General features: G+C 38.4%; 2 protein-coding genes across 2 annotated transcripts; both read right to left on the reverse strand.

Annotated features, from left to right (window-relative positions):
- Window positions 1-28,361: 28,361 nt before the first annotated feature.
- Window positions 28,362-30,412, reverse strand: LOC120779487 (ATP synthase subunit beta, mitochondrial). The gene is made up of 4 exons (XM_040111773.1): window positions 30,301-30,412; window positions 29,963-30,018; window positions 29,643-29,901; window positions 28,362-29,585 (listed from the first exon to the last, which is right to left on the reverse strand). Exons 1-4 carry the CDS (start codon window positions 30,362-30,364, stop codon window positions 28,444-28,446), a joined length of 1,521 nt encoding a protein of 506 aa, XP_039967707.1. The 5' UTR covers window positions 30,365-30,412; the 3' UTR covers window positions 28,362-28,443.
- Window positions 30,413-49,079: 18,667 nt separating this feature from the next.
- Window positions 49,080-50,351, reverse strand: LOC120779505 (transposable element Hobo transposase). The gene is made up of 3 exons (XM_040111812.1): window positions 49,984-50,351; window positions 49,649-49,927; window positions 49,080-49,513 (listed from the first exon to the last, which is right to left on the reverse strand). The coding sequence occupies exons 1-3, from the start codon at window positions 50,339-50,341 to the stop codon at window positions 49,209-49,211; spliced, it is 942 nt and encodes a 313-aa protein (XP_039967746.1). The 5' UTR covers window positions 50,342-50,351; the 3' UTR covers window positions 49,080-49,208.
- Between the last annotated feature and the right edge of the window lie 417 nt (window positions 50,352-50,768).

Here is a 50,768-nt window from a genome sequence, read left to right on the forward strand (position 1 = left end):
TATTATACTATTATAATATACTTAAAACAAGCTCCGATACAAATCCATAAGAATTAGAAAAACTATTTTTGGTAACAATGAAGTTAAAACTGAAATGCTTAATGATAATAAAAAAAATATGTTGTGAAAGAGACAAAAAGAGAACATATATTAAAAAATTATGAAGCGATAGTTTTAAAATATAGTGATAACATTGTATCAAAAATATATAATTTATATTTTATGTTACCTCTAGCTTTTTGAAAACCTAACTGTTGAAATGTAATGAAAAACAAAACGGAATTAAATTCTAAATGTGTAAAAAAATATGTTTAAATTGTTTTAAGTAATATTGTTGATTTCAACTTAAGAATTGAGAGAAAAAAATATTATAGAGCCAGAAAATCTGTGAATGCTGCACCATTAATAATATTGTATTATATGCAAATATAAAATAGATAAAGATGTTAAATAACTAATTGACTAAACAATTAGTGGAAATAATTTAATGCTAAACTAATAATAAAATGGAATTTAATGTGTAACAAGTAAATGTTAAGGTCAATAATAAATGTCAAAAAGAGATATTTCAGAGCAAAAGAAAGGAAATAGAAGATTTTGTTAAACCGTAAAATAAAAGCATTTCCATGCTATTTCCAATAAAAATTTAAAATTACACTCTTATTTAAAGTTAAACTAATAGTTACGGGCACGTTGCCATTAGCATACAGCAGAGTATACAGCAAAATGCGCGTAATGCCCTTAAAACTAGTGTAGAAATAGAGTAAATATATTACTATTTTTATTTTCCCAACCTAGAACAACTTCTTCTTTCTTCTTCTTCTTTACTGGCGTAGAATCCGCTACACGCTTATAGACGAGTTAACAACAGCGCGCCAGTCGTTTCTTCTTTTCGCAATTTGGCGCCAATTCGAAATAACAAATGCAGGCAGGTCCTTCTTCACCTGATCTTTCCAAGCGTATGCGCTGTCTTTTAATTCGCTGAACTTGTATGACACTCATCGAATCGAAGTCGAATTTTCTCTCGAAAACTTGTAACGTCGACTCATCAGATGTTGTCCATGCCTCTGTACCATATAGCATCACGAGAATACTGAGTGACTTATAGAGTTCGATATTTGTTTGTCGGGAGAAGACTTTACTTCTCAATTGGCTACTCAATCCGAAGTAGCTCCTGTTGGCAAGAGATATTCTGCGTTGGATTTCGGGGCTGACGTTGTTGTTGGTGTTGGTTCCAAGATAGACGGAATTATTTACGACTTCGAAATTATATCTGTTTACAGTGACGTAGGTGCCCAGTCGCGAGTCCGACGACTGTTTGTTTGATGACAGGAGATATTTCGTCTTGACCTCGTTTACTACCAGACCCATTTTCTGTGCTGCCTTGTTCATTCTGGAGAAAGCAGAAGTAACGGCGCGGTTGTTAAGGCCAATGATATCAATATCAACAGCATATGCCAGCAGCTGTCCACTTATATAAAAGATTGCAAAGATTCTCAATTAAGTTCTGCAGCTCCAATTATTTTTTCCAGCAGTGGATTGAAGAGGTCACACGATAGGGAGTCGCCTTGTCTGAAACCTTGTTTGTATCGAACGACTCGGAGAGGTTCTTCCTTTCACGGGTATTTTCTAAAAGTTGGCGCATGGTGAACATTTGGTCGGTTGTTGATTTTTCAGTTCTAAAGCCACACTAATAAGGTCCAATCAGTTTGTTGACGGCGGACTTTAATCTTTCACACAATACGCTCGATAGAACCTTATACGCGATGTTGAGGAGGCTTATCCCACGGCAGTTGCTGCAGATTGTGGGGTCTCCTTTTTTGTGGATTGGGCATAGCACACTTAAATTCCAATCGTTGGGCATGCTTTCGTCCGACCATATTTTACAAAGAAGCTGATGCATGCTCCTTATCAGTTCTTCGCCACCGTACTTGAGTAGGCGGCCGGCAGTCATTCGGCCCCCATCGCTTTGTTCTTCAAATGGGTAATTGCTATCCGAACTTCTTCATGGTCGGGCAATGAATTGTCATCGACTAGGGAATCGGGTTCACCATCTCCTGGTGTTACACTTTCACTGCCAGGCTGGAGAAGTGTTCCATAGAACAACCAATTTCATTTAAGTGAGCCCAATGATGCATTTTAAATTTTTATTACCAGGAATGCTAAAAATGCATTTAAAAGTAATTGAATTAATATTTGAGCTACATATTTTTAAACAAAAAACTCGATTATAAAAATTTTAACTCAAAGCGTATAGAAAAAAAATTTATCCCAGGTACGAGTTTAACAAATTAAAAATAAAAATTTTAATCCAAAATACAGAATTGTAAAAAGTACCCAAGTATAAAATTAAGAAGTAAAAAAAGAAATTGTTTTAAATTCAAATTTGTTTGCGTTTGCGTACTTCATGTTCTACTATTTTGAACTGAAGATCGCACAGAGTAATCTCTTCAATACTTCAGATCACTGGTGGGCAAACTGATCGTACGATAATCTAACGTTATAAAAACTTTTGGTGGTATTAAGAGTTTCGAAATGTAGTGATTAAACAGTAGTGGGAAGAGGACATCACCCTTCAAAACTTTCTGTTCAATTTTCCTTAATTTAGTTCAGATAGTTCATGGTCCAGGGTTGTGAGATTGGTTTTGTCAAGAGGTGGTGGCTTTTGATTTAAGCCGTGAATTATCTGGACGTTTATGTCGTTTAGTGCGGTGATGGTGCTGTGAAAGCCATGTTGGTGGTCTATGGGACGATAAGACACCCCTTGGTTGGCGAGGTTTCTAGGTTTGGGTAGTGTGACAACTTAGCGATTTTCCACCCATTGTGTATTTGAATAGAAGGTAGCGACAGGTTGAGGACCATGGTTAAGTAGATTACTCGCGTCGAGGTTAGATACTTGGCTTTGTTGTTGACATTCCGAACCTCCTTATCGGTGAACGTAAGTTGCGCGCAGACGTCGGGTAATATATCTTTTCGTTTTGTCTGTCTAAGGGTGCAGTGTTAACTGTCGGCTAAAATAGCTCGCCTGCTTCTTCTGGTTCGAGGAGGCCTGGCCATCGAATGAAATTTCAACCCGATCACCATGTCTCTTCGGATTTAATAAGGCCTTGACAGTAGTCAAAAACGTACTCACAGCAGTGGATACATTACAAGACTTCCAACTCTCTATTCATTTTGCCCGCTTAGGTTGGTCTACCATTTGCCGAATATCCAACAGATATCCATTGTTCGGGGATCAGCATGGTGTGAGGTGTCGCGCTCAATAGCTAGAATAGAAAGTAAATTGGGTGAAGTTCCGCGATTTTTCCAGCTGTGATCCCTCCTTGGAAGTTACTTTCGCCAACGGCTCCGTCCGTAGGAATGGATAGTGCGGTGAAAGTGCTCTCAGTGAATAAAGTCAGGAGGTCTCTCGATCCAAATAATTATGGGCAGATGGTCTGAGAGTTAGCAGAAGTCGCCAGGATATGCTATTTACCACCACTAGCTACGGTAATATCAGGCGAACTATTGCAGGTGCCCATAATTCGGATGAGGGCTTCGTCATTCATTGAAGAATATCGAATCGCCGTATCTTATTCGCCAGCTCCATGCTCCTACGATCATCTGACAGTTATAAGTGCTAAAGATCGTACCCGTTAAAGTTACATAGTGTCAAACGGTTTTCACTAGGAAGTAACATTCTCATCTTCGAGTGATATGCTGTTAGCAACGTGGAGGGGTTGTCTGAAAAGTAATAGGATTGAGTCGATTTAAAAAAATGTATTGAACCAATCGTTACAAATCAAAACTATCAGAATAGGCTCCTTCTTCGTCGATGCAGTGCTGCCAGCGCGATTTCCAAGCATTGAGAACGTCAATGAAGGCATGCTATGGAATAGCCTTGAGAGCCGAGGTGCATGCAACTTGGATCCCCTCTGTCATCTTAAAATGCTCGGGATCATACTCAAAGATCCATGACTCGTCACCTGTGATTACGTTATTTAAAAATTGGGGGTAAAATTTACACATGTTATAATTTTCTTGACACACTTCCACTGGCCACAATTTCTGGTCGTCAGTGCACACTTTTGGGACCATCTTCGCGCACACCTTGCGCATGTTCAAGTGCTCCATCACAACGTCATGAACCATATCATGGTGTACAACCACCTACCAATCCTTGGTTTGCAGCCCCAGGATTTTCCAGCCAGCCGATTGCACACCATTAGTGCTTTTGTCGCCTTGACCAAGGTCAGGTCAACATACTGATTCCACCCCAAAGGGGAATCCAGCTTGAGACTAAAATATTTGACCATGTTGGTCATCTCCATCTCTCTGTCCCCAAGTAACATTGGCAGCGGATTCCATTGTCAGCAATGCTAGAAGGTCATCCACGACAAGACTCCATAGCATGGGGGATAGCACTCCCCTCTTTAGGCAGCCCCTTCTTGTTGTACCAAGACGAATCCTTGTATCTCCTACTGTGGTTTCAGCTATTCTGGTTCGCAGTATCTATCTTGAAGGAGGTGAAATTTTCACAGAATCTCCTAAAGCCTGCCTGCTTAGCACACGTAATCTCCTTGTAATGTACAGTTAAGTTCCAAAGAGAGCCTGCTCGTTAAGGGGGTGTAGTTTCACCTGTACAACATCCACGTTGACGGCTACTACAAGATCGGTTCAAAGGAGAGCGCTCTTCATGTTCTGCCATGATGTCGCTGGGTGGAGTGGCAACCTCATCTACGAGCATCTTCTCGGTTCCTCTGCTCCCGGTGGCCGTTGTAGACTTATAAGGCCTCAAGACCACCGAGCTGAACCTATAGTTCAGGCGGAAGCTTGCTCCCCGGACGTACTTATCCGACTCCTCGTCGATACATAGATTCAGTCTCCATCCGGTATCCTCGACCTTGCTGCTGACTACTCGCCAGGCCGAAGGACTGAGGCCTAAATTCTGATTTAATTAGACCAAGAGTAAACTCGTGCGGCCTACATGGGGAGATACATCGTCATGCTGTACATGATCCCCTCTTCTTGCGCAGAGGACAGCCATCCAGCTTGGAAGCGATATCGTCCTTGCAGTCCACCTGCAACATACCTCCACTGAAATCGACCCAAATGGAAGGACGCTGCGTATGCAGTACTTCTCAATACCTCTTCAATGAGGAGCTCCTGAAGCACGGTGAGGTCTTCCGATTCTAACGTCTCCGCCATCACCATTTGGATGCAGTTTAGAGCATCCTCATATCTGTGTCGTTTCTCCTCTCCTCGGGGGGATTTGGTGCGGAGGGTTGGTCTCCGGCTGCCTTCGTGCTGTTGCCCTTCAGCATTTTAAAACTGGGGGCTTCTGCGGCGTGATTTGCCCACTTCGTGGTTTGTGTCTGGGTGCTCAAAAGCGCTGCTTTTCCGCTAAACGAAAATAATTCAGCTAAAAAGAGCAGAAAAAGTCTCCGTACATAACATAATTAGCTTGATGTAAGAAATTTTTTATTTTTAAAAATATATTTTGATTTTGCTGATAGGACAGCCTCTTCCCTTAAGGACTTCTGTAATTCGTCGTGGCTTGGTATGGATCAACTTAGATGTGTCCTATTTACTGATTTTACCTAATTTCTCCATGATAACGTTTTTGATCATTTCCTGTGCAGGTGAATCCTACCCTCGAGCAAATCCCACAAATGCTCTATAGGATTAAGATCTGAGGATTGGGGTAGCGTACGAACTGATGCTTAGTATTGTAGAGCAACCAAATTTGCTAAATGCTTCGGATTACTGTCATGTTGAAACCAAAAATCGTTACCAAGCTCCAACTGTTCAACACTTACCTTCATATTTGTTTTCAAAATATTTAAATAAGAATATTGATCTATTGTTGACTCAATAAAAACAAGCTTTCAACTTTTTCAGCCGCCATACATCTCTAGACTATTACACCAGCTCCTCCATGTTTCACAGTCGGGAAAAGGTTTTCTTTTTCGGGGGCTGTACCGCTCTAACGCCACACAAGCTTTCTTCCTTTGATATAATATAGAATATTTGCTTTCATCTGAGAATGGAACCTTTTCTTCGAAATTCTGGAGACTTATTTGCAAAATCTATACCTTTTCTTCTATCTACGTCTGAAATGTATGGCTTCTTTAATTATTCTTCAATGTTTTCTTTACAATATCCCTATAAATATCCTTATTAAGCGATTTTTTGATTTTTAAATTATTTATTACCTTAGGATTTTCTCTTACTGAGCGCAATATTTCAGGTTTTTCAAGTTGGTTAACTTGCAAGGTCGGCCAGAACGAGGTTTTAACGAAATGGAAAAATTTTTTTCGAAATTTTGTACGACGTGCTGCTGGAGGATGGAGTCATGTGTAAAAGTTCACGCAAGTGAGGTAAGTTCTCTGATCGCCATTCACTTGGGAGTGGCCAGAAATGATTCTTTTACATATGGCTCAAGCAGCTCACGACTTCCGGTTTTTGACCAAGTATCCTCTGGGTAGCCTAAGAATATCCGTTTGAAGGCGAGCTAAAGTGAGAAGGCGAAACATTCCCTACATAGGGTTGTGCGCTGGGTTTGGGACCCGCCACGTAAAAAACAGTACCCACGAAAACTAAACGACAGCCTCGGACGAGAGACCACCGTTTTGCTGACGACCATGGCAAACGAAATAAGAACTACGATTTGAGGGCATGCACCTGGAATGTCCGGTCCCTTAATTGGGAAGGTGCCGCTGCCCAGCTGGTTGATGTCCTCGTGAAAATAAAGGCTGACATAACCGCCGTCCAAGAAATTCGATGGACGGGACAATGACAGAAACGAGTAGGTCCTTGTGGCATTTACTACAGCGGCCATATAAAGGAGAGCAAGTTTGGTGTGGGATTCGTGGTGGGAGAGAGACTCCGTCGCCGAGTACTATCATTCACTCCGGTGAATGAACGTCTAGCCACAATCCGCATCAAAGCGAGGTTATGTTGAAGAACGCTGATTTGCGCCCACGCCCCGACGGAAGAGAAGGACAATGTATACAAAGATGCCTTTTATGAGTGCTTGGAGCGCACTTATGAAGGCTGCCCCCGCCACGATGTCAAAATCGTGCTTGGCGACTTTAACGCGAGGGAGGACAAAGAAGGTATCTTTGGCACTACGGTCGGTAAATTCAGCCTCCACGACGAAACATCCCCAAATGGGTTGAGGCTGATTGACTTCACCGGGGCCCGAAATATGGTTATCTGTACTAGATTCCAGCATAAGAAGATTCATCAAGCTACCTTGCTGTCTCCGGATCGATCATGTTGTGATAGACGGAAGACACGTCTCCAGTGTTTTAGATGTGCATGCGCTCCGAGGTCCTAACATCGACACGGACCACTATCTTGTTGCAGCTAAGATTCGCACCCGCCTCTGTGCAGCAAAAAACGCACGTCACCAAACACAAGGAAGGTTCGACGTCGAGAAGCTGCAATCACAACAGACAGCCGAACGATTTGCTACTCGGCTTGCACTCCTGCTGTCTGAGAGCACTCGTCAATTCAAACTCCTTGCGTACAGCTCCAACCGAAACAATTAGTTGTCGGAAAGTACAAAAGAACAGCTGGTACGAAGACGAGTGTCGTATAGCAGCGGAGAGAAAACAGGCTGCCTACCTCACAACGTTACGATCGACCACTACACGTGCGGGATGGGATAGATACCGAGAGTTGAAGAGGGAAGCGACCTTTGCAGACAGAAAAAGAAAGAGGCCGAAATGCGTGAGTACGAAGAGCTTGATAAGCTGGCCGACAGGGGTAATGCTCGAAAATTCTACGAAAAAATGCGGCGGCTTACGGAAGGTTTCAAGACCGGAGCGTATTCCTGTAGAACCCTCAAAGGTGATCTAGTCACTGATGCCCAGAGCATACTTAAATTATGGAGGGAACACTTCTCCAGCCTGCTGAATGACAGTGAAGGTACAACGTCAGAAGAAGGCGAACCCGATTTACCAATCGATGACGATGGAGCAGACGTTCCATTGCCTGACCAAGAAGAAGTTCGAATAGCAATTACCCGTCTGAAGAACAACAAAGCGGCGGGGGCCGATGGATTGCCGGCCAAGCTATTCAAACACGGCGGCGAAGAACTGATAAGGAGCAAGCATCAGCTTCTTTGTAAAATATGGTCGGACGAAAGCATGCCCAACGATTGGAATTTAAGTGTGCTATGCCCAATCCACAAAAAGGGAGACCCCACAATCTGCGCCAACTACCGTGGGATAAGCCTCCTCAACATCGCATATAAGGTTCTATCGAGCGTATTGTGTGAAAGATTAAAGCCCACCGTCAACAAACTGATTGGACCTTATCAGTGTAGCTTTAGACCTGGCAAATCAACAACCGACCAGATATTCACCATCCGCCAAATCTTGGAAAAGACCCGTGTCGAGAATCGACACACACCACCTTTTCGTCGATTTGAAAGCTGCTTTCGACAGCACGAAAAGGAGCTGCCTTTATGCCGCGATGTCTGAATTTGGTATCCCCGAAAAACTAATACGGCTGTGTAAACTGACGTTGAGCAACACCAAAAGCTCCGTCAGAATCAGGAAGCACCTCTCCGAGCCGTTCGATACCAAACGAGGTTTCAGACAAGGCGACTCCCTATCGTGCGACTTCTTCAACCTGCTTCTGGAGAAAATAATTCGAGCTGCAGAACTAAATAGAGAAGGCACCATCTTCTATACGATGATATTGATATCAGCAGCCTTAACACCCGCGCCGTTAGTTCTGCTTTCTCCAGACTGGACAAGGAAGCAAAGCAGATGGGTCTGGCAGTGAACGAGGGCAAGACGAAATATCTCCTGTCATCAAACAAACACTCGTCGCACTCGCGACTTGGCTCTCACGTCACTGTTGACAGTCATAACTTTGAAGTCGTAAATAATTTCGTCTATCTTGAAACCAGCGTAAACACCACCAACAATGTCAGCCTGGAAATCCAACGCAGGATAACTCTTGCCAACAGGTGCTACTTCGGACTGAGTAGGCAATTGAGAAGCAAAGTCCTCTCTCGACGAACAAAGACCAAACTCTATAAGTCACACATAATTCCCGTGCTGCTATATGGTGTAGAGGCTTGGACGATGACAACAACTGCTGAGTCGACGTTGAGAGTTTTCGAGAGAAAGGTTCTGCGAAAGATTTTTGGTCCTTTGCGTGTTGGTACGGCGAATATCGCATTCGATGGAACGATGAGCTGTATGAGATATACGGTTCAGGGAATTAAAAGACAGCGGCTACGCTGGCTAGGTCATGTTGTCCAAATGGATGAAAACACTCCAGATCTGAAAGTATTCGACGCAGTACCCGCCGGGGGAAGCAGAGGAAGAGGAAGACCTCCCCTCCGTTGGAAGGACCAAGTGGAGAAGGACCTGACTACACTTGGAATATCCGATTGGCGCCATGTAGCGAAAAGAAGAAACGACTGGCGCGCTGTTGTCAACTCGGCTATAATCGCGTAAGCGGTGTCTACGCCAATTAAGAAGAAGAAGAGCTGCACAGAAGAATGAGTTCTTCCTAAAATTTTACCTACTATATTTCGTGGAACGATTTTTCTTCCTTTTTAGTTTTAAGATAATTTGTCTTTCATCATAGTTAATCTCCTTCTTTTCGGGCGTAAATTATTTTTCCCCAGAACTTCAAAATGTAAACAAAATAACGTATTCACATTAAAATTTAACTCACAATAAAATGCAACGGCTTTGAAGACGAAAAAGCCGCTACGTTAAAAGGGGAATCCCCTTTTAGGAGCTATACGGAAACTTTTTCTTATTAAATTTATCTTCATGATAACATTTTTTTGATTTATGTACGGAGACATTTTATGGCAAGTATGTATGTACATATTTTGGTTAGATTTCTCCGCAAATTTTATTTAAACTTTAACTTGCAAATAAATTCTAAAAAATTTGCCAAAAAAGAAGTAACGTTCACATATGGGTCATTTGAAATATGTTAGTGTTTTAAAACATTTGTTATATTGAAGTTTAAAAGTGATTACAAAAAAGTTAACAAAGCAAGGAATTAGTATAAACAAATGTAAGAAAAGTCTATTATTCAAGTGAAGAAAGAAAGGATGTTAAAAGATAAATTGCTTTGCTGGGCAAATTTCTGATTTCTTTAGCAGCGCGATCTGAAGGTACCGTTGGAAAGAGGAAGTCCTCCAGATTAAAAAAACAAGTTTGCGGTAGCAAACGCTTAGTTTACACTCGACTCTAAATTTCAAAAATTCCAAAAGTTCGATCATTTAAACAAGCTATTTCACTACATTTCACACTTAACGCACATTTTTCACTTAAAATAAACTGTAAACATTTAAACAAATTCACATTTTACACTTTTTGTAAGTTTTTCTGCCAACGCAGAAAGGAGTACTACGCGAGCCAATACCCAGGGTGATTGTAGTAACTACAATCACCCTGGGTATTGGCTCGCCAACGCAGTAAGGATTACTTCATTTACTCAATTATAGCTTGAAAATAATAAGAAGATTTTTTTTATAGTTAATAAAGAAAAAATAATCACGCGAAAGTACAAACAAAGAAAACGCTGTCGTTGAAAAATCCTTCATATTTGCTTTTTAAGATGTGGCAAAGTTTGTTTCCCTCATAATTATAATCACTCCAACCTTCTCACCTATGAGTGTGGTAAGTGATTTTTAAATTAAAAAATTAAGCTTATAAGAAAAAACAAAATGTATGTGAAATGTGAGCTTATTTTAATGATGAAAATGTAGGTTTGAATGTACGAAAAGAAAATATTTTTTAAATTTTAAACGCGAATATTGTAAAAATATAAGTGTGAGTTACATTATTTTTACATATTATTTCTCTGGATAAGCTCCCCTATCAGAATATATCCCATTTATACCGAAATTAATTTTCAGTTCCCGACCGCCAAAGTAATCGGAATCGTGGCCTTAGCTTTTTAAATACGTCGAGATAATACATACAAAGAAATTTTTTAAGAATACTTTAACATTCGTAATTTATCACTTCAGTAGGGATATGCATAACGGTTGATTATTGAATATTTAACTCACTTAAATTACGCGGTAAAGATCCCTTGACAGCAGCAGCTAAATTTAGCCCGATATGTAGCGAAGCGTTGTCACTTGGCGCTTTCGGGTTTTTTTTTAACACTAACAACATAAGTTTTTAAAAACAACAACATCGTTGCATATTCAATTTACTTACAAAATAGTGGACAAAAACAAACAGAACTTTATGATACCAATATTTTCTTGTTAAAGGCATTCAGTTGCACCTTGTACTAAAGTGTTACTGAGGTATGTAATTAAAATTGAAAGAGGAATTTAGATGAATTAATTATACTTATTATTTAGCGAATAATAATACACTGAATGGCTTGTGCACTCAAATCTTAGCCACAAACAGGCCTTGTAATAAGTTACAATCACCATTGCAAGAGTAAATCTAATAGGAAGTTAAATGCGGGTATTTTGTGAGTTGATTATTGTGCAGAAATGCAATGGCAATTTTATGCATACAATTATTTAATGTATAGCAATTTCTCCATTGAAAATATCTAAAAATTGTTTTGAGAAAGCTTCAAATGTTATTTTTCAACTTTACGCCCATTGCTAGAGACGCTCGTCCCTTGTGATGCCCGGAAGTATTAACTGCCAATCATAAAGAGCGTCGCGCATCTACAAAACGCTTAAAACTATCCACAAAATTATTGAGCTGGTCAATATCTACTCTAGCTAATTCACCGGGTTTGTAGAAAGTATAGCAACAAAGATGATTCAACCTAGGTTTGGTTAGATGTTTCCACCTCATGCGACAGTGGTACAGTCTTAGATACCTATCATTACAGCCATGTGAACATTGCTAAGAGATAGTAGTCTCATGGTCAGTTTGGGCTCCATCCCAAAAGTGGTGGTTGCCGACCAACACTTACGGAGCTCGCGCGAGACTCAAAGACCCACTGCCCACGAGCACGACGACAAAGAAAGACATGTTTGTTTCCATTCTTTTCTTTCAAACTCATCGGCTTTAAAATTTTCGACGATTTCTCAGCTGGGGCCAGGCACCCAAACAAGTTTAATATAAAAGTAGCTTGATGCTACTGCTAGTGAGGTCATACACTCCTTGACTAGCTTTGAGCTCGCTGTCATCAATTAGCTGCCCTTCGTTGCAGTAAATCTGCTGCTACCTTAAATGCTGTCATTTCTGCTTGAAAGACACTGAAGTGGTCTGGCAATCGGAAAAAAGAGTTGATTGAGAACTCCCAACATAAGACTCCCTTTCCAACCGTCCTCTATATATTCGATCCATCAGTAAAAAAAGCCTCCTACGCCTCTTCAGCGACTCCAACCCGTCTCTACGACGCGGGTGTCAAAGTCATCTGGAATGCAATAGAAGTGGGAGAGGATTTCGGAAAGTCTCTTTCTGGGACTCTTAATGAGTCCGGTTTCCCGGAGTCTTATCGAAACATTCGCAGCAAATGCATTTGACAGCTATGTCGTGGGTGCTATATGTAGAATGGCATTAAGTGCCTTCGTTGGTATTGTACATAGTGCACCGCTGATGCCTATGAGAGCCGCTCGTTGAACAATTTCTTCCATTCTATCTGCTTAGCTGGTGCGCTTTATCGATGGCCCTCCATCAGACAAATACGCCTTAGAATAGTGTTAGCCTAACTACGGATCGTAAAACCAAAGGAAAATGGCTTGGTGAGAGCCCCCACCAAATTTACACTATAATCGCGATGATTTTAAGCTAGATTTGATTTCATTAGCGTACGTTGAACGTGGAATCACGTGAAGCGTCTGACTGAAATCACCTGAAAGAAGTAACAGAGTTCCACCAAATAATTTGTCGCTGTTTCTTTTATATATTTCAACATCCTATCCAAAGCTCTAGTGCAAAGCATGCCTCCTAATACGTTGGATATTGTCGTCCATTTACTTTATGGATATCGTTAAATGACAGTGGTCCAGTGACATTAATCAGTAATAGTTGCAGATTATATCACTCTGTCTGCCTTGTATTGACTGTATATACACGACCCAAGTTATTTGGAAGCCGGCTTCGAGACACCCAGGAGCGTAGCTGATTGATTGGATGAACTGTACATGAGAATTATGGTATATTATTCTATACTATATTCGATAGCCATGTTGCATATCTGTAAATGAAACAGAAAAATTTAAAACCCGCGATTTAAAATTAGGGATTAATCGTATAAGAGTGAAAATTCAAAATTGTACGTATTTCACAAAGACAGATGACGATTCTCAGACTTATCCGATATGCACACCAAATTTCGCGGTAATCGATCAGGCGGTTTCGGATACGTTTCGAAACAAACACGGTGACATGAGAGTTTCTTATATTAGATTAAAAAAACTTCTCCAAACGTACTATATAAGGGTGGTATTTTGAGAATGGCCACTCATTGCTAATAAGCAAAGAATTATTTTCTTTCAATAAGGATGTTTTACATTGCTCGGCGATTTCCAAAATTGTACCGTTAACTTTTCCGAATTGTAACTTTGAATAAATGCATAATAAAATAGCTATAAGTGAAAATTTTGTGATGCTGAACTCAATTATGATATAAATACACGAAACAGTGAACTAGTCTTAAGCAAATTATTGACCAGAGATAAAGAGATGTTTAACTCCTCTCTCACTGGAAGTGAGAGAGCAATTGCTAAACGTCAAAACCACCTAAACTTTGACAGTTGATCGAGTTCAGGAGGTTTGACGTTTAGCAATTGGAAAAGAGGGACGACCAAATTAAAATCCCGCCAAATCATTATTCGAATGGAGACATTTTTCATTATTTTTGTCTACATTTGTAACGGCCATTAGTTCGAAGAATAACGAAAGCGAAACAGCACGCAGATTGAAAGTTGCAAGTATATTTTAATTTTTAATAATTAAATTTGCATTTATTTAATACTTTTTTATTTTATTTTACAGATAAAATGCCGAAAATAACCAGCAGTTGGAGAAAATATATTGTTGGCTGCAACGAGGGAGGAAGAACATTTAGTTTTCCAAACAGTGGAACGGATCTCGAACGGTGTGTGAAAAACATTAAATAGTGCAAAAAGTGTTTGTGAATTTGTTAAAAATTTGAATGAAATTAGTGTTTCGATTGTGCGATGAAAAGAGCAATTTCGGATTGGATTTAATTTCCGTGTATTTTTAAGTGTCATGTGCTGAACATCTGTTAAATTTTAAAATACACACGTTCTTATGGACACAGTTATGTAGTCGTGCAGCTGCCTCAATAACTGTGTCTTTAAGAACGTGCGTATTTTAATATTTGACAAATGTCGCTTGTAGTCTGTCGCGCTCTACGTGTTCAGAGCTTAATTTAATATTCATTAAATATGCACTTTTTGCACTATTATTATTATACATATTTTAAGATTATATATAACATTTCGAATTTTATTTTGTTTCTTTTAATAGGCGTAAATGTTGGCTCAAACGTTTAGGTGTTTTTGAAGATCTAAATGAAAAAACACCTAAACACATTTTTGCGTGCGAGCGGCATTTTTCTGAAGAAATGCGTAACGCAAAACAATTGCGTCCGAGAGCCGTTCCGGATATAAATTTAATTATTGCGCCAATGTTTAACGCCCCAAATTCTTTTTTTGAAAAACCTATTGAAATGGGCGTTGAAGATTTTTTCCCCAAATGTAAGGATCTGCCTCAAATGCAAACGGTGCATCGAGGCAGCTGCTTCCGCTTTTAGAAAGGGAAGATCGCGATAATACTTTAGAGCCTCTTCCACTTCTTGAGGAGGAACTACTACATAGTAATGAAAAAGCCGCGCAAACAGGTAGGGGTCTGACAGCAGGGGCAGATAGAAAAAAAATTGAGGGAAGAGAATAGGATTTTAAAAATAAAATTAGATGAAAAAGAACAGGGGAATAGGAGTTTAAAAGCTCAGTTGGTCCAAATGGCTACTGATTTAGAAAGATATAGGGAAATGTTAAGAAGTAGTTCATTTAGGGAAGAGTCAGATCCTCTTGAGGTAGTTTGCAGCAAAGTTCCTCCTCAGTTAGGTGCTTGTATTAGGAGTAGTTTTCTTAATAGTAATCGCCAAAATCAAGGTCGGCGATATGAAAGTTTTCTTAAAACTTTAGCTTAGGGTGTATTTTTTTTGTCGCCAATCGGTTACCGCTACCTAAAGCACCAACTCAGTTTTCTCTCGGAAATTACGTTACATAATTTTGTCGCAGATTGGCCTCGTTTCCCAGGTTGCACCCAAAGCAGCGTAAAGTTTTTACAAATTAGGAGTAAGGGATTTTCTTTCGAACAAAAGTTCATATCAGTTTTTTGTGATGAAATGTCACTGAAATGACATTTGCAGTATGATAGGAAATTTGATAGGGTGATAGGTCTTGAAGATTATGGCGATGAAAATCGCACATCTGGAATAGCCACAACTGCAATGACCATAATGGTGCAAGGTATAGGTGGGGAACCTTGGTCCAACCCGTTAGCTTATTTTTTTATTAGAGGCTCATGTAAAGGGGATGTCCTCAAGAAATATATTCTTGAAGCCATTACCCAACTTCAAAATATAGGGCTAGTTCCTTGCCATTTTGTTTGTGACCAGGGTACCAATTTTCAAAATTTAGCCAATTTGTTTGGTGTTTCAATGTCACGGCCTTTTTTCAACGTTAATGGTAAGGAAATATGTTTTTTTACGATAGCCCCCATTTATTAAAATGTAGTCGAAACTGCTTACAAAATGTGAAAAATAAAGTTGATTATAAAAATAGTCGCGTATGTTGGTCGGATATAGTCCATTTTTATAAACAGGACTCGAAGTCGAGTTATCGGTGTGCGCATAAATTAACCGATGCTCATATTTACCCCAATACCTTTCAAAAAATGAAAGTTAAATTCGCGTCTCAAGTGTTAAGTAATACGGTCGCTTCAGGTATGCTTTCTCTTTACAGCTCAGGAGCCCTAAGCTCAAATAGTATGAGCTTTATTAATACCGCGGATTTCGTTTCTTTTTTCAATAAATTATTCGATATTTTTAATAGTAGTTTCACTGAGGCCATTGTACCCAATAAAAAAGTTTTTATAAGTTCCTCAGAGCAAAACCAGTTTTTAGGTGAGGCAGAAAAAGTTTTAAAACAATTTGGGTCGCAGATTTATTAGGAAACAACACAACAAATAATTTCAATTTTATTAAGGGGTGGTTAATTAATATTAATAGTTTAAAACGACTGTGGCGATTGCTGTCACACTCAGGATTTCCTTATCTAAAGACAAGACGACTATGCCAGGACAGCTTAGAGCATTTTTTTGGTCAGATTAGAAGTAGGGGAGGTACTAGAGTTACACCTTTCATGTTCTCTAGTTTATTTAGGAAGTCGTGGGGTTTACGTTACGTAAATATCGTAACAAAAGGTAACTGTGAGCTGTTTTTAGAACCCGAAGCCACAGTTATTTCAGAACATAGCCATAATGTTCTTCCTTATGTGTGCAATGATTCCGTTTTAAGTGACCTTTCGTGGCAGGATTTCCAGGCTTACCACGGCCCGAACACTCCATTGTTAGATCCATTACTTTAGATAGTAGTTTAGAAATTAACTTTTTAAAAGAAAATGCTTTTAATTATTTTTGCGGCTACCTTTATTTGAAAATTTTTAAAATGCACACATGTCTCCTGCCATTACCTTATTTAGGAGATGAAATTCATTCTGATGAATTCATCTTCATACACCAAAACCAGATCGATAAATGCAAGTGAAGTCGCTTCAAGAATTTGTTGCATTTATTAATAATTTAGAAATAAAATTTGACAGAAATTGTCATAAAATAGGATTAGGTGAACTTCTTTTTGCTAAATTAAAAGATATTGGGCCCTTCTTGTGTTGTGAAGACTGTGACCCAAAGGTAGTTATTGCTCTATTTATTAGAATTAGAATTTATTTTATGACAAAATTTTTAAATAAAGATTTATCTCTACCTAATTTTAAGAATAAAATTTTGTGTGTTTCACATTTGTAGTTTTTATCATCCTTTTTAGTGGTTACAATGAGCTAAATATTTTATACTAAAATAATATTTTTTAAGCAGATTCGCATTAAGAGGCTCTAAAATTAGAACGATAAAGATTAGAAAATGTTTAGTTACAATTAGAATTTGGGGCTTAAATATTGGCATTTGTATACACGTTTATTTTTATAGTTTTAAGTATTATATTATTATACTGTGATATGAAGTGATATTGTTTTTGTTATTTTTTTATACCATTATATATGAATTGTTATCGTTTTGTTTGGGTTGGGTTTACTTTAGTATATCATTTTCACTGCTCATTCTTCTTAAATGCGTGCACGGATTTTTTTAAATTTATATAGCACGGATAGCCAATGAATTAAACTTTGGTTTAAATGTAAATTTATTGTTAAATGTTAATTTGTTTTTTAGATATAAGTAAGCAAAAAACGCACATTTTCACATTTGCTCAAACAATGGCTCTCTTCTTTTGAAGGTTTTGTTGCACTGCTTGCTGCAAAAAATCGCGCGATTTTTTATTCCAAATTTTCGCCTGCGGCCCTTGTTTCAATGTAATATATTATACTGAAAATATAATGAAAATTTTTAATAAAAAATCGCGCGATTTTATTATTCCGCGCGATTTTTTATTCCAAATTTTCGTTATATGAACGTAATATATTGCCCACTTTTCAGGGTCTTGTATAAATGGTTGGTTGGGTTATCCTGGTATTACCGATACATATACAATTTTTAATTTTCAGTGTTTTTATTATTTAAATAAAGTGGATTTCCACTTTAATTCATTGAAATAATAAAAATAATAAACATAGAGTCACTCTATGCGTAAGAATACATACATTTTATAATAATTAGTGAAAATTGTATGGAAAAACTGCGATTTTACACCATTTTCAGGAGGCTGCCCTAGAGCCCCCCGTGGTCCTAGGCGGGGAAGGGTGCTATTATTCGAAAGCTCCATTCATTACCTTTCAAATGAGGGGGGTAGCAAGCCCCCAGCCCCTTCCTCCTTTGCGCAAAACCTCTTCAAAATGATATACTAAACTAACCATTCCCCTTTTGTTTTTTTAATTTTTTTATGGAAATAAATTTTTAATGGGTGATATAGGCCTACTGGGGAACCGAGCACCCAAAAATAACTTCGGTAACGCGCCCTTTTGCATACCTCATAGGTGGTGTGGAAAATGCGAATTGGGTGTTTTATTTAAAATGCCCAGAAAATAGCTTTTTTTCTGATCTGGCTACAATGGAAAACGTTATAAAAAACGCTAATTTTGAAGTGCTCTCACACTGGAATAAGTTTAACATCCCTTTATTCCTGTTATTGACATTGACACACTAGCAAATCCTTTTCTTATGATATATAGAAAAAAAGCGAGCGTTGTTCAACTTCTAGCAGCTCTGTGATTGCAGGGTCGTTTTAGGCCAGGGTAAATCGGGGTCTAATGTCATAGATAACTTGATCAGAATCTCTTTTCTTGCTCTCTCGCTTGTCAGCTGGCAGGGCACCCTGATCTGTTTTCTGAGCTGGCAACAAAACACAATCAGGGCGCCTTCAACCAGCAGTTAGTACATGTACATAATAATTATATATATTCTTAATCTGGAGCATCAGCACTATCCAACCATACCACTTTTAACCCTGAAATCGTGGGATGGTATACTAAAGTTTCCCCTAAAGTTCAATAACGGAAAATAAAAAAAAGTTTGAGCTCCAGTTTCTCTAAATGGATTCATAATTGGCTTGTTGAATGCGTTGCTTCTCCTCTTTTATGGCTACCAATCTTTGTTGCAAAGAAAGCATTTTTTCTTGCAAATACAGCAATTTGTTTAATTTTGAAACCAAGCCTATTTGAAAATCAGACAAGGATTTCATCTTTTGCCAACTTCTCATTACTCCTACTTTTTCATTTAAGTATCCGTGAATTTCCTTGGTTAGACGTCGATGGACCCGGTAAGCAGCTTCGGCAAGAGTTTGCATTCTCGTTACTGGTATTACTGACACAGATAAACGTTGATGCTGGCGTAGTCGGGTTACTTCCAAATGCAGAAACATTTCTAATGTCCTCTACGCAAGCTTCAATTCCACCTACTTCAATAAACAATTCCTCAGTAGCAGTACTTATCTTTTCGCTGTAGGGCCCTCCACCAATTCGCTGTTTGGATGCCTTGTTGAGGGAAAGCATTTTCTTCGCCTGATACTTTTGATCAGCAAAAACGTAAAAAAAGTCATAAAAACTAAATATTTTTCAAGAAAATGTATATATCTTTTATATTCACACATTCGTACTTAAACTATCATCTAGTCACCTGTTCACGGGACTGGTAATACGTTCGTGTATGAAATGATTCGTTCCAGATTTACGAAAATATCTGTATTTCATATATGTAAGGGGGTTAAGGGAATACAGGGCTTATCCGCAAAGTTATAGGACTAATTTTCTTCCGCCGCGACTGTACTTCGGAGCGTGCGCGTACCGACTGGATTCGGTATAGAGCGTTCCTGGCTATTGAACGAGCGGCTGGCCAGTTGTCTCTGAGCTATTGGAGAGTTAGGATAAACATTTTCGCGGGACGTGTCTCTGTGAGTGGTGCAAGCCGAATATGCAGCGTTCGTTAGAGCAGAGGTACGCGATTAAATTCTATGTGAAACTTCGTAAATCTTCGACGGAGAAGTGTGATATGATCGATCAGGTTTACCGAGATGCTGCCGTCAATTCCCACGACAGCCGGTTCTATGCACCGGAATTGACTCGGATTTCATCCGACCAAGGGCTGTTTTTTCGGCGATCTAACCCCGTTTGGTTCGGTAAGTGTTTATCTGTGTTTGTCGTCATTGGAGCAATGCCTTGCAGCAGGGCTGCTCCATATCCTCCTGACTCGTGCTGGCATTGAGTCCAACCCGGGCCCCGGAGGAATTTTTCTGCTGCGTATGCGCAAAAAGGCTTCATCCAAACTCCACCTCGGTTAGGTGTAATACATGCAATGGATGGAGCCATCTTAAGACCTGCTCAGGCCTTAAGACTCACAGGGAGTAGACCACGAGTTGCGTGGCCCATGTTGCCTACGCAATACTGCGACACTAGCCTCGTGGGCTGTGCGATCTGCACATTGTTCGCGCGCCAGCCGCCACTCACCCTGAGTGGCGAACAGAGGACCTCCACGGAGTTTAAACAGGCAACATAGCTCCCTTTCTGACTTGTCTCCCCCCTCCCCCAGCCTTTATCCCGTTCTAATCCTCGTGCGAGAACTAATCAGCAACTCTTGGTTCCTCGCACAGCCTGTTACATGCGTGAGAACGTCATACGTTGGAATGTCACATCAGTTAAGTGCAATTCCTACACTGGCTGGATTCACTTCCCGGCATGTTCCGGCCTGCGCACCACACGTGAGTAGAGTGTGTCGTACGTTGCCCATGCTGCAGGGGTCTGCCCCCGCAACACACAACAGTGGCCGGCTGGAAAAATAGCGTAAATCCGACCCAATATCCCAGTCGAAGCAGCCGTTTTAGCTAACGAGCGTGACACCTTAGGTCCCCGAATAAGGGATCTCAATTTGGAGATTCGGTGAATGGTAAACCATCATAATCAGACAAAATGGATTGAGTACCTGAAGTCCTGCAACCTCTCCACCGGTGTGAGTAAGCTTTGGGCTACAGTCAAGGCTTTATCTAACCCGAAGACTTGACGACCGAGTTGAAGTTCAATTCAACAGCCATGCCTCTTCGGACCCGAAGAAGTGCGCGAGCTACTTCAGCCGGCAGTTTACGCTGCAGCCTTCGATAGACAAAACCAAGCGATGTGTTAACCGCCGGTTGCGCAAACTGCCAAACGACTGCGCGCCACTCAATCAATATGCTCATGCCTCTCTTCAAATACCCGACGTATGGAAAGTCGGGAGAGTGGTCCCACTACTGAAACCTATGAAACAAGCCTCCTCTCCCCAGTAGTGAAGACTCTTGAGGCCTTGCCACTCCCGGCCTTCATTCACCACCTGAGCCTAGCCAGCCACCAGCATGGATTCCGAAAAGTGCACAGCACCACCACAGCACTTAGCGTCATAAACGCTCAGATAGTTAGTGGCCTCAACCAGAAGCCACCCTGCGTCTGAACGATCCTCGTAGCGTTGGACTTGTCAAAAGCTTTTGACACAGTCAACCACACAACGGTATTGCAGGACATAGAAAAAACCACGCTTCCTCCAGGGTTAAAGAGGGGGACCATGAATGGGGTTAACAACCCATGAATGGGGTTAACAACCCATTATTGTTTAACTTCTACATCTCGAAACTCCAACAGCCACCAGAGGGGGTTTCCATAACCTCGTACGCAAATTATTGCACGATATTGACGTCGGGCAATGTAATCAATGGCATGTGTTCTAAAGTAAACAACTACCTCTCCGACCTTTCTCGTTTCCTGACTGCACGGAACCTCACACTTTCGCCCACAGCGACCATTTTTACGAACATGACGAAGGAGTATGGACTTGAACTTAATATTGCAGTCGATGGCGTCAAAATTCCGACTGTCAAAAATTATAAGATTTTAGGTGTTACTTTTGATAGTCTATGCTCCTTCACTCCCCATACGACCGCGATTATCGCCAAGGTACAGAGTCGCAACAAAATCCTTAAGCCGCTAGCCGGCAACTCATGAGGAAAAGACTAAGAAACGTTGTTGGCAACATATAAGGCAATCGGCCGGCCGGTCCTCAATTACGCAGCACCAATATTGTCGCCTGGATGTAGTTGTACGCAGATGAGGAAACTCCAGACCTGTCAAAATACTGCACTCCGGACCACGACGGAATGCCTTTTGATGTCTCCTATCGAACACCTACACAGAGAGACACTTATGCTCCCAGTTAAGGAGCATAATGAACTCTCTCCAAACAGTTCCTGCTGGGATGTTTTCGTAGAAACCACCCTTGGAGCGGAACCGCCTCCTAGGAGCATCAGAAGGTCTTTCCTTGGGGTCGGGGTCAAAATTCTGCTTTTTTGGAAATTCTGCATTCATAATTCCGGAAGTCGGAACACCGGGAATCAAAGTTATGGAAGTCAAAAAGTCAAAAAAGTGCGCACTTTTTTGTTATCAACACGCATTTTTAATCATTAATTACAGAATTTTGCCATTCAGAATTTTGCAATTCAGAATTTTGCAATTTAGAATTTCATATGCTTTATTGCCTAGTAAGTAGTTTTTTACAATTGCATGATTGTATTTGTTATTGTTATTCCTTTGTTTGTTGTTGTTCATTTACTTTTTTGTACTACTATGATTGTATTTGTTATTTTTATTGCTTTGTTTGTTGTTCTTCATTTACTTTTTTGTACTACCATAATGATTTAGTTTACTATGTACCTACATATACATACATATATGTAGTGACTAAGCAATGTGTTACTGCAATTTCATTAATAAAAACGTGCTAAATATTTTTGTGAAATGATGGAAAATATAACTGTGGTGAAGTCTAATAAAAGGAAAAGACATGTTAAACGTCGACGGCTACTACTTCTATGTATTTGGAACGAAAAAATAAGAAAACATTTAACTGGACTTGTTCTGAACGAATTAAAAACAAATGTACCGTGCGTGTTGTCACACAATTCGATGGCTGTGAACATGTTATACGAAAAAAAAAGAAATGAATCTATTTGGTCTTTATTTGTTAAAAAAGTTGTTTTTTGTCTTTTTGGAGGTTATGTTTTGTTTATGTTATATTATTATGTAGGTTATGTTTTGTTTATGTTATATTATTATGTATGTATAAGCAAATTTATATAAGATACACGATTTGGCTCAAATTTTGGGGGAAAAATTTCCAGAATTAATTCTGGAAAACGTAAATTCCGGATTATGATAAAACCAGAATTTTGAAATGCAGCCAAAAAAGGCGAAGGAATTGCGGAATTCCGATTTCCAGAATTTTGTCGACCCAGAATTTTGATTCCCGAATTTCGACTTCAGAATTTTGATTTTAGAATTTTGACCGTTTCCCCTTTCCTTGACTACGTCGACGACGTCGTACAGTACGCCGACCGGAATTCGGACGCCACTGACTTCCGACAGGTACTGACCGCCATTCACAGTGGAGCCAACAACACCTCCACCGACTCCCTTCCCGAGTCAAACCGCCACCCATCGCAGAGACGCGAGTGACCCTAGCGCAGCTTCGTTCTGAAAATTGTAGCAGGTTAAACTCCTACTTATCCAATGTATGTCCTGTATGCGACGAGTCTCCGCATGACACTGACCACTTCTTTGCATGCCCTGCTCCCTACTCCCTGCAACCCTACTCATCTAACACTCTTTTCCCTTTGGTCCGACCCCGTCGAAACAGCACGTTTCCTGGGCCTCCCATTAGATGATGTCGACAACACAGATAACCCTTACCATCTTAAAGGGGACTGAGAAACCGTTAATACAACAACAACCCAAATGCTGCTTTAGCAAGAAGTGGTGTGTTTCGGTGGCACCAGGCCTTTTTGGAGGACCCGGTAGAGGTCACTGATGAAGACCGTGCTGGGGAACCTACGACTTCATCAACACCGGCATTGTGATTCGTGTGCGCAAAGTTTTGTACTCAGACCGGCCGAAAGCCGCCCATGCCAAACGGAGTTTTACACGAAAAAAAACTTTTCACACCCCAGTGGTGGGTAATAAAAATATTTTTTCGATAGACAACTGCAAAAATTCTTTTTTTTTTCGGTATAATATATTTACTTTATTTCTTTTAGTTCATTTACAAAAAAAAAACAACACTGATTATTTCACAGTTTGTAACTCTTTCGTTATTGTTAACTAAATAGAATTAAACAATAAGTTAAGTATTGAATTAAAACTATTTTCGCACTATAAAATAAATGTGTACAAACGAATTAGTGTAGTCTTAGTGGATATAAAAGTGTAAAATTAATTTTAAATCGCAAAAATACGTACTTAAAATAGTGGTAATTTTCAACTTTAAACGCAAATATCTCGAAAACTGTAAGTTTCCTGCGGCTATAATATATTACTGATCTCGAGAATCTTTTCTATCTGACCATACCCATTTTATTCCCGAAATCCTAGGACGGTATTCTAAAGCCGACCCTTATATTCGGAACACGTTCTTAGGGTCGCTTAATTTTTTTTTAATCAGAGGTATAGTGGAACCTGATAGTTGTCGGAAACAGATTTGAAACCGATCAAAAAACAATAGTAGGTGTCATGAATTCAGATATTATTGGTTTGATATTCGAAACAGAATTTATATCGGTTTTGGGTGTCACGGAAACCAATTTTATCGGTTTCGCTATCAGAAACAAAGCAAGAAGAGAGTCGCTCACAGATTTGAAATGTAAGTTAAGAAATCAAGTTATTTTACTATTTCGAATTAATTTATCTTATTTCTATAGGAGAAAACATAAATATAAAACACGAAATGGAGGATGGAGTCATGTGTAGAAGTTCACGCAAGTGAGGAAAGTTCTCTGATCGCCATTCACTGGGGAGTGGCCAGAAACGATTCTTTTACACATGGCTCAAGCAGCTCACAACTTCCGGTCTTTGACCAAGTGTCCTCTGGGTAGCCTAAGAATATCCGTTCGAAGGCGAGCTAAAGTGAGAAGGCGAAACATCCTCTACATAGGGTTGTGCGCTGGGTTTGGAACCCGCCACGTAAAAAAACACCCCCAATGAAAAGGAACAACAAGCCTCGGAAGAGAAACCCCTCTTTTGATGACGACCATGGCAAACGAAATAAGGACTACGATTTGAGGGCATGCACCGGGAATGTCCGGACCCTTAATTGGGAAGGTGCCGCTGCCCAGCTGGTTGATTTCCTCGTGAAAATAAAGGCTGACATCACCGCCGTCCAAGAAATGCGATGGACAGGACAAGGACAGAGACGAGTAGGCCCTTGTGACATCCACTACAGTGGCCATATAAAGGAGGGCAAGTTTGGTGTGGGATTCGTGGTGGGAGAGAGACTCCGTCGCCGAGTATTATCATTCACTCCGGTGAATGAACGTCTAGCCACAATCCGCATCAAAGCGAGGTTATGTTGAAGAACGCTGATTTGCGCCCACGCCCCGACGGAAGAGAAGGACAATGTGACCAAAGATGCCTTTTATGAGTGCTTGGAGCGCGCTTATGAGAGCTGCCTCCACCACGATGTCAAAATCGTGCTTGGCGACTTTAACGCCAGGGAGGGCAAAGAAGGTCTCTTTGGCACTACGGTCGGTAAATTCAGCCTCCACGACGAAACATCCCCAAAGGGGTTGAGGCTGATTGACTTCACCGGGGCCCGAAATATGGTTATCTGTACTACTAGATTCCAGCATAAGAAGATTCATCAAGCTACCTTGCTGTCTCCGGATCGAAAAACCACCAACCAGATCGATCATGTTGTGATAGACGGAAGACACGTCTCCAGCGTTTTAGATGTGCGTGCGCTCCGAGGTCCTAACATCGACTCGGACCACTATCTTGTTGCAGCTAAGATTCGCACCCGCCTCTGTGCAGCAAAAAACGCACGTCACCAAACACAAGGAAGGTTCGACGTAGAGAAGCTGCAATCACAACAGACAGCCGAACGATTTTTTACTCGGCTTGCACTCCTGCTGTCTGAGAGCACTCGTCAACAACTCGGTATAAGGGAACTGTGGGACGGCATTTTAAACTCCTTACGTACAGCTCCAACCGAAACAATTAGTTGTCGGAAAGTACAAAAGAACAGCTGGTACGACGAGGAGTGCCGTGTCGCAGCGGAGAGAAAACAGGCTGCTTACCTCGCAACGTTACGATCGACCACCACACGTGAGGGATGGGATAGATACCGAGAGCTGAAGAGGGAAGCGAGACGCATTTTCAGACAGAAAAAGAAAGAGGCCAAAAGGCGTGAGTACGAAGAGCTTGATAAGCTGGCCGACAGGGGTAATGCTCGAAAATTCTACGAAAAAATGCCGCGGCTAACTGAAGGTTTCAAAACCGGAGCATACTCTTGTAGAACCCCAAAAGTGATCTAGTCACCGATGCCCAGAGCATACTTAAATTATGGAAGGAACACTGCTCCAGCCTGCTGAATGGCAGTGAAAGTACAACCCATGCATCAGCTTCTTTGCAAAATATAGTCGGACGAAAGCATGCCCAACGATTGGAATTTAAGTGTGCTATGCCCAATCCACAAAAGGAGAGACCCCACAATCTGCTCCAACTACCGCGGGATTAGCCTCCTCAACATCGCATATAAGGTTCTATCGAGCGTATTGTGTGAAAGATTAAAGCCCACCGTCAACAAACTGATTGGACCTTATCAGTGTGGCTTTAGACCTGGCAAATCAACAACTGGCCAGATATTCACCATGTGCAAAATCTTGGAAAAGACCCGTGAAAGGAGAATCGACACACACCACCTCTTCGTCGATTTCAAAGTTGCTTTCGACAGCTTTCGATGATATTGATATCATCGGCGTCAACACCCGCGACGTTAGTTCTGATTTCTCCAGGCTGGACAAGGAAGCATAGAAAATGGGCCTGGCAGTGAACGAGGGCAAGACGAAATATCTCCTGTCATCAAACAAACAGTCGTCGCACTCGCGACTTGGCTCTCACGTCACTGTTGACAGCCATAACTTTGAAGTCGTAGATAATTTCGTCTTTCTTGGAACCAGCGTAAACACCACCAACAATGTCAGCCTAGAAATCCAACGCAGGATTGCTTTTGCCAACAGGTGCTACTTCGGACTGAGTAGGCAATTGAAAAGTAAAGTCCTCTCTCGACGAACAAAAACCAAACTCTATAAGTCACTCATAATTGCAGAGGCTTGGACGATCACAGCAACCGATGAATCGACGTTACGAGTTTTCGAGAGAAAGGTTCTGCGAAAGATATATGGTCCTTTGCGCATTGGCCACGGCGAATATCGAATTCGATGGAACGATAAACTGTACGGGATATTCGACGACATTGACATAGTTCAGCGAATTAAAAGACAGCGGCTACGCTGGCCAGGTCATGTTGTCCGGATGGACGAAAACACTCCAGCTCTGAAAGTATTCGACGCAGTAGCCGCCGGGGGAAGCAGAGAAAGAGGAAGACCTCCACTCCGTTGTAAGGACCAAGTGGAGAAGGACCTGGCTACGTTTGGAATATCCAATTGGCGCCACGTAGCGAAAAGAAGAAACGACTGGCGCGCTGTTGTTAACTCGGTTGTAATCGCGTAAGCGGTGTCTACGCCATTTAAGAAGAAGAAAACACGAAATGTTTTAGTTATTGGGTTTTTGGAAGAAAATCCTGATGTGTAAAGATGATAATATATTTAAAAAAACTACTGCATCGATCGTTTTGAAATTTTGTACAAATATTCTACATATATACATATAGCTCTCGAATGACGTCGAGTTTTTCCAAAAATTTTAATTTCTAAGAATTTTACAATAACAAAGAAGCCGATTTTTTCGTCTAAAATCGTCAATTTGGCTTGAAAATGGTACGAAAAATTAAAAAAAAAAACTCGACGTCAGTTGAAAGATAAACTATTAAACTAAAGAAAGCATTTTGATTTTTTGGTTTCGGATGATGCAGTGATGCTGTAGGCTGGTCACCGCACAAAAACTTTTTTTCGAGGTGCCTGCAAAGATCGACTATAAATCCGTTATTCCTCGCTATTTTTCGATAAAACTTTTTTTAAGTATCCTCCAAATGCCGTACTTTCATATAATGATAAGTAAAATAAATCTACAGCAATAATTTTTTCTAAAAAATTTCACGAAAAAATGTCTTTTTTCGACGAAACAAACCTTACCCCCCATTTATCATTAGATAAATGTTATCTCTTAAAATCTTTATTTAATTCGGAACTCATTAAAAACTTTAATGTATCAATTTGCAAGTTCTGTCACATTAGTAAACAGCTGATTCGAATATTGGTTTTGCGTATGTTCAAAAAGACGAAAATCCAAACAAGTTCTGTGACACCATCGAAAATCAGAAATGGTTTGCAATTCTGACAGCTAAGCAATTCTGTCTTTGATTCCACATCACCCCTGAATGAATTTGTACATAAGAAATAATTAAAATGATTGTTAGAAGTAGACATTTTTTGATACTCAAGTCAACCTACTGGCACAGAGTTGAAAACCAAAGAAGCAACACTTCACCCGATACCCGATACACAATTCTCACCTGTCCCCGTTGGAACTTATCTCCTCTTGAAGACTTCAAGGCAAATTTATTTGTGCTCCCTCCAATTTAGATCAGCTGCGAAAAATTAGAATTGGTTGTATGTGACGGGAACAGTTTGACTTTTACTTATAAAACCACCATGGAAAAATATTAACAACTATCTCCATTTCAGATATTGCGTAAACAACTTTATATCATTTTTTTGTTAAATCAGCTTAATGCGTACAATTCAAATTTAATTTGCCTAAGCAGCTTCTTTAGCTAGGCGTTCCGCTTTTTGAACCACCTCTTCGATTGGGCCAACCATATAAAAAGCGACTTCAGGAAGATGATCGTATTCTCCTGACAAAATTTGATTGAATCCCTTGATAGTTTCCTCCAATGGGACTAGTTTTCCAGCGTGACCAGTGAACACTTCAGCGACCTGGAATGGTTGAGACAGGAAACGTTGAATCTTGCGTGCGCGAGCAACTGTAAGTTTATCTTCTTCAGACAACTCGTCCATTCCCAAAATAGCAATAATATCCTGCAGGGATTTGTAATCCTGCAAAATTTTCTGGACACCACGAGCTACGTTATAATGCTCTTGACCAATGATGTTGGGATCCATGATACGGGATGTGGAATCCAAGGGATCCACAGCGGGATAAATGCCCAATTCTGCAATGGCACGCGATAATACAGTTGTAGCATCCAAATGAGCAAATGTTGTTGCTGGAGCAGGATCAGTCAAATCATCAGCTGGCACATAAATGGCCTGCACTGAGGTGATGGAACCTTTCTTCGTAGTTGTAATACGTTCCTGCATAGAACCCATATCAGTGGCTAGTGTAGGTTGGTAACCCACAGCAGATGGAATACGACCCAACAAGGCAGACACTTCTGAACCAGCTTGGGTGAAGCGGAAAATGTTGTCAATAAAAAGTAGCACATCTTGTCCTTCTTGATCACGGAAGTACTCGGCAACAGTCAATCCAGTTAATGCAACGCGGGCACGAGCACCTGGGGGTTCGTTCATTTGGCCGTACACCAAAGCGACCTTCGATGTCTTATCCTTCAACGAAATTACACCAGACTCAATCATTTCATTATACAAATCATTTCCTTCGCGAGTGCGTTCGCCTACTCCGGCAAACACAGAATAACCACCATGAGCCTTTGCCACATTATTGATAAGTTCCATAATCAATACGGTTTTACCGACACCGGCGCCACCGAACAATCCAATCTTACCACCTTTGGCATAAGGGGCTAACAAATCGACCACTTTAATTCCAGTTACCAGAATTTCTTGTTCAACCGACATGTCCACAAATTCTGGAGCTTCAGCGTGAATAGGGGCGGTCTTATTGGTTGGGATGGGACCACGTTCATCAATTGGTTCACCTAAACCAAAAATGATATTAATTCCATTACCAAGCAAATATACCCACCTCTACGTACCAATAACATTGATGATACGGCCTAAAGTTTCAGCACCTACCGGGATACGAATTGGGTAACCAGTATCTAGGACCTTTTGCCCTCGTACCAGACCTTCCGTACCATCCATAGCAATCGTGCGGACTGTGTTTTCTCCCAAATGTTGAGCGACTTCTAAAACAAGGCGTGGAGCACGATTTTCCACCTCCAAAGCATTTAAGATTGGAGGCAAGTCATCGTCAAACTGAACATCAACTACTGCACCAATTACAGCAACAATCTACATAATTAGATAGAATCGATAAAATACAAAAAATGTTCTGTTCATTTCTACAATATACCTTTCCATTGGAAGCAGCGGCAGTTTTTGCAGCGGTTTTGGCTGCCGCACCACGTTCTACAAGTAATAAAAAAATATGTTAATAAAATGATTATGCAAACATTATTAAGACATATTTTAAAATATACATAAATATTACATGTTTGTTGGTTAACATTGTAAATCAAATACAAGATAACAGCACACAATTACATAACAACTTATGTTCGAACGTGGCTGCGGTTAGGTTAGGTTGGGTAATTTTGCCAAATGCGACCACCGGGAAAATCATTTAGTATTTTGTGCTATCAGTGGCACTTAATATTATAAACGTCACAACCCAATTATTATAGTACTTACTTAAGTTACATAACAATGGAAAAAGACTCCTGTCCGACTTTATAGCGGTCCTTAGCGCGAACATCTTGCTTGCAACTGTGAAACTGTAAACTGTGTAGACTTTTATTAGATAATTTTTTACGCTTTCAGTGTTACCAAATTTAAAAACTGTACGTCGTTTCAGGGCTTCCGTTGTTTCCGAGACTCTTGAGGCGAGTTGCCACATATTATTAATTAAGCAAAATGGTCCGAACGCAAACAACCCTGCAAGAAGGGTAGCTGTTAGCAAAGTGTAAGCGACTTGTTATTGTTCACTTTTGCATTCGTTAAAATATTTGTTACTTTTGTTCAGAGAGTGGGAAAAAAGTAACACATAGCTATTTTTTATTTTTTTTTTTTTTTTATTTTATTTTATAAAAGCTTACATAATAATACAATTATTATACAAACTTAAGAAAATACGCAGCACTAGCATCATGGGCTATCGGCCGACTGGTTATGTTATATGCGTCGAAGAAGGTCGCTGTCTTTCAAAAAGTTGTAGATTTTCGAAATGTTGTTGCTTGAGGGATCCATCAATAAAATTATTGGATCAGTATTATTGAAGTTTGACAGTCTATGAGTTTGAAGTGCTGGACAATGTTGCAGAAGATGCAATAGATTTAAATCTGAATCACAAAATGGGCATTGGTTGATCTGAGTGCCATTTAGTATGTGAGCGTGTGTGATAATGGAGTGGCCAATGCGAAGTCTGATATATGGAATGATATAATTAGATGAAAGCGATGACGGAAAGGATGGTTTGATACGATTTGAATTTATTCTAGAGTAGTGGTGTCTGTAATTCATCCAATCAAGCGCCAATTTAGTGGATCTTTGTTGAATAATAAGCCGTTTTATATCACTCTTAACAAACAAGGCAGATGTAGTTGTTGAGTGATGCACACCTCCTTAGCCACCGAGTCCGCAAAAGTATTTCCAATGATTCCAGAGTGACCGGGTATCCACATTATTTTTAGTCTATGTGCTAACGAAAACAACAGCGATCTAATGCCAATAATGACGTCATTGTAGTTACTGCGGTTTTTTAAAGCTTGAAAACACGATAGACTATCTGTACAGATGATGAATTTACCAAGGTTTTGTTGGGCATACTGGACAGCTTTGAGAATACCCGTAGCTTCAGCGGTAAAATTGAACAAAATGGAAATAATAAACCATACGATATTCTTTGTTGGTTATCATCAACTACAGCAAAAGATGTATGCGACGATTTGGAGCCATCAGTATATATAAACTGCCAACCAAAAGATTTGAAGTGCGCAGATAATTCCAAAAATCGAGATTTATACACAGTGCTTGGAGTGATGGATTTGCGAAAAAGTAAGATCACTAATGAAAGAAGATTCATTTACTTTCCACGGTGGAATATATTTACTGCAAGGCAGCAATATTTTAAGCGGCAACTCATTGGTTTTAGCAAACAAAGCACTTTTAAAAATAGAAGACGGTATTTTAGGAGACCTCTTTCTGCAAAGTGATGATTGAAAGTCCTTTTTATAGTAAAGTTCGTGCTGAGTATGAGTTTTGAATAAAGCTTATTTAAGCTATCTTCCACTGCATCTTTTAGAGAAGGTAGGCCAGCTTCCGTCAGTATGTTTTTAATTGGCGATGTTGGAAACACTCGAAGAGAACAACGAACTGAAGAAATGATAGGGCGCAGCAAGCATCTTTAGATGATTCTTAGAATGATGTCCATAAATTTCCAAGCCATAATTAATTACAGATGAGATGGGGCTTTAGTGACGTTGACCAGTAAAGACGAGCCGATGAGTGAGCGCTTACATGAGAGGTATTTAATAATATTTAAATTAACAAAAAGTCTTTTTCTTATATACTGACAATGTTTCTTAAATGTATACTTAGAGTCTAATACAATACCAAGGAACTTAATACTATCTGTACACAAAATGTTTGTATTATCAAATGTGAGCGTTGGGATAGTACATTGATGTTTTTTACAAATATGAAAAAGTTTCGATTTAGGAAAAGATATTGATGTGCCTGAAGTAGAGGACCAACGAGAAAGACGCAATAAAATTTCAGAGAAAGTAATTGTTACTGAAGTCAAATTTGAAGTTTTTGAGAATAAAATTAAATCATCAGCATAAATCTGATGCCGGATAGTAACAAAATCTGATAGAATGGTACTGATTTCATCAAATGCAATAGTAAATAGGATCACCGAGAGCGGTGACCCTTGTGGAGGTACCATTATCTAATGGTAGAACAGAGGATGAAACATTGGATATGATAACACTTAATTTACGGTTGGATAGGAAAGATTTGACAAAGTTAAAAATACGAGAACCCACTCTCCACCTACTAAGCTGTCTTAACACTACATGAATCCCAATCCTGTCAAATGCTTTTAGGAAATCTAAAGAAAGAATAGAAACATGATTTTTGTGGGACAGAGTATCAGAGATAAAGTGATCAAGGTGCAGGAGAGCATCCAACGTACCCTGCCCCCTCTTGAACGCAACTTGGTTGTGCGAAATGAGATTATTAGATTGAGCATACCAGGCGAGTCTAGTAGCAATAATCTTTTCAATCAATTTACCAAGGCAAGGAAGAAGGGAAATGGGACGATAACTGCTGACCACACCAGGAGGTTTACCAGGTTTTAAAATAGGAATAATCGCGCTAGTCTTCCAGAGGACAGGGTAGTTGCCACTGAGAAAAATACTATTGTAAAGTTTGACTAGACGGGATATAAGGAATGGAGGAAGGTGCTTCATGATAAGGTAAGAGATTTTATCAATGCCAGGAGTTTTGCCCTTGACTGACGAGAGGGCTAAATTAAAATCAAGTTCAGATATATCGGCATCTAAATATTCAGCTGATTGAGATAAGGTGGAAGGAGGAAGGTAAGGAGAGCAAAGAGAAGAAAGTTTACTAGAGGAAAAATCAGAAGAGAAATTGGAGTCCAAAGAAATATTGGAAAAGTGGGTGGCAAACTCTAAGGCTATATCTTTGGGATATAGTAGAGTGCCCCGAGGAGTATTTAAATAAGTGATAGGAGAAGAAGGTGATAAACCAGCCAGTCTTTTCATATCAGTCCAGATTTTTCTAGAATCCGAAGAAGAAGTGATATTATTCGTAAATTCTTGGAAACAATGAACCTTCGCTGCCTTAGCTTTATGGCGAAAAAGTGCATTGGATTTTTTGTAAGCTATTAAGTTTGCACTAGAACGTAAACGTTTAAATTGATGCCATGCGTTCTGTTTCAGATTTCTTAGTGCAGAAAGCTCATTATTCCACCAAAGAGGAGCAAGCTTGACTGGTTTAGAAGAAGAAAGGGGAAAAGAATAGTTAGAAGCAGAACGTATAATTTTTTGGATTCTAGAAGCCTCTTGATTTATATTGGAAGAAAAGGGGAAATAACGTGAATGCGAAAAACAGGCTTCTTCAAACCTATCCCAATCAGCCGAATCAGTTTTAAACCGAATCCTGGGCTTAAAAAATGAATGAGGGCGAGAAGTAGATATTTTGGAAAGGATGGGAAAATGATCACTGCCATGGAGATCATCAATACAACACCAAGATATTTTTGAGGAGAGGGAGGCAGAACATATGGAAAGATCAATATTAGTGAAGGTAGAGTGAGTGGAAAAATGGGTGGGGGAACCATCATTTAAAACAATGCAGTTGGATCTTAGTAAGGCATCCTCAATGCTACGTCCCTTGGAGTTAGCCGAAGCAGAGCCCCAAAGGGGACTCCAAGCATTGAAGTCACCACACAAGATAAAAGGATTTGAACCGGAAGGAATAAGATTTAAAAATTCAGTAGTAGAAAATGATTGATCAGGAGGGGAATAAGCACAGATGATTGAAATTTTATAGGGGCGAGGATCTCAATAGCTACAGAAGAAAAAATTGAAAGGGTATGGGAAGTAATACGTGAGGTAGATTTCTTTTAACTAGGATGGCAACTCCCTGCTTGTTGGTGGTGTTATGTGGGAGATTAATAAAATATCCCACATAAGCCCTAGGGGTAAAAGCTGAGGCATTATAAGATAGGTGAGTTTCATTCAACAGGATAATAGATGGATTGTACGATCCCATAAGTAACTCTAAGTTAATATAATTATTAACATAACCGTTAATGTTCCATTGAAGAAGTGTAATCATATCATATGTAAACTTATAAAAGAAAAAAGTTAAGCTACGAATATTTTATTTAAACTAAATGTCTTCATTGTAAGAAGGAAAATGGGGTAAGGAAAGAGGATCTGGCGAGCGGGAGGGGGGGGGGGGGGGTGTGATAGGACAGGAGGAAAGGATATTGAGAGGAGAGTCAGAGATGGATAAAGGGGAAAAGAGAGGGGAAGGAGAAGTGACAGAAGAGGAGGTAGGATGGGTTGGAAGGGATTGTTTAGATGAATTGATGTCTGTAGTTGTTGTTAGATTAGTTTTGGTAGATTGTTGGATTTGTTATTAGGTGTTGTTTCATTATTGATTTGATTAGTATTGTTAGAAATTTTAGCTATAGAGGCAAAAGAGTTTGCATTAGAAGTTGTATGAGAAAATTGAATTTTATACTTGGTAACAGCTTCACGCATACTACATTTATAAATAGTTTTAATTTTTAATATTTCTTTGGATTGTTGATATTTAGGGCAAGTATTAGATGATGCCGGGTGGTCGCCCGAGCAATTTGCACACATTATTCTCTTACATTCAGTAGGTGAGGTATGATCGGAAGGGAGGTTGCATGAGACACAAGAAGGTGAATTACGGCAGTATTTTGCTGTGTGGCCAATTAATTGACATTGCTTACAACGCATAGGATTAGGGTAATACGGACGGACAGTGAGGTTCCTCCGAGGCAACATCAATTCTTTCAGGAAGTTTGTATTTATCAAAAGTTAATAAAACTACACCCGTAGGATTACGGAGCCGTCAGCAATTCGTGAAAACTTATGTACCAGCAGAAACACCCTGCTCCTTTAGACCATCAACAATATCTTCTTCTGATAAGTTATTCAGGAATGGGGCGTATATGGTGCCTTTAACCGTATTCAAAGTATTATGAAGCTTGACATTGATATGACCTCCGCCAGGTAAAATTTTTGCAGAAAGAAATTTGCTAGCTGTTTTGTTGTTATTTACAAAGAGCAGTAGGCTACCATCACGTAGCTCAGTAACTTTACTTACTTCCTTACTGATTGCTTGAATACCTTTATACGTAGCGAAGCATGATGACGAATTAAGTGGCTTGTTGTCGTCCAGCGATGACATGACCAAAAATTTTGGATCATCCGTGTTTGAGACTGGTAATTCTGGAAATTGGTCTAACGGGATCGGATTTGGTTTTTTTCTTTTCTTTTTCATTATTGGAGATAATAGGGAAAACCTATTATCCCCTAATTTGGTGGCCCCAGGGGGCCATAGTAAACGCGAATTTTAGTTTAACAAATTAAGAAATTAAGTGATTGAAAAGATATAAAACGATAAAAAATTAATTCACAAACAAAGCACGAGCGTAATATAAACGCAGAACAAACCGTTATACCGTTTTAACAAACTCAATAAGCACAGAGCGAAAAGCAACCGGTTACGATGACAGTTCGACGGTGAATGAACACATAGCTTTTTAATGTTCAATGGTTAAATCGCTCTAACCAATGGCAAATATCGCATGCTGCCTTGTTCCAACAGATACATACATGTGTTAGCAAATTTCTTCACAGTATGTTACGGGTAACACATTCTTTTGTTAGAGCATAGCTTACCTATGTGTTATGGATAACAAAAAGTATTTGTTACCCGAATATCTGTTAGTGTTATTATTTTTGTTATCAGTTTGTTACCTATAACATATAAACATGTTAGTAGGAATAAGCAGTAAAGAGATTATTGGCTACTCATTTGTTACTTCCAGCAAATTCAATTATCTAATATATAAAATTCTCGTGTCCCGGTGTACGTTATTGAACTCCTCTGAAACCGTTCGACCGATTTTCGTGAATCTTAGCGTGCATATCGGCTAGGGTGGATAATCGGACAACATCTATTTTTCATCCTCCTAAATGTTAAGGGAAATTGGAAATTGGAAAATTCCCAAAAAGTAACATTTTTCCATACAAATTTTTTCTCAATTTTTGTTTGTTTTGTTTTTCCAAATATTTGTTTGTCAAATATTTGAATCATTCAATTTCGGTGGCATGCTTTTTTTATTCCGACTGTTCAAAAGAAAAATTATTGAAAATTATTCAGTGAAAACGTTATTTTTCACATAAAGTGATCAATTACAGATTCAAATTTCTTACGAAGCCACGAAGAGGTCACGCTAATATCGGTCGGCATTCCGTTTGCCATCAACGTATGGCAGCCCAAGACACATGAACGACTACTCCCAGGATTCGATGACATACATGTGGAATTATGGAACGCGGTCAATCAGCAAGCGATCGTCACAATGTCACAGCACGACTTTTCAAACAACAGCAGCGATGTTTGATAGACTTTATCTTGAAGCAACATATAGTACATACATATATATGGTGCTGTTAGATGTTGGATGTATTCTTTGAGTAGCAAAAAAAAGTTAGCCGCACGCACACATTCTCCTTTGGATGGTTGATGGTGGTTACACAAGATCAAACTGATGAACTCATTTCTGTGGAAATTCCTGATGCAGAGAAAGATAAAGTATTATACCAAATGTTGAAAACCAATATGGATCATGGACCTTGCGGACACCACAATCCCACTTCGGGTTGTTTGTCTGACAATAAATGCACGAAAACCCGTCGAGCTCCGTTTCGTTATTGAACTCCTCTGAAACCGCTCGACCGATTTTTGTGAATCTTAGCGTGCATATCGGCTAGGATGGAGAATCGGACAACATCTATTTTTCATCATCCTAAATTTTAAGGGTGGTACACCCATAAATTTTTTTAACTTTCCGCGAAGAAAATTAAAAATTTTCTAAAATCGGGAAGTTATTGGTTGTTAAAGTTATTGGACCAGCTTATAACTTTTGAACGGATCAAGCGATTCAACCCTACCCAACGGCATTTCAAAGAGTTTCACTTAACTTAGATTTTCTAAAATTTTGAGCCGATTCGGATCGCTAGATTTCGAGAAAACTCAAAAAAAACAGCAAAAAAAAATTTCAAAAGTGGTTTTTTACGTATAAATTCTAAATGGCTATATCGATCAATTCCATAAACTAATCAGCACTCAACCTCACAAAACTACGCCGATTACCGCAAACAGGGTCAAAATCGATCAATTTTCTTGCGAGAAATCGTTGACGAAAGAAATCGCAAAAATAGATTTTTTTGAAATAACTCTGAAACGACTCGACCGATTAATTCTGAAGACTTATCAGCTTTCGACTCTAAAAAATCACGTCGATGGCCGCAAACCGTGTCAAAATCGGTTGATTTGTTCGTGAGATATCGTTGACGAAATTCTATCCGCATATCCGCAATAGGGTTGCAAGATGGCAATCGAATATTTCAATTGTAGTACGATAAATTCTTATTCATAGTTCATAATTTCAAGTTCCATTAATTATGAGAGTAGGGATGAGGACGATGCCGGTCTCCTGTCTTACTCACTACACATTTTTCAGCCATTTTTTTTGGTTTTATTTGTGTATCAATCGTAGCAGTCACTGTTATACCTATTTCTTTAATTTTTCTGTGCAACTCTCATGTTAATTTTACTGTCATCATAAATTTATCATTCATTTCCAGTACAATAATTATTTATTTACAATTTATTAATCTGACAAAGACAGTTTTAACTCTCAGTTTATTAAGTGATATCATGGAAATAAACACGTGTTGTAAGCTACCGTCAACAACGGTCATTTCCTAAAGATTTTACTAACGATACGGTCACACATGTTGACGGATATCCAATATATCGTCGAAGAAGTACCGAAAATGGCGGATCTTTCATTAAAGCTATCAGCAACGCAGACATCGACATTGACAATCGGTGGGTGGTACCATATTCACCTCTGCTGAGCAAAACATTCAATGCTCATATTAATGTTGAGTTATGCAGTTCGGTGAAGAGTATCAAATATATTTGCAAATATGTGAATAAAGGGAGTGATATGGCTGTATTTAGAATTGAAAATACTAATGTACATTCTCCTCCGTTGAATCAAAATGATGAAATTACGAATTACCAAATTGGCCGGTATGTCAGTTCCAATGAAGCTGTCTGGCGTATTTTCGGTTTCCCAATTCATGAACGGGATCCAGCAGTTATCCATTTAGCTGTCCACCTTGAAAACGGCCAGCGCGTATATTTCTGAACGATACAGTGCTTGATCGTGCTATAAATCCACCAAAAACTACGCTGACCGAATTTTTTGAACTGTGCAATCGTGCGGATGCTTTTGGTGCCTTCGCACAAACACTTCTCTACTCTGAAGTTCCACGGTATTTTACATGGGCTCAAAAAATGGATACCCCGCAAGCAAGGGACACCAGTTGATGCGCACCCGGTTTATTTAAATCAATTGCACTTTGGGTCGTGTATATACAGTCAATTCAAGGCAGACTGAGTGCTTTTACCTGCGACTATTGGTGGTTAATGTCACCGGGCCATTGTCATTTCAAGATATACGTAAGGTAGATGGACAACAGTATCCTACGTCTAAAGATGCATGCCTTGCTCTAGGCCTGCTAGAAGACGACAATCATTGGGACAGTACGCTTGCTGAAGCAACATTAAACTGCACAGGATCACAAATTCGTCTACTATTTGCTATGGTACTGACTACATGTTTCAGGCCCGAGCACAAATGTTGTGGGATAATCACAAAGATTCAATGACTGATGATATATTGTATCGACATCGTACAAGGTGCAATGATCTAACGATATCATTCAGTGATGCAATGTACAATGAAGCACTGATTGCTATCGAGGATCTTTGCATTGCTATTGCGAAATTGCCAATCAGTCATTTCGGTATGAGCTCCCCGAATCGAAGTGCATCTGATTTACTCAACCAGATATCAACAGTACGATACTGTAGAAATGGCAGGCATTGTTAGTCGCAATGTTCCACTACTAAATGACGAACAAAAAATTATTTACGACCGCATCATGCTGGCAGTTTCGGCAGGACAAGGAGGATTATTTTTTTTTTGATGCACCAGATGGAACTGGAAAAACATTCCTTATTTCGTTACTTCTGGCCGAGATACGATCCAAAAATGACATCGCATTGGCCGTATGTGGCTTAGATTTGGAAACATCTTGCATTTCCCACGGACAACTATATGTGGCATGTTCTCGCGTGGGAAACCCCTCCAGTTTGTTTGTGTTGGCTAAAGACGGACTAACCAAGAATATTGTACACTCTATTGCACTGAGAGATTAATTTTTTTTTTCAATTGCCATAATTGATAGGATAATATGAATAATTATTTTTGATATTTAGAAAGCTATCAAAAATTGTAATTTAAAATATATTTGTTACTTTAATAAGGATTAATTTACTTACTTACTTAAATAAAGCATACTTTCGTTGTTTATAATGCTTTCGATTATAGGTACATCCCCGCACACTTAGTAGTAGATAGTTATTTTTATTGAACTAAAAAAATGTTTCCTAGAAATAATATACATGGCAAAACAACGTTTGCCGGGTTAGCTAGTTTTAAATAAAATTTAGTTTTTTTTTATTATTTCGCTTTATTTAATAATAAAATCACAATAATGAAATATTTACTAAAACTAATAGCGAGCTCCACGTAATGCACGTCCTCCAAGTCTCTGGTGATGCGGCTAATTGAATGGTGCGTCTTTGTTATACGCATCCAAATGCTTCAAATGATTTCTGTAATATTAAACATTTTAATTACACACACGACATTCAATTCACAATGTTTACCTTTTTCTCCTTGTTAAGCTTTTTCGTTTACTCTATATAAAAGAAATTAATAACATATCTATATATATAAAAATGAATGTAATTTTTCATTGTGACTTTATAACTCAAGAACGGGCTCACCTATCCAAACCCAATTTTTAGGCTTTGTTTGGATTATTCAGTAGATGGTTTATGTTTTGAAATTTTAAGAATCGGATGTCAGAGTCTCGAGAAATAGGCCAAAACGTGGACCCGGGTAACCCCAGGATGTGTTTGTACAATATGGGTAGCAAATGGAAGCTGTTGATGATTTCTATAGTATAGAGTATTTTTGATGCCGCTCCGTGACTAGAGTCTCGAGATATCGGCCAAAATGTTTCAAAAATTTCACCACACATATGTTACGTTTTTTTTTATTTAACTCGTACCTACTTGGAAAGCTGAAAAGCGCTCAATGTATGGTGAAATTATTTTTAAAAACACACCAAAAACCCATTTGTTTGGCCAGATTCATCCCACTTAGCCAGCGGATTATACGTTTTCATATTAACATACATACATCAATAATAGTTTAATCATTTACTAAACGATTTGTTACCTACTTAGCTACGCTCTTTCGCTCTTAAAATTTATGAACTTTCGTCTTAACTAGCATACTTATTATTCCCACCTACAAACTTTCTTGCATTATATTTATATCAACATGTAGGTATGTATGTAGCAGGCAGATCGACAAACAAAGTAGGGTTTGAAAAGGCATCGAACTATATTACGGTGCATTTATTTTGCATAGAGAAATACATGAATATTTTGTTTTTTGTAGGTATATAGAGCTTTGACTCTTAGCATTAAGAAAATTCAAATTAGGAGAATATATGACATTAGTTATTATACATTTTTTTTTAATAATTATTGAAGTTTGTGTGAATTTGTGAAAAAAATAAATATAGCGCAAAGCGAATTTCCGAGCAAACACGGTAAGTTTTGAACTGTTGAAGTGAATTACACGAATGTATGTGTTTCCTTATTTGAAAAAACATATGGTGTACCACTATTAATGTAGGCTTTTTTTAAATTTAATTTATTCTTTTTTAATTGAAAGAAAATGCCACGACCCACACGAGGAAATATAGGTCGGCGAACGCGTCATGCAAATGCTACGGCATTACAAAGGCGATCACAGACTCCAGATGAACGAGCACAAGCTAATGCATCGCAGCGTGAACGTAATGCACGAAATAGATCTGTTGTACCTGAAATTATGCGTGCTGCTTTTAATTACAACAGTCAGATTAATTACAGTATGTACGGATATATTGGAATAATGGACGCAATATGTCCACATTGTGATGCGGCTAAATTTCCAGGTGAAACGCCCGGCATGTGTTGTGCTAATGGCAAAGTGAGATTGCCACCATTAGAAACTCCACCCGAACCATTGTCTTCATTAATTTTTGGGACTTCTGAAAATTCGAAGCACTTTTTGAGTCATATTCAACAATACAATTCGGTATTTCAAATGACTTCTTCTACTAACATTATTAGAGATAATTTTATGCCGACGTTTAAGGTAAATACTTAAACAGGATTGTCCCAATCAATCTGAATCATAAAAGTATTCTATAGTTTCAAAAATTATTATGCAACATATACCTAAAATTGCATACATGTTGCAGATTCAGGGCCTGATTATCAAATTTTGCAAATTTATTTTATTGGTGATGAAAATCGTGAATTGGATCAACGTTGTGCAATTGCTTTGAATACAAGACGAGAAATTATTTGCGAGCTACAAATGTTTTTCCATCAGCATAAAGCATTAGTTCAATTGTTCAATATTGCTCTCGATCGTGTGTCCTCTGATCATCACAAAATCGTAATAAGGGCTGATAGAACACCTTTTGGAGAGCATGAAAGGCGATTCAATGCACCGACAATTGATGAGGTTGCAATTGTAATTCATGGTGAACAGTTTCAATCGCGTGATATTATACTTCATCGTAAAAATGACAAACTGCAACGTGTTTCGAAACTCCATCGTAGTTACAATACCCAATATTGCATTGGAAAGGTGACGATGGCTATAATATAAATATACCAATGATTGGTCCACGAATAGATAAATAATATTTTCAGTGTGTTGACATTTCATCACTTGTAGAAATTTATTAAGTCACATTTTCCACTTATTTTAAGGTCTACATGTACAAAAAAAAGTTAGTGTCATGAATTTTTATTCTTATCGATTGATGGTTCGTCCACAAGAACAAAACTATATCTTGAGATGTCGTAAACTATATCATCAGTACATCGTTGATATGTACGTCAAAATAGAAACAGAACGTCTTAATTTTATTCGTTTCAACCAAGCAAAATTAAGATCTGAACAATATATTCATTTGCAAGATGCGATAGCGAATGATGCTAATATTAATGACATCGGACGTTTAACTATATTGCCATCTTCGTATATTGGTAGCCCACGGAATATGAACGAATATGCACAAGACGCAATGTGTTATGTAAGAAAATACGGTCGACCGGATCTGTTCATTAAATTTACATGTAATCCGCAGTGGGATGACATCAAAAACAATTTATTTGCAGGACAGTCGACAACCGATCGTCATGACATTACTGCGCGTGTTTTTCGGCAAAAATGTAAAGCAATTATGGATTTAATTGAGAAATTATATGTATTTGAGGAGGTGCGTTGCCATATGTACTCCATTGAATGGCAGAAAAGGGGATTGGCGCACGCACATATACTAATTTGGCTGGTACATAAAGTAACTCCGGATCGAATCGATAACCTTATATCAGCTGAAATTCCTAATCACACTGCTGATCCTGAGTTATTTCAAGTTGTCGTTAAAAACATGATACATGGACCGTGCGGTGAACTAAATATGAATTCATCATGTATGATTGATGAAAAGTGTTCGAAACGATACCCAAGGCAATTTACTTCAGATACAATAACGGGCAATGACGGATATCTGTTGTATCGACGTAGATCACCTAATGATAATGGCACAACGGCAACCATTAGAAAGCATAACCAGGAAGTTGAAGTTGATAATTGTTGGGTGGTTCCGTATTGTCCATTATTATCGAAAATATTCAACGCTCATATAAATGTGGAATATTGTAATTCTGTCAAATCCATTAAATATATTTGCAAGTATGTAAATAAAGGGAGCAATATGGCTATTTTCGGTGTTGCTGATGAGAATAGAAATGATGAAATTACTCAGTATCAAATGGGTCGCTATATTAGTAGTAATGAAGCTGTCTGGAGGATTATGTCGTTTCCAATGCACGAAAGACATCCTGCGGTTGTTCACTTGGCTGCACGTCTTGAGAATGGCCAACATGTTTATTTTAATGTAGCAAATTTATTGGAAATAGCAGCGCAACCACCAGCAACTACGTTAACAGCTTTTTTAAATTATGCGAAACTGATACATTTGCGATAACTTTGTTATATTCTGAAGTGCCTCAGTATTACACATGGAATGTGTCTCGAAAAAATTTCAAAGACGTAAACAAGGAACAGCAGTTCATGGGCATCCTGGCATTTTCCAAACAGATGCAATTGGCAGAATATATACAGTACATCCAAACAATGTTGAGTGTTTTTATTTGAGATTGTTATTAGTTAACGTGAATGGCCCAAAATCATTTCAAGAATTGAGAACAGTCAACGGTCATTTGTGTGAAACATACCGTGAAGCATGCCAACTTTTGCATTTGTTGAAGGATGACGCTCATTGCGATTCAACAATTCATGATGCATCTATTTGGGCTCATCCTCAACAAATACGAATGCTGTTTGCCGTTATATTATCAACATGTATGCCATCAAATCCACTTGAATTATGGAACAAATATAAACATAATATTGCAGAAGATATTTTACTTCGTATGCGTCATCATGCCAGAAATCCTGATTTGTTGATAACTTTGGAAATTTGGAAGCTTTGATAATAATTGAAGATAGGTGTCTACGAATTGCAAATAAAACATTAGTACAATTGGGTATGACCGTACCAAATCGTGACATGCATGATCTGTTTGATCGTGAATTGCAACGTGAGCAGGAATTCAATTCTAATGATTTGCGTTCATTTGTACAATCGAATATAACCAAAATGAATATTCAGCAAAAACATGTCTATGACACAATCTTGCAAGCCATTTCCAATAATGCGGGTGGGTTATATTTCTTGGATGCACCTGGTGGTACAGGCAAAACGTTCGTTATATCACTGATTTTAGCCACTATTCGATCGGAACTGAAAATTGCATTGGCACTTGCATCTTCGGGAATTGCTGCTACATTATTAGAAGGTGGTCGGACCGCACACTCTGCATTAAAATTGCCATTGAATATACAGGTGATTGAAACTCCAACTTGCAATATTTCAAGCAATTCTGCTATGGCAAAAGTTCTGCGATTAACGTCAATTATTTTATGGGATGAGTGTACAATGGCGAATAAAAATTACTAGAAGCATTTAATCGAACAATGCAAGATTTACGTGGTAACCAACAGCTTTTTGGTGATGCTTTGATATTACAGCCAGGGGATTTTCGACAAACATTGCCTGTCATTCCTCGGTCAACTCCTGCTGATGAAGTAAATGCATGTTTGAAGTCATCAGTTCTGGAGATATGTACAAAAATTGACACTGAACATTAATATGCGTATTCACCTACAAAATGATCCAGCTGCCCATGAGTTTTCAGAACAATTGTTACAAATTGGTGATGGCAAAATCCAAATCGACAGAACCAACGGATTGATCACTGTACCGAACAATTTTTGTACAATTACGAAATCGATAGATGAATTGATTGAATGTGTTTTTCCAAATATTCTTCAGAATTACAGAAACCATGATTGGTTGACAGAACGCGCCATTTTAGCACCGAAGAACATTCATATCAATGCATTAATTTTCAAATTCAAGCAAAACTCCAAGGCGTAGTCACGACATATAAATCAATTGACAGTGCTATGAATCAAGATGAGGCAATGAATTATCCAACTGAATTTTTGAATTCATTAGAACCGGCTGGTATGCCACCGCATTGCTTGAATCTGAAAGTGGGTTCTTTGATTATATTATTGCGAAATATTAATCCACCAAAACTTTGTAATGGCACCAGATTGGCAGTGAAAAATTTATTGTCAAATTTGATTGAAGCTACGATCTTAACTGGTAAATCAAACAAGGAAGTTTGTTTAATACCGCGTATCCCTATGATTCCAACTGATATGCCATTTGAATTCAAACGATTACAATATCCTGTGCGTTTATCATTTGCGATGTCCATCAACAAAGCTCAAGGGCAAACACTTAACGTTTGTGGCGTGAATTTGGAGGAATCATGTTTTTCACATGGCCAACTTTATGTTGCCTGTTCCAGAGTCGGTACCCCCAGCCGTTTGTTTATTCATGCTCAAAATGGAAAAACAAAAAATATTGTTTATTCAAATGTTTTGGATTCATCTTACTGAAGTTGACATAAAGCCGTAACGGCAGTGCATTAGTAAGAATTCCAAAATCGTATGTCTATATATATAAAAATGAATGGCCATTTTTCGTTGTGACTTTATAACTCAAGAATAGCTAGGAAATAATTAAATATATATTTTTTTTCATAAATGAGTTTGATTTAATATTTCACTTCATACGTAGCGCAGCACGTACCGGGCCGCTATAAACATTATATGTATTCATTGTATTGCTTTCAAAAAATCATAAAGTTCTGCTTATCTGTAACATCACACTCTTTGACTGTTAGGCGGTACCAAGTTCGCCGGGTCAGCTAGTACTTCTATATGTATATAAAATTAATTATAAAATATCAAATTATGAAATAACGAACTTACCTCTTTAAAATCCAAAATAAACTGCGCTTTTCGTTTTCATCTTCTTGAAAAATTGGGCATTCGTCTCTCCTATTCTAGCAAGTTAATATTACAATATGTTTAGAATGTCGAAAATTTTTCTCTATTTTACTTACGTATTCTCCCATTCAATTGATAAATTCCAAAAAATGTAACAGTGTTAGTGAACAGCTGAAAATGTTTCAATGTGTTTGTGCAATCTGTTATCTCCGTCTTGCAGGGCAAACATTGCACGTGTGCCAATAGGCAACTTTTTCGTCGGTGCTTGTTAGGTATTAAACAATTGACTGTTGTAAAAAGAAATTTCACATTTTGTTATGCCAAACAGAATATATAATTTTAAAATCGATGTACGAAGCAAACCCAAACGTGATATACAACTATTAATTTTTTATTTAAAATAACAACTTTCAAAAAGAAGATGCAAATTTCGGAATAGGATTTTTGCATTTTGAGTCATCGTGTAATCTTGAATCCCCCTATTGATATTGAAAAATGGAAAAGCAAAAATACAAAAAAAAAAATTGTGTAGTGATAGGGAATTGTGGCAAAACAAAATTAGTGCTCTTCACGGGTCAATATTAAGGCATCAAAAACTTACCATTCTCGTTGTTCAAAATGTAAGCAAAGCTCTTGAACTGGTTAAAGTTTTATATGGATCAAAATAATTTATATGGAAGATAAAAAAAGGAGAAATATACTTTTTCTACAAATGTATTTCTTGTAAAATAAGATTTTATATTTTCGGACTATGTATGTATGCTATAATTATACATTTTATATACCAATTAAAATAATAAATTTGATATGAGCAATGATATTTTGATTTATTCTTGTATAAGTTTATTAAATTTAAGATTTCGGTCATTCCCAAATCATTTTGCATAATTTTTCTGTAAATTAACAATATTAAACTAAATATTAATATATTGGAAAAATGTTATTTTGAAAATATACTTTATTTTTATAATATAACACAACCGTTTTAATACTCGCTCTTCTATTTTCGCTCTTTAATATTACCGAAATGAAAATGCCGTCGATATATGTCTAAATGGGACATGTTGCCTCTTCGAAATTTTTATAGAAATGAAAACTGCGCTGTCAAAGTGCTGAAGTGACAGCTTATTGCTTTCAATATATGGCATACTAATTAGTATTCCATATCTTAGTTTCCATAAGCAATGGGGAGTCTCCATAGGCAATAGGCACGGCAATAATGTAAGTATAACATAAATTTTATCCTGTAGAGATGCCCGGTGCCCGTGCTATATTACAAATATTTTTCATGGTATTTTTTTAAATAATAATATTTTGCAAAATTTTTTGTTAAACAATTATAATTTTTCAGGTGTACTTCATTCTAATAGTGCAAAGTATATGACAGAACGTGGAAAATATTCACCTTTAATAATCTGCAAAAAAATATTTTGTTCATTCATACCATTTCAAAGATATTAAATTTTTTGTCCCGCTACCTCTCTTAAAACGTATGGCACCTGCCGCCATTTCGCAAATGATAAGATAAATCTTCCAAGAGCTCAACATATGCGAGCGGTGACCAGATTGAAATCTTACCAAAAAAAAATATAAACGGAGGGATTTGTTGCATCGTTCAAGACCACTTATAAAATATGTAAAACAATAAAAATTAAGTAAATTTTTGAAATTTAAAGGTATTTGATGAAACGTTTTGTAATTTGAAGCATCATAGTATTATTTTCAATGGAAAATGATTAAAAACATTTAATAAATGAGAGCTAACAAGCTTAAGTCCTTTTATTGGGTATTGAAAGGTCAAAAGTCAGTTGTTCTAATATACTCTAAAAAGATTTAAATAGTTTCTCTATATAATAAATAACCACTAAATAGTAATTTTTATTCGTACTAAATGTTGGGTGTTTCAATGTAAATGCCCAAAAATTATTATTTTGTTCAATCTGGCCATGGAAAATGTTATAAAAAACGCTAATTTTGAAGCGCTCTCATACAGATTTGGCAATGGCAATAGCAATAGATTTGACAGTTAGTATGCCATAAATTTTTGCCTGTCGAGATGATGATCTTTTTTGAGAAGCCCGGCCCGGCCGAACACGAATCTTTTCCACCATGGCCCGGGCTCGGCCCGGCCCGGCACGAAACTTATTTACACATATAAGGAAATTTAAAAGACATGCAATTTATATATATGTATATAAGTCCACATTTATTAAGGTATATTGAATATTGTTATGTATTAAAAAAAAACGAACTAAGTCATATTTTTATTTAAAAATAAAATTTTTTCTAAATTTGTGCTTTTTAGCCTAGTGCGTTTTTCATTTAAAACATGGCCCGATGTTGAAAAAAGCCTTTCGCTTGTAGACGAACTGGCTGGAATAGCCAGAATGGTCCGAGCTAATTTGGGAAGGTATTTTAAGTCCCTAGCATTTTTCCGGAATTCTAAAATATGTGTGCCATGAGCTACTGGAATGGCCAAGTATTTGTCAAGCTCTATGTCAATAGCGTTTTCTCAACTTTTCGTTTTTTTACATAACTTAAGTCTGAAAATTCATCAAACATTCCATTTTCGGAATTTTTTGGGCTTATTTTATTAGTTATGTCATCAAAGCTACTATTTTCATGATCTCCTATAAATTCGGAGAGCATTGCTTTTACCGTAGCTAACACATTTTCTCTTTTTTCCTCTGAGAGGAAATTCATCTCTTTATAAGGAGGGTTCAAGAAAAGCCCAACCAAATGAACGATTACCGGAAGAAACCTGACTTCTAATGCGCTTAGGGTCATTGATCTAAACTCAGTTATTATTTGGGAATCAAGTGTGCTAGTTCTGCAAAGTTTACATAATTTTTCAGACCACAATGCAAATATTTGCATTGTTGGTTCCTTGTCAGAGCTAAGTGCTTCAGAGCAGTCCTTAAAAGGTTTTAAGAAGCATAAAATGTTTTCAAGTAATGAAAAATCTAAATTACTAATTCGCTGTAGCTCATCTTTTTTAAGTAAAAGAGTTTTTATTTCCTCTTTTACATCAAATATACTCAAAAGCTAAAAAAAATGTAGAGTTCCAGCGTGTTTTAACTTGCTGTTTCAGCGTTTTTTAGAGCTTACTGTTAAGCTGAGAATGTTTAAAATATTTGACTAATGATTTGCAGCAATCTATTAAAGCCTTCGCTTCCACAAGAGGATTTTTCTCAGTGACGTCATCCATGACAAGGTTCAGATTGTGACAAACACAAGATAAGCGCTTGAAGCTTTTAAATGCCGCAACGACATTAGCACCATTGTCCGTAACGAACACAGCTCGATCGATAGTTTCAAGTGTGTTGAAATCCTGCAAAATGTCTTGAACATTTTTGAGAATATTTTCTCCAGTTTTCTTCTCGTCCAAGAACTCCCTGATGCCTGTAAAAGATACACAAGTAAGTTAAATGATTCATAAACATTAATAAATAAATATGTAAATATGTATGTATGAACATGTACATTATATGTAATCGTACACACAAATATATTATAAAAATTGATTTATATTAGTACCTAAAAGAGTGACGTTCAGTTTGAAGCTATCATCCATATAGTGAGCAGTCAGCGTTATAAAATTTCGCTGCGTGTAGTCGTCACTCCACATGTCGGTCGTGTATGCCAGTTGTTGGTCTTTCAAACTTATGATACGTTGAGTCTTCAACGTTTCGTACTCTTTCTCCATGATGGTAGTGCTTAACACTTTGCGGGATATAACCAAATCATCGAAAGACTGACTTCCAAATTCTGCTCCTATGTTGAGAAGCGCTTGGCTATATTCACGGAAGCCGCTACCTACCAATTCACAAAAAAAAGAGTCAATCAATGAATGCAATGTGAATAGAACTTACTTTCGATAATATTGAATGGGTGCAAGTCTTTTGCAACTAAGGCTAGCTGCTTTCGAGCAAACGAATCCCGAAATCGCGTCGAAACGACTTTTTTGGCAAACATGTCCAATTTGGGCTGTGACTTAAGCGCATCTTGTTGAGACATGCACTTATGGCGGCTGAGGGTGCCCGTGCCTTGTTTTGAATTATACACCAGCACATGCTTACAGCTCCGGCAGCACACAAAATCGACATTATTGCCATTATAATTAACGCAATCGAACAGCTTCCACTCGTCACTCCTGCCCTTTTCATTTTGTATTAACTTTACACATTCACTTTTTTTATTCACAGCGTCCTGAATGGTTTGTCGCGACATATTTTATATTTCAAAGTTTATGATTATAAATTTCACAATAGGACGCCAATTTTGAATTAGTGGTTGCAAACAAGTAAAATATTGTATAACCAAATCGATAGTAGTATCGATAACGGGGCATCTCGACAGGATAGAATTTATAGAATACTAGCTGTCAAACGAATTGCTATTACCATTGCCAAATCTGTATGTGGGCATATGTGCAAATGGGATATGTTGCCTCTTCAAAATTTTCATAGAAATGAAAACTGCGCTGTCAAACTGCTGAAGTGACAGCTTCTAGCTTACTATACATGACAAACTAGATAGAATTCTATATCTAGTAAGCTATGAGCAATGTGGAGTCTCCACAGGCTATGTGTACGGCAATGCAGCTAGTATTCTATAAATTTTATCGTGTCGAGATGCCCCGTAAGCAAATAAAATG

Source organism: Bactrocera tryoni, unplaced genomic scaffold, assembly GCF_016617805.1.
Source record: "Bactrocera tryoni isolate S06 unplaced genomic scaffold, CSIRO_BtryS06_freeze2 scaffold_11, whole genome shotgun sequence".
NCBI classification, from domain to species: Eukaryota; Metazoa; Arthropoda; class Insecta; order Diptera; family Tephritidae; genus Bactrocera; species Bactrocera tryoni.

Coding starts and splice junctions, on each gene's coding strand:
- LOC120779487 (XM_040111773.1), bottom strand. CDS start 30,364: ATGTTCGCGCTAAGGACCGCTATAAAGTCGGACAGGAGTCTTTTTCCA. Junction 30,019..30,300: donor TCCATTGTTATGTAACTTAA/GTAAGTACTATA, acceptor TATTACTTGTAG/AACGTGGTGCGGCAGCCAAA. Junction 29,902..29,962: donor CCGCTGCTTCCAATGGAAAG/GTATATTGTAGA, acceptor CTAATTATGTAG/ATTGTTGCTGTAATTGGTGC.
- LOC120779505 (XM_040111812.1), bottom strand. CDS start 50,341: ATGTCGCGACAAACCATTCAGGACGCTGTGAATAAAAAAAGTGAATGT. Junction 49,928..49,983: donor CCCATTCAATATTATCGAAA/GTAAGTTCTATT, acceptor GTGAATTGGTAG/GTAGCGGCTTCCGTGAATAT. Junction 49,514..49,648: donor ACTGAACGTCACTCTTTTAG/GTACTAATATAA, acceptor TATCTTTTACAG/GCATCAGGGAGTTCTTGGAC.